At 41.1% G+C, this 72,089-nt stretch overlaps 1 long non-coding RNA gene across 1 annotated transcript; it reads right to left on the bottom strand.

Annotated features, from left to right (window-relative positions):
- Nucleotides 1-15,419: 15,419 nt before the first annotated feature.
- On the bottom strand, nucleotides 15,420-67,162 carry LOC132653462 (uncharacterized). The gene is made up of 3 exons (XR_009591199.1): nucleotides 67,088-67,162; nucleotides 66,549-66,648; nucleotides 15,420-15,753 (listed from the first exon to the last, which is right to left on the bottom strand). It is a non-coding gene; the product is annotated as an uncharacterized LOC132653462 (long non-coding RNA).
- Nucleotides 67,163-72,089: the final 4,927 nt, after the last annotated feature.

Below are 72,089 nucleotides of genomic sequence, written 5' to 3'. Positions count from 1 at the left end.
GTTTATAAGTTGGTTGGCCCAGTCATGTCTAGAAGATTGTTTCACTGTGGTCTTCCCCCCGTATGTGGCTTCTAAAGTCTTTCTTCTCTCTCTTCATAGTTGTTCCCCAAGCTTTGGGGTGAGAGGGTGGTACAGATGTTCCATCTGTGCCTGAGTGCTCCTGAACTTTGACTGGTCGTGAGTCTCTGTGATAAGCACCATTCCCTGGCTGGAGATGCTTCTCACCTAAGTTAGCACTGCACTAATCTATAAATATGAGCTTTAGATTTAGAAGGCAACTTTGACATTGTGTCCATTTATCAAACCAACAGTGGTGTGCAGGCTTTCCTGGTGGCCTTTTTCCTGGTGGTGTCTGTTTCTTCTGTACCAAAAAAAATGAATTAGTACATAACTTCTTTGGATTGAGAATTAAAAGAAAACCTACTTCTGTGGAATTTGCAAATTTCAGTCAAGCTCCTTCAGAAACAGCCTAAATTTTCATTATTGATAAAAGTTATTCTTTTCCTAAGTAAACTTGATTGACACCAGTCCCCTTACCACATCTGGAAAGGGGAGGGGTTCAACAGACTCAACATCTCAGAAGGGGAGTCACCAGTGTCCACATCTGGGAAGGGTAGTCAACAGTGTTCTCCTTAAGAGAAGGACCTTGGCTCTTGTAAGCAGTTGCCAGTCAGCTTGTCTTCACTGCCAACAACAAAGGAATTGTCTTTTCACATTCAGCTGACTACACAGTGATGGATTGCCTTTCTGATGCTAGTTTATGTTTTCAGAAGCATTAATTTGTACTTAACTTTTGGACACATTTTTAAGTTTGTCATCTGGTTTACAGTCCATAATAAACTGAACATATATTTTTCTAAAGTTTGTGCTGCATTAATTTAAAATAATTCAGTAGCTAGGTACAAAGAGACTTAGAGATTGGCAGTAGCCTTTTGTCAGCTGCCTTGTATTCATAAAGCATGTTCTTCCTCACAAGCGACAAACTCTGCATAGTTTTCTCTTCCTAAATTTTCTCCATCTACATTCTCAGTGAATTCAAATAACAGTAGATTAGTGCATGTTGATAAGTATAAATACCATGTGTATCTCTCAACAAGTTATAAAGAGAGAGTAAGGATAAACCAACAGATGACAGATAGATGGTATGTAAGGTGATACCACACAGGTACATTCTAGACAGACATACTCAGAATTTCTCAGTGCCTACTGGGCAGGCCGTACTCACTGTGTGTCTGTGTAGACATGTCAATAGTTTAAGTCGGTTGCTAGATATGCATTTCTAGATTCCAAAGACCATGTGAGGTGAAGTTGATCTGGCTGAGTTAATTCATTGGCTCTTAGTCAGACTAGCAACTGGCAAAAATTCTTAGTGTTGTCTGGATAAGCCCTCGGCTGAGACCAGTCTGTTTATAGGTGTACTGATTTGGGCTCTTCATCGACTCTTTCATCATAGAGTCCCCTATTCACATTTATTCACTCAACACTTTTAATTGGAATCTCTTGTTGACCAGCCATGTGCTAAGCGCTGAATATTAAGATAAAGAAGAAAACACCACAATTTGCTCAGTCATGATCAGAATCAGCCCCATACTCTGAATTTCTTTTGACTCTGTTCTTCTATTCATGTCTCTACGTGATGCATCACCATTTAGTTTGATTTGGAAGTAAAAGAGGGTGGGACCTTGAGACAGAGTATCTTCTTAGCTTTTAATCAAAAGACCATGTCCAACCACAGAGTTCCTTCATAGATACAATATTGTAAGGGTTCTGTGAGTCAGTAAGCACACGGTTCTTGAAGAAGAATCTAGAAGACTTCATGACTGTGGCCATCATGGTTATTTTGATCGCCTGTGGCAAGGTGATTCTGATATGTAGAAATTGCCATGGGTGTTGAAGGACTCATGGTCTGTCTGTGTCCTCCCCCATGAGGGATCATAAGTTGCTTTGTCAACCTCCAAAATGGCAATTTCTTTTTGACTAAGACGGACATTGTTTTGATTTTGGGGTGGGCAAGTTTGGAACAGATTTTGTAGTAAGTCTGTAAGAGTGTCTTGGGGCAGGGCTGAGGCTTAGAGGTTTCCTGCAGAGAACACGAAGGCAACTCTTTTACCCGGGTTCCCATATCATTTACATTTCTCCTAAAAGGCAGAGGAGTCGTCGTTCAATTCCATGCAGTCCCTTTCTTTCAGAAACCATTTTCACACCCTGCCTTCCAGGTCACAGTGGAAGGTAAGCGCTCAGCAGGCAGACTGTGCAAGCGTTCTAATTTATGCAGCCCCAGAGAGAACGGCGGCGCTCTCACAAAGCAGCGCAATCCGTCCATCCCCGCGACTACTTTCACGCATGGCAGGAAGCTCCACTTCCACTCCTGACAAGTCCATTTCGAACAGCTCAAACTGTGATGAAGAGAAGCTATTACCCGGTGAGCTTGATGGGGAGACAGCTACAACAGGTGGCTAAGCAGAGCCCGGAAGAGGGCCATTGTTTATGGCTCCCAAAGCATTACATCTGAATTTCAAAACATGCACACTCAGAGGCAACCTGGAAGGAGGGAATAAAGTTTGGTTTTCGGTTTTTTTTTTTTTTTTTTTTTGAAGTAAGCAGAGAATAAAGATTTCTTAGCAAATCTACATTCCTTCCTTACCCTTCTCCCCAAGACGTCCCCTGCCTGAACGGCCGCTTTCCTCCAAGTGCTGTGAGGTGTCAATCTACTGCAATTTCAAAAGCTGGGCGCTCACAGCCCCGTCAGTGGAAATGGAGCTGTCAGCGCTGAAAATTGAGACGCTTTGGTAGGAGTTACATAACAAAGTAGGCGAATGTACGCCCGCTCTCCGTAGGTCCCTGTGTGATAATGCTATTCCCTTCGCACCAGCTGCAAACTCATTTCGAAAAACAATTGTCAATATGTGTGGGACTGCTGGGACTAACCTAACCCCGCTGGCAAGAGCTCAGAGTGATGTGGAATCTTCAAAGCTGCTTCCTACGGAGTCCGCTCCTCCGAAAGTGCTTGTATGTTAAAGAACTTTTCCTTCCTCTCTGCAAGCAAAGGGCATATTGAGGCTCATCCTTTGGCTTGTGATGGTCTATGAAGGGCATTATTTTGTTGGCCAGATCGGTTTCCTTTGCTCTTGAGTATGATGTGGTGGTGGTGGTGGTGTGTGTGGGGGTGGGCATCCCAGGCGCAATGGTCCAGTAATAGATGCCTTACCACCTGCGGGTCAGAGTGTCAGAGTGTCTGGGATCCCAGGCTTGTTGAGCCCCTACTGTGTGCCCATCATTGCCAATGGAGCTTTGCAGCTATCATTTTGCCTTCTGTTATCTACCACCTCAGAAGCAGCTGCTTGGAGATCTCATGTAATCATCTTGGAAATGAAAGCAGTGCCTAGAGTGGTTGTACAAGGTCACATCAATAGCACAAATTCCCTGGGGCCTCCTGCATTCTAAGAAAAATTTAGTTGTTCGTGGATGTCTGAAAAAAAAAAGGTCTTTTTCACAGTTTCTCCAATCATGTTTATTTCTTCAGGTTTTTCTTTTACATTATATTGTCAGCTCATATTGTTTCCAAGAGATAGTCTTCAACTGTCACGGCATGAAAGGGCTTTCATTTTCTTATCCTGTTTTATTTTTACTTTATATTCTTACTTTCATTTTTTTTTTAGATTGGGGTCTCATATAGCCTCTGCCAGGCTGTAACTTACTGTATAACTGAGTGTGTTAGTCAAGGCTCTCTAGGGGAACAGCACAATGGAACGAAAACATACTGGTTCTCACCACTGAGAATGCCATTCCGGTGAGCTGCTCCACAAAGAAGCCCTGGGTCACTGATCATGACCCACCCAAAGCCCCCCCCCAAAAAAAAAGCTGTTGTAGAAGGATGAATGCCTGTCTCACTGACTCTTTTGTATTGACTTCACATTTCACACACTGTATCACCACCAGACTCAGACCGTGTTTTGTGTAACTCTTTGATCCCTGAATCCAATGTGGCATTGTGCAAGGGGCATCACTGAATTCATCTTCAGGACGTTCTCACTCATCTCATAGATATTTTAACTTATATGTAAATGGAAACAGGGAGGGATGATCAGAAGAGAAAGACAGTGTCACAGTGGGGAGGGGGAAGCGGAGAGAATGAGAGGGAGAGAATGGGAGTGAGAGGGGGTGAAGTGAGAATATGTGTATGTGAGAAAGTGTGTATGTTTGTGAGAGAGAAAGAGAGGGAGGATAGAGAAAGATAAAGAGAGAACAAGAAGGAGAGAAGGGCAAAGGTAGATATGAGAGAGGGAAAGAGATTGTCCGTGTGAGTGTAGATGGGAGGCAGTTGTATGGAGGAGCAACACAGAAGAAAAATGTGAACCTTTAAAACTTTATCACAGAACATTCCAGAACAATGGGGAAAAAGACCGCTGGATATTGTCTGCCGGAGTGATGGCGAGTCATGAGAATGTTCCAGAGAGACAAAAACCAGTTGAAGAAATGCGAGGGAAGAGGCTGGATTGCTGAAGAGTTGTGCCTTGAATTGTGATAGGTTCAGGGATGTGTGTATAATCAGGGATACTGAGCCTCCACAATGCTGCCTTGGCTTTAACACACAAACTTCCCACGTGCACTTGAAGGAACAACTGTGTTAAAGGTCAGGTAAGTTCACACAATGAACCTTTCCTGAGGATTGTGAGGGAGCAGGGAACCATGCAAAGGCAGAAGGAGCATCTTTTTTTAAAATTTTATTTTATTATTATTTTTTGGAAATTGCATTTTTATAAGAAAATACAATTTTTTCAAAACTATATAAAAGGGTAGTCAATAAAAAAGTGGGTAGTCAACCAAAGTTTGACAAACAATAACAAGAATATATAAAATTTAAAAAAAGCATCATTTTAATGAGAACCTTTACACCATAGTCACATCCATGAGCTGACTTTGGTTACCAGCAACAATAGAGCATTTGAGGTTCTATTAGTTTATTAAACTTAATTTCCAATGCCTTTCACATTTTAAATGCTGGTGTGGTCCATCATTTGTTTTCCTTCCTTGGGGGCAGGTTGGCTTTCCGCAAAAAAAAAAAAAGTCTTTTTAGATGATTAATAGAAAACTTCAGGTTTATGTCTAGTTTTAACATGTGTTTATCATGCATTTCAGGCAAATTTAAAATTAAGACACACACTCACACACACACACATATGTAAAACATATATATATATTCTAATTTGGTGCTACTATGAAGTTCAGATATTTTAATATACTTCATTAATCCATTCAGAAAATAAAGTAAAAACCTCTATCAATTTGCATTGCATGAACAGAATGAGAAAGAAGCCGGCTCTTCTTACCAGGTGACAGGAGTCTGCCTTTAGTGTGTAGAGCATTAGGAGAGAAAGAGCCTGCTGGAGCTGCAGGTGCTGAGGTGACCTTGGTCTCTAGGTTTGTCTCAGGGCATCCCTAATATGAGCACTGGAGAGGAAGCCTTGCAGAAGCCGAAGGTGCCAAGATGTGCTTGGCCTATGCTTGGATTTATTTCAGAGCATCCATGGCTGAAATGGCTGAAATGGCTGAAATGGCTGAAATGGTTGGCTCTTTAGTACATATTCTCAATTTAACAACCAAGGTACTGATAAACATTTAACAAAGTTCTCCTGGACTCAGCAAATAATTAAAATGCAGAGCACAGTACCAAGAAAACAGTTAAAATGCCCTTTAATTATTTAATTATACATCCCCCCCCATACATACAAATAATTATTTGTAAATTTATGTTGAATCCTTGTGCTGGTAAAAATTGATGTTTAAAAAAGATGAAAATGAAGAAGTTATAAGGGATTTTGAAATTCTACTGCAGGTTTTTCAACCATATGAGGATTTCTTGGCAGTAGGCTCTAATACATTTAGAAGATTATAAATTAGTAAAAAAAAGTTAAGAAATGAATGTTATTTAAAGTAAAGATGAAAGATTTCTGTTAGTTTCTTGAGTAAAAGTACTTCCCAAATTAAAAGTAATTAAATATTTATTGTGTACTGTCCCAGACTTTCCAATAATGTTTATAAACACTTTTATCTCTAGAATGAGTAACAATATTCATCTTGTTATACCATTTTCAAATCCCCACAGAATCTTTTTTTTTTAACCTAACATGCATCAAACTGTCCATATATTTTCAGATCTACTCTAAGATGTTTGCCAGTTATTTTTCTAGACTTCTACTTCTTTCAGCAATGCCACAGTACATTAACCTGCCAGTGTGCTGTCATTGAGTAATTCTATTAATAGAATTTGAGGTATTGATGAAGATGTTCCTGTACATCAGACACATTTGTATACTTCTACATGATGAGCATAAAAACTGAAGAAAGACAAATGACACTCCTTGATAACGTGGAATATTTAGAAAGCTAAACAGGGAATCCAACCTGGGGAACTGACACAATAGAGCCAAGGGAGACTCCATTGAGCAACTACTGAAATCATGAATAAGTAAAAAAACAGTTCTATTTTTTAAAAGAAGTTTTTAGTTATCATACAAAACTCTGTATTTCACTATGGTTTTCTTTGAAAAAAAAAGTGGGATTTATTTTGGCTTTGGTTTCAGGGCACATTCTTTCAGGGCAAAGAAGGTTTGTGGAAGGATCAGCTTGTGGCCATGTTATGAGAAGCCTGAAGCTGCTTGATCACATCTCAGACTATCAAGAAATGAGAAAACTAAATGTGGTGCTCAGCTTGCACTCCCTTTTCCATTTTATTCACTTCTACATGTGTTTATCACTAGACTCCTGAACCCGCTCTTACACAGTGGAGGATGCTTGGGACCCTTCTCTGTCATTGTCAGACACACATCTCAAATAGTTTGGTTCTAAGGCAAGAGCAGAGAGTGGGGATAGAGACTGTGACCCAACGCCTGTGACTAACCAATATGAAAGCTATTTTTGGTTTGTAATAAATTCTCTACTTTGATGTATCTTGCACCATTTTGATTAGATTACAGATTATATCAACAAATATTTAGGAACAGAGTTTTCAAAGGTTCAATGGGAAATTAAAGAATGTAAAGCTAAATATCTTCAGTTTCTGACTTATGTGTTCCATGTGACTCAAAAGAACAATGCCTGTCAGTTAGCAGTCCTTAGGAGTCAGTAAATGTTGCCTCCACATCTGCAGAGACTGTTTTAAAGGCACAGTAGAGTGGGTTTTACTTCACAACACAGGGAGCACTGATCTTTGTAGTCCTCACCATCAAGACATTAAAACACCCAGTCAGAAGCCCATACAAGTGAGATCAGAGGCCCCAGGGGACTTTCTGGAGCTGCTTTGAAAGTCAGGTCATCAGAGCAAACCACCTTCTTAAGGTCTATTCTGTTCTCACACATTTGTGCTCCTCTCAACGCTGATCAGAGATGCTCCTTTTTGCGTGTATGGTGGTCAAAGCAGACACTCGTAACTGGTCAAAATGCTGAGAAGTGACTGTGAGTCCTCAGCCATAGTTGGCCCATATATAAATCTCACCTAACCAAAACTCAAAGAAGATTGTAGATGAGTGGGAAGGAAAAACATAAGGGAAAGAGGATGGATCAGAGCTGTGAAATGCTATCTGCTTGACATGACAAGGTTGTTGCATTTAACAACACATCTCAGCTGTGCTTGTGTTGGCGTCTACTCACAAAACTCTAAGCCAACTCAAAATTCAGCATGGATGGTCAGGGCGGCAGAGGCCTTACCCCTACTAGGGGAGTTATAGGCTGGCAGGATCACTTTTCTTTGGCTGTATGGTCAATAGTAGTTGGCCCATGGCCCACAGATGACCTCAGGCCAACTTACATGTAGTTAGAACTAACTGGACTCCAGTGGATGTTAATAATAGTAATAAAAAAGATGACAAACCAGAAGACAGGAGGTAGATGGGTGAACACGTCTTGTGAAGAGTTTGAGGGACACAGTGAAGGGCTGATATGGCCAAAATGGATTGTATATATGAAAGCAATTTTCAAAGAATAAGTACAAGTAGTATTTTTAAAAATTCTGCCATGAATTATTTGTTTCTGACAGTGGGTGAATGCATAAATATATATACAATAGTGAACATGTAAAATCCAATGAAGAGCTCCACAGCTTTAGAATGGCTTAGTATGTACGAAGATCATTGAAATGTGTAGACTTTGGGGGTGGTTGATTCAGGTGTGTGAATTTTATTGCAAGTTTTTTTTTTTTTGTAATAAAGTTTGTAAAATTGAAACAAGAAAGGACCATCCTTTTATGTATGAACCATAACATTATAGTGTGCTTTGTGTTGAGTCCTGATTAGTGGTAAAGAAAATATTAGCTAGAGCAGTTTGATAAGGTGATGACAGAATGATCCCCCCAGAGGACCCCTCACTAGACACCTGCGTTTGGCAACCTGGGATCCCCAAAGGCTGATAAAAATCTTTTAAGACAGGGGAAATGCATGAGCCTAACTCAGCCATGTAATGATTGTGTAAATTCCATTATTTCAGGAAGAATAAAGAGAAAAAAAGAGCAGGGCTGACATAAAGTGAACTACCTTACCTGTTATTCTCTGATTAATATGTGGAAATCCTATAAGAAAGCATATTTCCAATATCAGAGTTGTGTTTTCCTGCTTGAACACATATAGACAGAAATTAATCCACTGTACTTAACATGCTAATTTGACATTCAAAATCTGACTGCACTAATTAGCATGGATTGAGGCAAAGTGTCTGTAAGATGGGCCAATTAATAAAAATGACAATCAGATACAAATGCAGTGAATTACGACACACTGGCTCATATGATGAGATGTGTTAACATAAACATACCCTCCACTCTGCTAATATTCTGACTAGAATAGTCTTTCTGTGGAGTGTGTGACATTTGTCAATTTTACTGATAAGCCAGTAATCGCACTTGAACTGCAAACCAGGGTGCTGTTCACACAATAGACTCCAAAGGAGTGTCTGGTGGAATTAGTCATTCATAATATGTGCATGTTGCTGCATATTATATATCAATCATTACAGATTTTACATTACCATTTTTCAAATACCGACTATCCTTAGTTGAGTTACAGTCTCTAGCGTAAGAAGTTTTCTTCTCTACAGAACCCACTATGTAACCATAGACTTGAAGCAGAGAGCTCTTGCTTTTTCTCTTTCTTTAGTGGAAGGTAGGCAAGTGCTATGGGGATGGAGAGAGGGGACTTCTTGGAGCTTCAGGTCACACATGAGGTGTTCAGAGGCAGCAGTCTCCTTCTGACTCTTGTCTCAGTGAGAATGGAAGCTCAGTCCTACTCATCCTGTTCAGAGGCTTGGGCTTGAGCCCATTCTGCAATGAACAGAGCAGACACATGTTTCACAACTACAGAGGACAAAACAGCAATCGGTGTTGTTTCCATGTGCCCTGACGGTTTCACATGTGAGTGTCAGACTAAGGATGGTCATTTGGAATAACGTGAGAGCAAGTCTTTAGCTGTGACAATTTGGTGACTTCAGGGGCTTTGTTGAGTGTTGTTGGTTTGTTAATTGTTCAGTTGTAGGGGTCAATCATGTGCTAAGCTAATGCTCTACCTCTGTGCTACTTTCCTAGCCTGCACGTTGCAGTTCTAAGCTGGAAAAACTACAGCCACGAATATGCGAAATGTCCCCAGCTAGGTCCTGTCGAAACCAGCCCAGAAGGCTTCTAGCTCTTCCAACAAGCCCACCTTGACTTCAGGAACTCCAGCCAGGAGCCCCACTGCTGTAGAGTGTGTCCTAGTGCTTCCATTGTCAAATGAGGGGCACCACACATGAAGCTATCAGAACTGCAACATGAAGGGATGGAGATAATGTAAAAACAAAACAAAACAACAAAACAAAAAACATGCTGTTTTCACAGATTAGTAAGACTAGAAGCTCTACTCCCCACCATGTGCTGAGCATCAGGAACGTTAAGCTGTCCTCTGCAGAGTGAACGCTGGAGCTCCTTAGACAGAACATCCTTCCCACCATACAAAAGCTCACCAACCTTGTTTGTCAGTGTATTTGTGGTTGGTTGCAAATAGTTACTCAGCTCAGAGACTTATTGTGCAACTCGAATGAAATACTTCACGGGGATGCAGTTAGAATAACAGTGTGTTTATTAGCTCCATCATTATTTCTGTTGCTAGGTATATTGTAGAATCCTCCTTTGCCTTAAGTTAAGAGATGTCTGCAAATTGGCTCTTCACATACCAAATCACCGTGCAAACAGAAAAGATTTTATTTTCTTGCTCTTTTCCTTCTACATCTAAGATGATGTTAGCTGAATAGGTGTCATTTTGGACTCTGTATGGATTCATTGGCAGGGATGTCTGTGCATTCTTTGATGAGAAGACCAAATGTGACCTCAGGTATTCTTAAGGGATGCTTAAGTGGTCAGAGATCACTAAGGACCAAGGCGAGGAAGTAAGTGGGGAACTCAGCTCGCTGCCTCTGTGACTCTTGTATGATTATCATACACACACACACACACACCTCTTTGCATTTACTACTGTTTCTGGCCCTGCTTGCTGAGCCTTTGCAGGATCTCTTGATGATGGCTTTGGAAATGATCTGAGTAATTACAGGTTCTCCAGTTGCTATTACTGAGGAGCTGTGTCTGTGAACACCCTTTGTAGTAAAAAAAAAAAAAAAAGAGGCCATCTTCCTACCAGGATATGAACTCCACAAGAGCAAACACAATTCTGCTGCTTTATCCTTTACCCCAGAGGCATTTTTGGCTCAGTAGGCAAGGCTTGTAGTTACTATCAGAGGAAAGATGAAGACAAGACTTACAGTCAGCTCTGCCAGGGCTTTGTTCTTACCCAAAGTGATGGCATCAGCCCATTTTGTGCAAACAAAGGCTCTTCCCTCCCAAAAGGTGACCTGTACCATAGATTCTAGGGTTATGTAAGTGATGGGTCTTGTACCATTCTTGACACAGATGTACCTTGAGGAATATGCCAGGCATAAGACAACACTTCTTGACTTCACATATGTCTGAAACCTAAAACTGTCCTAAACCAAGAAACAGTAGAATGGAAGTTACCATGGGCAACAAGGGAGAGATAAGGGAAGAACTGTGCAAAATAAAGCAACCTTCAGTCAAGTAGGATGAAGGTGTTTGGATATTTGAGGCATCACATGATTGTAGCTGGGAATATATTCCTGTGTGCTGAACAGTATCCAATACATACAAGAACAAGATGTAGGTACATACACATACATACATGTACACACACAAACTTATATACACATACACAAAATCATGTGCAGACATATGCATACACACATGTATGGAAGTATGTATATATACATATATAGAAACATATCATACATATACAAACACATATAGACATACAAACAAGCACATATACACACAGAATATATCATACATGTAACAAATACACGTACATAAAGACATATACAAACACATATGCACATACACACAGTCACACATATACCTATAAGCATATACTTACATATAAGCATGCACATACACAAAGACACATGTACCTAAAAATACACATATACATATAACATTTGTGTATATACAGATGTGCACACCCAGGCACGTATGCATACCTACATGCTTACATGAACGCATAGGCTCAGCTTCTACACATAATGCGTATGTCCATATGTACATACAAATCCACACATCATACATCTACTTTTACACAGACACACAAAGACACACATGCACCTACATGCATAAATAATTACATACAGTATGCACATGTACATCAACATATTGCTCCACATGTACATTAGCCACATATACTCAGACACAGCCTTGAAGAGTCATGGAGGATGAGCTGCCAGTTAGCTTGACTGTAATCACTGTGTATTATATGTAACAATATTCAAACAAACTTAAAGATAAAATCTGATAGATTTTCGTGACTTGATTGGGGTGAAGGTATGATGACGACGTTCGTTGCTTTGCCTGGTATAGGACTGCTGCTGTTCTCTACCCTGCTTTACATTTCAGTAGCTATTTCTAGAGCATCTCTATAGGATAGCTACAGGATTCAGTCTCTAGAATGTGAGATACAGAAGCCAGCATCTTCTAGAATCTCAGCGCAAGTCATTTCTCTTCCTGCCCCCGCTTGTCCTCTCTGCGAGGAGCTCTTGAGTACGCATCATCGTCCCCTGTGCCGACTGCCCAGCTTAGCTTTCAGCTTGTAGCTGTCATTATGCTCAATAAAAAGAAATCTATCAATTAGGTATTACATGCTGAAGTACAGTGTGAGCTATAAAGGATGAAAGGATAGATGATAGCATCACTACACATTTTATCTCAACATGAAGCAAGGATGTATACGGAAAATTTTCTAGGTGGAATGCATATTCCATTTTGGTGCATATAGCTAAAGTAAAAGACACATAAAAACTACTCTAGATCAGTGTCGAATGCATCCCATAAAGAAATTTCACATTGCAATGGAACCACCTAGTTTTGTTGATTGACAGACAGTGTGTTGGCCCTCCAAATCTGTGTTAACTAACCAAATAAACAAGACAACACAGAATGGCTTATTTGCTAAAGGCTCTGATAGTCCTAACTAGTATAACAGCTGTTTGAGATATTTAATATTTGAATCATTGTATAAATGGATATAGAGTAGTGTGGGGAGGGAGGAAGAAGATGGGAACAAAGAGAGAAGGAGGATATTGAATCCTTTTTCTCCTAAGAGATTTTGGGGAAATGGCAAATCATATCATTTGGGGTTATTTTTGGTATCTCCTATAAGAACTCAGATTAGTACAGCTGTCATTTGAGGTTTTATATTAGAAGAAGCAGTTGCATGTAGCACAAGATTTCCAAGGCACGTTTAGGTCACATTTCTAAAAATCCCTACGTGGCAGTGCAATGCACACACCACACAGCATCCTTCTGTTGCCTTGACTCAACTGTTCCTCTTCAGCTGCTCATTCTGGTAGCAAGAGGAAGATAGTTTTGAGCTGAAAATGCACATCTTCCTAAGGGCTTTCCCTCACATCCTTGTAGCTACACATTTGAGGGACAGACTCACAGGAGTCTCCGGAGTATTTTTTTTCTGGTGGCCTCAGGGTTCTTCCTTGAAATGAATGAAAATGAACTCCTAGAGATGGTCCACTTGGTTTTTATGAGGATGTCTTGACTTTGATCTAGAAAACTTCTTCTGTTTATGTGTTCTCAGTCTTCAAAAGGAGCCTTCTATCTATCTGATATCTATGGTTCTTGGCCCATCATTTCCCATGAGGCAGAAGCTAGACTCTTGGGAATAATATGGGGTATTCCCCATGCCAGGATTACCCTCTGAGATCTCTTCTCTCTTGCTTGGAAAGCGCCATGTCACCCTGAGCTTATTTAATATGTTTCCTTCAGGCTGTTCTACCAGGTAGATGTCTAAAATAAAATTTTGTTAGTAATCCCAATTATGTAAACATCAAAGCAGCCTTCATTTTTGAGTATAACCTCTAATTTTTAGAGTGGCTTTTTTCCCAGCATATATAAAAAAATTGTAAAGATATTCCTCTCTGACACATAGTTACAGAAATTGTATATATTTCTTATTATTGCCGTTAATGAAATTATGATACAACTTGGAAAAACACCAAGGAATTGTAAAAAGTGTAACAGATCTTGAAAAAGATACAACCAAGGGAGTGGTGCATACTGAAGTTCTGTCAATTAGCTTTCGCTGGAGGCTGTCTTATGGGTGTCTGTCAGCGGGCAGCTGGGACACGCATGCAGGGGCTCCAAACCATACTCGGCACCCTGTCAGTACCTTGAGTCCATAATACGGTAAGGGCGAACTACAGATGAGAAACGGATATTATTACACAGGAGAGAGAAAGAGCTTTGGCTATCCCAAAGCTCTAAAACCTTTGTGTTTATATTCAATGTCTACAGAACTGTGCTGGCATTTACATATTTCCTTAACAATCTGATAACCACAAGCTAAAATCAAAGAAGCACACAAACCACTTACACGCACATGCACACACACTAGTGGATCTGAGTAACCACGTTGAAATCAGGTAGTTACACTCCTTTTCTCCGTGCTGGGGTAGGGAAAGGACAGCCTTACACAGGGATATCACAATTAACACAGGGGCATCTTGATTGCATTTTCTGATTATGACTTCGTTCTAGGACTGAAGACTGCAGAGAGAGGTAAGGAAACTAAAAAATAATTATCAGATGATAATAAAATAGTAAAAGCAATGCTCTGGGTGAGAAAAATATCTCTGAGATTTTGAAAAGTCTCATATAGATATCTTCATGGATTTGAGGTAGAAGAACATGACACAAGTTAGATTTGCATGACAGACCCTGTCACCACCTTATTTCTTGCATTTCTCTCTGCTTTGGGCATATAGTCATCACACAGATAATGAAATATCTGTAGGCCATCACTCTTATGTAGACATCAAACACAAGCACTTTAGAGCTTTAGACACTCTGGTATGGTTGTGGGTGATCTTGGATAACTTGGATAATGCCGTTTATAAACCCTGGAGGCGAGGTGCAATTTGTAAACTCTTTTTCTACAGAGAGATGCCAGCCCACGCCATATCCCCTCTCACTTTCAGTGCCTGCAGGTTGTTTGGGATGCCCAAGGTGAGCGTAAGTGTCTAGTAGAAAGTAGTCACAACTGGGTCATTTATAGTAACTTAAAATGACAAGGTGACTATGGGGCTGTGGCACCTCACATGCGAGGAGACTAAGCCAGGAGGAGCTGATGTTTATAGACAACACATTTGTTTTCTGAAGTCAAACCAGGGAAAATGTTCTTCATGAGGAAGACTTATGGAGAGAGGCACAAAATGATGTATATGAAATGGAGCCTGAGAGTGAGAGTTTTCCAATTGACCTATACTTATTAATAAAGCTTTTAGGTTGTCATTTGGAGCTAGAACAATACCTGTTTGCTTAATGTCATGAATTTATTAGGTTTCATGCTTTCTCCCAGGTGCCTTAAGCTGTACCATCCACAACAGAGCCTCTAACACTAGTAAGGTGGATTCAGAGAGTTTGATGTCCTGGGTGAGTCTCTGTCATTTGAGTAGTTCTTAGAGCCAACAGAGGCCAAGGAATTGGGCGAGTTCCACAAAAGACAACATAATCTTCTGAGTGAGGAAGTGCCCTGTCTGGACGGATCATATATAATGTGCTTAAGTCAAGGGCTTAACTGCATCTGTGTTTCGTGGTGGATCTTGAGAAACACATGGGTGAATCCATTGCCCATGACTGGAAGAAATTAGCTACATCCCTTTGTACCCGTGACGGCTGTCCTTCCAAGCTAATTTTTGGCACAAGACTAGTCCACCCTGCCTTTTCAAGAGCTTCCCAGTGTCACATTCTGCAGGGACGTGGTTTATTCTAGGCTTGAAGAATTATAAGGAAGCTGATTCTCATCCTTTGCTACTAACTCAATTCGATGTTTAGTGACCTTCCATGTAAGAAAGTCCTTTTTTTCATGTGCAGAGCCAACAGCTCCTGGCAGGGGCTCCTGGTCCTTTGATTAAGCAGACAGTCTCTTCATTCCTGTAAGCTTCAGGATAACGAGCAGGTGGAACCGAGGTTGTAGGACATCGTGGACTCTGAGAGTGTTCGCTTTTCCCCAGAATGAATCACAGGAACTTTGCAGAAATGTAACGGTATAGAGGGGTTGGAAGGTCACCTGAGGAGTCTATCAGCTGCTTCTCTATGTTGGTGGGGAAACATCAGTCATTTAATGTGGCTCATGAGGTCACAGAGCATCAGGTTAGAATGAAAATCTAGGAAGGACAGAAAAACAAAAACAAAAATGAATGCTTGCTTCACTGTATTTTCTTCTTTAATTTTGCTCTCTGATGTCCTTAACCCCTGAGATCCCTTTACTATGTGAGGAAACATGTCCATTTCTGACAGGCTTTGGGCCTTGTGGCTTGGGGTTGTTTTTTATGAAGTGCTAGAATTATTTCCAAACTTTCTTCCTATTTTCTGCTTTTCTCCACTGACTGCTTGTCTTAATTACAGCCATCAGGTGGAAATGGAAATCCATCCACAGGCAGACGGACGGGCTCAGAGCCTTTCCTTGTGGGATTCAATACACGCCATGTCAGCCCATTAACATCACTTTCTCTTATTGTTTCTTTGGCTGTGAAAACTGGGAGGATTTAAATAGCTTCTAAATTACTTATTTAAAACCTCTCGTTTCCCACTGTGTGGCGAGATGAACAGATTCAAGCGACAAAGCCATCATCAGACCTTTCGTGACAGCCTGCTCCAGGGCTGTGCTGAGGCTTTTCCTTATAGCCCACAGAAGAAGCAAGCAGGGAATTACTGCTCTCTGGTCAACAGCCAGCAGGCATTCACATCCTCTGTCTTTCTGTGTTTGACAAGATGAGAAAAGACTATCATGACACACACAGATATGGGTGGTCAGTGAATTGGCAACTCATATCCGTGTGCAGTGTGTCTGTCTCTTTCTCTCTCTGTCTCTGTATGTCTCTGTCTCTTGTTTTAGTCAAAAGGGAGCCTACTCAAGCAATGTAATTAGAATGTGACAATGATTACGTCAGAGACAAGCCCAAAGAAATGGGTAAACACTGTATCAGAATTACTGAAGAACAGAGATGCTGAATTAGATGTCCCGGTTTCAGGGTCTGCTGAAAGCTGAAGGTTGAGAAAGTGCCGCCTGGCCATTTTCTGAAGTGTCTTAGGAAGCTTAACCTAGAATGTGCTCTTGACAAAGCTGACCTGAGATCAAGGCTTTTTGTAAGCACCTGGGCCATGTCGCCCTACAGATCCTTGCAGGAATTCCTTTTGACTGTGTAGTAATTTCCACAGACGCCAACAGTAATGCTCAAAGCAATCTAGAAACCCATCATAACCAAAGCACATGTTCCGTGCCTTGGTAGTGCTCTTCAATGTGCCTGCCTATAGTCCCAGCACTCAGGGAGGCAGAGGCAGGCAGATCTCTGTGAGTTCGAGGCCAGCCTGGTCTACAAAGTGATTCCAGTCAGTCAAGACTACACAGAGAATTCCTGTCTTGAAAGACCAAAAGAATCAAAGTAAAAAACAAAGTACATAGACAGAAGCCACATGTAAACCTTCTATTTTTGTAAACATTTTTAACTTGTTAGTTTACAGACTCACACAAAGTTTTAGAAAGGTTTCTAGTTCCTTTTCTTTTGAATATTCTGAATTATAGTAGTTGCCATCATCAATAAACACAAACATTTAGTAAGCGCCCTGGTCATACATTTTCCATTTTTATTGTAAACATTTAAGGTAATCAGAGATTTGTCATGACCACAAAGCATCAAGGTATTTTTAAGATCAAATCATACTATCGCTTCTCCAGGGAACTGAAACATCACATTTCCAGAGAGCAAATTCTTAAATACATTTGTGTGTTTTATAGGCTACCTCTCTTGTTTCAGCAATCCATTCTTATTGTCATTAATTTTGATTTCTTAGAGAAATTTAAATTTATTGTTGATGAAATTGGTAATTTATAATAAAGTGATATGCTGCCCTAATTATCTAGATTATATTTTATTTATAACTTAAATGTAAATTAAAAAAAATACAAAATGTTTTCGTATTTTTTAAAAATTTCTATGCCTAAAAATTTTGGGTTTGTGTTTGAAAGTGGTTATGATTTTACCTTCCCTCTATAACAGTATATGTGCTAGAACTCTGGGGTGTGTAAGCTGCTCAGGATTGAGACCAGAAGTTGATTCCCTCAGCTTTGTGGAAACTCAGGTGTTAGTAGGGCTGGACCCCTCAGAAGCAATTGCAGGGATCTATCTAGTTCTGCTCTCAGCAACGGCAGTGGTTTGGGCAGTCCCTGGCGTTCCATGGCTTATTGCTGCAGCCCAGTCTTCAAGGGTGTTCTCCTCCCGTAACAGGTCGCCTTCCTATACAAACAAGGCAATTCCGACACAGCGCACCCCTCTGCCCACTGATCACACCTGATTTGCAGGTAAGATGGCAGCTGAATTGCCACATATTGGGACGTGAGCATGGCTTCTCTGGGATGGGGAATAAACCTTCATTACATCCTAGGGATTAAACACACAGCAGTGAAGATAGTTAAAAATGCATCAAAATTTCATGTGAGTACTCACAGTTTTATTTCCAGATGACTTGCACTAAATATGCAGGAAAGTAGTCAATTATCTGATGATGAAGGATTCTTGTCTCTTAATTTTAAAATATTTTACACCATTTAGACCAGGGATAACGGGTTTAAATGGAGGTTTTGCTTTTTCAGGTTCAAATAACGGTCGTTGAGACAGTCAAAGACATATCTGAGGGTCATCTTCTGGGGGCACTCGGCATTATTTCAACATTTTCTCAGAACGCCAGGACTGGCAGAGAAGATGCAGTCTTAGGTAACCTCAGTAACCGTAGTTGATATGTGAACGGAACGAAATACGTGCGGAAATTATTGCAGAAGGATAAATATAAAATAATTTATTTAGTTTTTATTCAAATTAACCTTACAGTTCCTGCATGAGATGCTCTTGGCTCTCAAACTTCATGTCAAAGACAGCAGAAACTTTTGACATGGCTGTCAAAATCCATTGCACCCTTAGATTAAATTGGTTAAAAAATACACCACTGAGAACAGCCAGAATATAGTCTAATCCTGAATTCCTCCTCTAATGAGCACATGTGGGAAGGAATTAAGCTCAGAGACAACTGACCAAGACTGTAACTTTAGTGGGTAGGTTAGCAAAATGGTAATGTATTTTTAGCAGAAGACTTGGGTTCCTGAGATCTTATGTAGCTTGTTTCTTTGGTGCTATTGATCCCGAGTTGACATTTGTCAACACAGTGAAGGTACTGATCCTGGATTTCTAAAACCTGACAGATGGACAAACTGTTCAGTCCAGAGTAGATGGACTGCATTTGTGAATGCACACTCTTCATTGTCCTCCTTAAATTTGTTGAATAGGTTGCTGTCACTCCAAGGTAGACTGTCGATGTTTGTTAGTCTCAAAGGCATTTTAGAGCAGTGGTTCTTAATGTGTGGGTCACAATCCTTTTAGGGTTGAATGACCCTTTCACAGAGGTTGCATATCAGATATTTACATTAAAATTAATAACAGTAGCAAAATTTACAGCTATGAAGTAGCAACAAAAATTATTTTATGGTTGGGGTTCACCACAACACCACAACATTAATACAATGCTGTGTATTAAAAGGTTACAGCATTACGGGTTAAGAAACACTATTTTAAAGTCTTAGTTTTTGTGGTTTGTTTTTGTTTTTGTTTTGTTTTGTTTTGAGACAGGGTTTCTCTGTGTAGCCCTGGCTGTCCTGGACTCCCTTTGTAAACCAGGCTGGCCTCGAACTCTCAGAGATCTGACTGCCTCTACCTCCCTGCGATTGCAGGCAAGCACCACTGAGCATGGCTGGGTTTTGTTTTTGGATTAGCAATTGGTAAGTAGATATCTGTGCCCATTTCACACCTGTGGGTGACATTCTTGTTGGTCCTAATGGGAAAAGCTGCTGAAGCTAAACATACAATTAAATATACCCCAGTCATTATTCCAGGACAGGTTTGTGAAGTATAACTTTCCATAGCATTCCAAGTAATTGTTGTTTATAAATGGATATCAATGATGCCTTTTTCCTTAAGAGAAGTTTCTAGGAAGAGGGAGACAGCTTGTAGAGTGCTTGCCTCACCTGTGTAAGGAGCTACAATCTGGCAAGCCCAGCACTGCAAAGGGGGAGGTGTAGACAGGGGTGACTGGAAGCTTCCGGGCAAGCTAACCTTGGTGAGTTTCATGTCAGTGGAAGAGTATGTCTCAAGCTAAAGCTGGAAGGTTCCTGAGGGCTGACAGCTAAGGACTGACACTGTCCTTTGATCTCCGGATGCACAAGCCACAGTGAATGAGCTGGGATGCATGGATGTGTCTCCAACCCCCACCAAAAGAACGGTGTCTATTCTATTTCTAAACTTAATACAGATACAGATTTTAAATTTCAAGATGGAGAGATTACAGTTAATGTTCAAACTAATTAAAATATCATGTCATTGATTATTCAGAATCCAATAGCTTTTTAAAAATTCAACCTGATAAGGCCAATACTCTTGAAATCCAGAAGCCCGACAGTGCATCATTTGACCATTTTCTGAGAACCTAAAGTTAAGAAATCTACTGGGGGGAAATTAAAATCTGATGAAAAGAGTGTTTTCTATTTTGTTCTTTTTCCTTTCTGTGTCTGTGGCCTTAGGCCTGACTCATTACCACTGATTTGAAATTTTCTACCAGACTCCCTACCACAAAATCAGCTGGGTTCTAATCAAGCCATTTACTTGCACATTGTCCGTCCTTTCATTTATCATTTTCCTGCAGGTTTCAGTCATTTGCTCACTTTATTCTGGAATTATGTGAAACCTTGAAGGTAACAAGAGAAGTAAAGAAGAAAACAGAAGCTCAGCACTCATGGATTTCATAGTCCAGCATAACGAATAAGAGAACAACATTTTATAAATACTGTGGGTTTTCCAACTCCCAACACCATGGCTGGCAGGTGCTTGCAGCGGATGAGGAGTGAGTGAAGGCTCACTCCTTGTTTTTGTTTTTGTTTTGTTTTGTTTTGAGACAGGGTTTCTCTGTGTAGCCCTGGCTGTCCTGGACTCCCTTTGTAAACCAGGCTGGCCTCGAACTCTCAGAGATCTGACTGCCTCTACCTCCCTGTGATTGCAGGCAAGCTACCACTCTCTGACAAACCCAGATGTTTACAACTGTAAAATGTATCACAAGTGGACGATTTCATAAGACGTGAATTTTGATGGTAAATGCAGAGGTATTGAGACTTCAAATCAAGCATCTCAAAAGTGGTCACAAGATGTCACTGTCACAGTGAGCTCGTCTACCAAGACTTTTTCCATGCTTGGAACGCATGGTTTTTCTGAAAAATTGTGGCGTTTGGCGAAGCAGTTTGAGTGGACTGTGTGTGTGGTGGTTTGAATGAGAAATGTCCCCCACAGGCTCCGGTATTTGAACACTTAGCCCCCTGTGAGGGCACTGCTTGGAAAGGTTTTGGAAGCTTTCGTGGGCACAGCCTTGCAGGAGGAAGCGCATCACTGTGTCCGGATGAAATGTAGTTAGCCAGTAGCTTCTTGCCACCATCTTGCTGCTGTGCCTTCCCAGACATTAAAGACTCTCCTTCTGAAACTATCAGAATAAACTCTTTTTTTCCCCCGAGTTGCTTCCAGCCATGCTGGTCTTTCATCACAGCCACACAGGGAGACCACCCCATGCTGTTTCTTTCCAGGTGCCTCTGGCTCCTCCCCTCTGCTGCTCTTCCAGGAGTTCACGCTGAGCACCAGCATTCTGTGTACTAACAAACATCAGGCTGAGGACTTCTGCAACTTGATGAGGCAACACTTACTGTTAACTATACGCAAACCCACATTAATACATGGAATTTGCAAATTAGTACCAACTATGATTTGCAAATTGAAGCTAATTAGAAAGTCCTAATACAGTGCCTTTTAAAAAGGCCAAAACACTTTGCATAGAAATAGCCAAATTAGAAGTCTCAATTTTGCAATTGCTTTTTGGTGAACAATTATCACTCCTCTGAGCTGTCCTCAGGATTGACGAGATAAACACACATAATGTTAGCAAGGACACAGAACTTACTAGGAAATTTATCGTCCAAGGACTGAGCACGAACCGTTCCTCCACCATGGAAACAACCTTTAGCCAGTGACAGAATTTATAATTTGAAGCTTTATAGCAGATAATTGTTGAAAAGATAAATGGATCCTGGATAGAGTTTAGGAAACAGCAAATACATGGTGATATACATGACAATGATATTTTTTAAAAATATGTTTTGAAAATGTGTGTGTTCAAGTACACACACAGACACACACAGACATACACACACTCATACGTGCACACACAGATGTTTGTACTAGTGCCTGCAAGGCCAAAAGAGGGCATCAGACCATTTGGTGCTGGAGTTATAGGTAATTGTATTCTCTCCATCCCACGTGGGGATTGGGAACCAAACACAGAGAGTCACATGCTTTTAACTGCTGACCTTGTTGTTGATTTTTAGTCTTTTCTTCCTGAGGAATTTTATGGCGCTAACAAAGGAAAAAGAATCAATGACAACAGTGTGATGCAGCCATGATCATTCAGGCCTTTACAGCCATTGAAGCAGGACATTCTCCCCAAGCATGGTTGGCTACCATAAAAAGCTAAAATGATACGCTCAGGATGCGAGGCTAAGCACTGCACTCAGGGTCAGCAGCTTTCGACCCAGAGAAGAGCATGTCTGATTGCATGCGGGTTGATGCCCCAGGTCCCGCCTCTGAGAAAAAGGTATCGGTCGGGTCTGATGCTCTTTGGGTGGATGACACCTAAATGAACATCAGTACAAAGTCCCAATTTATTTCTAATATCAGAGATCAGACCTCTACTCTTGCCTGATGCGTCTAAAACAAAAAGGGGGAACTGTAGAGAGCTGCGGAATGCTATGCCTTAAAGATGGAGCTGGTTTCCGCCTTCCACCTTCCCGATGGTGAGTGCTCTCTGTCAGGAACAATTCCACATTTGGCTAAGGCTGAGGATCTGGCTTGCTTCCATGTATGTGGACCTATCTGCATTACCCACGTGGCACGCCTGGGTTGGCTACCCAGAGGCTATTTAAGCTGTGGGCTGGCTTTCCCCAGGGTCCGAGGATTGTTCAAGGTTCCTGAATAAACTGCATTGAAAAAAAAAAAAAGAATCAATGACAAAAATAAATTCCTAACTAACGAAAGTTATTACCCAAATCAAAGGCTATCAAGAATAAGAGCAGAGGGCCATGGCAATGGCTCGGCAGTCAAGAGCACTTGCTGCTCCTCTGCAGGACCTGTGTTCAGTTCCCACCTGCACTGATTGGCCCCAGCTCCTAAGAAGTCACCACCATCTTCTGACCTTCGTGGTCACCTGCACTCACATGCCATACACAGCTCATATAGACACAAAGAGAGATGCACACTTAAGCAAAAACAAACATTTAAAAATATGTAACTAGGTACCTTAAGCAATGAAGTAGAATTAGGCATCATAAAATACTAAATATGGCTTAGTACATTAGGACAGTAAGAATGATTGGCTTAAGAAGGAGGTGTATGCTGAAAGGTATGTGATGCAAATGACTCTCCAATTTTTAGAAATAAAAAACCAAGAGTGAAATATTTCCAGAAATTAAAAGTGGCTTAGAAATCGAAGGTCAACAAAGTTTTTGTAATAACATATAAGCTACTATAAAAAACAACAACAACAACAACAAAAAAAAAACGTGGCTCAAAAATTTAGATTCATTCTGATACTTTTCCAAATCTAGACTTTTGTAAGGTTAAGGGGAGAGACAATATTTAGACTAGAATCAGGGACTCCAGAGAAAGTCATAAGACATAAGAGTGAAATGAGAAATAAACAATCAGAACATGTTTTAAAACCTTCAGAAAGAACTCAGATCACAATTATTAACAAGAATTATTAATTATTCTTATTACATTGTTTTATAATATACTAGTTATTATATTAACTATTATTACAATTATTAATAAGAACCCGAAGTAAAACTGATTAATCTGGAAACACTTTCACAGACTCAGACTGGAGAGGTCAGAGGCAGATTTGTTTTCTTGGTGTTAGGAAGTGACCACTGGGGCAGGGAAAATGGATCAATGGTTTAGAGCACTTGTTTCTCTTACAGAGGACAAAAATTTGTTTCCCGGCACCCGAGTTAGACAGCTCCTGACAGCCCGTAACTCCAGCTCCCAGGGATTTCATGCCCTTTTCTGGACTCTGCAGGAAGCTGCACAAACCTACACACTCATGTATATACAAATAATTGACATTAATAAACATGAATATTAAAAAGAAGTTATTAGCGTGAGCAATAGTCCAATATACCCAATGCTTTAGCATGCCACAGGTGTGACACATCCATATACCCAAAGACATCCCAGGAATCCTTAGGTCACATTGAGCAAGGAAAGACCTCTTGGAATGAAAAAGGAAGAATTTTTGTCACATAGGTGGGTTGGTACCATGTGGGGAGAATAGGAGAAGGGGAGGAGAAGAGGAAGGGAAAAGGGTGGGACCAGGAGGAGAGGAGGAAGGGGGCAGAGATCAGTTGATTAAATTAATTAATGAAAAAAGATAACCTGTATATAATATATATGTGTGTGTGTTTATTCAATAAACATAACTTATTTGTATTTCACTCTCTTTAAAAGATGGTTCAGACAACAGGAATGTTCCTATTTTAGGAGGTGATCTAATTATATCCTGTTTCCTCATGATAATCTGAGGTTTTATAAGTAAGCATCACTCTGGTGATAATGATTGATCTTAAATAGAGGCTGAGTGTGTGTGTGTGTGCATGTGTGTATACATATGTATGTATACATACATTTATATACATATGTGTATATATATATAATTTTTAGAGTAACCTCATTGTATGTATTGTTTCAGCAATACAATCAGAGCTAACAGTTATAGTTGCAATAATTAATAGTTAAAGGCAATGACGTAGTTCATCGTGTAAACGAGTTGAAAGTTTCTGTGTTAGGATACTATGCAGAATTAAGTAGGCAGAACACTACACACAGTATATGTGTGTTTGTGTGTGTGTAAATTTTAATGAAGCTTGGTATGGAAACAATCCATAATCTGCAAATGTTTTGCCTATGAGATAGTATTTTCATAAATTACATATTCTACTTTTTTTAACCAAATGCAGTCAAAAATTTTGAAATTTAAGCAGGGCTGTGTCAAAGACATTGGAGATTTTAGTAGACTTTAACTATAAAGTTTACTTTTTAAAAAACAATGAAGTTATTTTTATCTTGAAACAAAGTTTCTATTCTATTTCTTTCTTTCTTTCTTTCTTTCTTTCTTTCTTTCTTTCTTTCTTTCTTTCTTTCTTTCTTTCTTTCTTTCTTTCTTTCTTTCTTCTTGAGATTTATGAAATTGGGGAAAACCACAATATCATGGTTAGTAAAAATTTTGTGTAGTTAAAAGTTTTGACAAATAATCTACTGCGAATTTAGTGCAGAATCATAAATGTAACATGTAGACACCCAGCCTCTGTTTAAAATCAATCATTATCGCCAGAGCGATGCTCACTTCCAAAACCTCAGATTATCATCAGGAAGCAGGATATAATTAGACCACCTCCTAACACAGGAAACATTCCTGTCGTCTGAACTGTCTTTTAAAGACAGTGAAATAGAAATGAGTTATGTTTATGGATGCACCCAGAAGTTTATTCTCTAAAAGTTTAATATCATGGATTTCAGGTAAAAGATTTCTCCAGGTTCATCTCGTTCTCTACAGGCTTGGAATCCTGTGTGAGCATCTACACACTCCATTGGAGGTTAATAGGTCAGCCTGGTCATTTATTGTAGAAGAAAACAAACTTGGTAAGGATAGCTGTTGGTGTGGACCTGATGTCCAGAAGTTGGTGATAGAATCAGGCTATACAGAATCTCCATGTCATTACAGAACCAGGCACGCAAGCTGGGGTTTGACTTACACATGGTCTGTTTAGGGCCCTCATTCCATGTGCGCTGTCACGATCTAGGTTGTTGCTTAAATTGGGATTCTCATGGGAATAAAAACTTATGCAACACACACACATGAATATACATGGAAAAGAAACAACCTGTGCCAACCAGAGCAGGTGTTGACCCATCACTCATGAACTTACCATTTGCTCTCAAGATACTGTCATCGATTATAGATGTCCAACACCAGGACAAGATAAAAATGAGGGTTCTAATAGTAAAAATTCTGTGTTCTTTTTACTTTGTAATAAGTAATGAAACTGTCTTTGGCTCATCATTGAAGTCTAATGTTCATTTAGAAGGATTTGGGGAGGCTTGTTACATGCAATTTGAGGTTTTCCCCTTCGTATCTATGTCTGGGAGTTTCAGCCGTTGTGGAATAGACGGTATGATAATGGAACGATCAGTCCTGGAAAAAAATGTGGTCTAGGGCTGGTGGGAGGAACTCTGAATTCCTCCCCTCGTTACTAAACTTACGTAGTGATTTTTTATTATACCATTTGGACTCAATATATCTTCTGAACATTGAGTTAATGCCATTTTAAGCTTTTCAATGATAAAGATTGTGATTAATGTTCAGAATCAGTGTCTGAAGTGTTTTCACCCCTAAATGTTTCAAGGGCATACTGGTGAATACAGTTATTCTGATTTCAGACCCTGCTTTTTTACCGTTTATAAACCTGAGCCTGTGAACACAGGAAGGGAGGTATCCTGAACTCAAGCAATCAATTTTCTGATGACTGTAAAAACATGACTGAACATTTGAATAAAAATGGTTAGGGGAGCCCGGGGACTTTGTGTCCATTGGAGTTTCTACTTTCTTCATGGGGCTTGCAAAAACAGTTGATAGGAGGGGTCACTATTAATGAGGTTCTTTTGAACTGTAGGTGGAGATTATCCGGTACTAGAGTAAGTACGAAAGATTATCAGGGGCCAGATACCAAAGCTGGTGCTGGAGAACACTTGGGCCTTTAAAAAAAAAAATTAAGGGTATCTCTCTTCTCTCCTGGAATCTAGCACCAAGAATCCTTTTATTTCACAAGATTGTGGGGCCCTGGAGAAAATAGTAAAGATATCTTAAGGCATTTGAGTGACTGTCTCTGTCTCTGTTTGTCTGCCTCTCTCTTCCTCTTGTCTCTCTGTCTTTCCTCCAGAGAGAGAGAGAGAGAGAAAGAGAGAGAGAACTGGAAGGTCTGCTTTGAGGTTTCAATATTAGAATTTAGTTTTTCTCTAAACATAAAAGAGAAAGGGCTAGTTTCTTCAGGCATCTGTGCGAGTCAGATATTTTTGTCTGCCGTATTCCTGGCAGTCCTCACGACAGTTATGTTGGATCATTTCAGCATAAATTATTCTGAAATACTTCAGACATTTACACTTTCAAATAGCTCCTGCACTTATCTCTGGGACCCAGACACAGGAAGATTCCAGATTTGGAAGACAGCTCCAATAGTCCGGTGAGGGACCAAGCCTCCCCTCCTTTCCACTGGACAGAGAGCAAGTCTTCCTGTCGTTAGAAGTTGCCATGATGGCGGGATGGCGGCAGCTCTCACCAAACCATGTCTTACTGTGCACCCTTGCCGATTGGGAAGTCCCGTATCGTTCCACAGGAAGTCATACCTATCGCGACTTCTGCTTTTATTTTTATTGTTATTATTCAGAGTGTACATAACAGGCAAGTTCTACAGTACTCTATTTAGAAAGATTCTATCCATGTTAGAGTCATTCGGTGATTTTTCAGTTACTACAAAGATGTGCTTTGTTCATCCAAGGAAATCTCAATGCATCCTCTCTAAAGAATGATTTAAACTCTAGGTTCTATTTTTTTTTTTTTTTTTACTTTAGCATGCTAAAGAAAACCTCTATAGTAACCTTCACTGATGCTTTGAGTTATGTACTGTTCAGCTCTGCTTTACTTACGTCAATGTGTTTCATTTATTATGTTCTTATATCATAATGTATCACACTATTGTATATGAGATATATTCTTAATAAAATAAAAGCACATACACACACAAAAAGAACTACTTTATCCTCAAGAATATAAGCTCCTGCTAACTTGATACTTACAGTATGTTCTGCCCAAGGCTTCCTACAGAGTATATTTTTCAGAACACATACACAAATGCATGCATGTTCACCCATCACACACACACACACACACACACACACACACACACACACACACACACATACCGTCCTGAAAATATTTCTGCAGGAAAGTCCTTCAAGCCTTTATTGTTTACTTTGGAGCAGCAGTCATGCTTGTGCTAAGGTTTTAATATTTAATGGACTTCATCTTTACATTGCGGGAACTCCAGTTCTCTTACAACAGTCTTATTTCTCAAATGTGTCAGTTGTATTTGCAGGCTTTGTAGAACCCCACGTACTTGATTACATATTCTTAGTTGAATGTGACTCATCAGACCAACTGTTCTTGTGAGATCATTCTTAATTGGTACTCATGAAAGTCATACTCAAACTTCTAATACACCTCTTTCTAAAATGTTATCCATTTTAGGTCTTGTTGCAGTGAGAGAAGGAACTTGTGTAGCTGCAACATCCCCTTTGAGCTGAAACAAACGGTCTTTGGGTGCTGCCAATTTGGCATCCCATCTAAGCGGTTTGCGAACAGATTCTCATAAGCCCTGCTTTGCATTGTCACGGGGACTTAGCAAACCTTCTTAGTCCAAGCGAGGACTAAGGGATTGATCAGAGTTGTCTTCATCTCAGTCAATTCCCAAAGATGCTATAAAACCCTTTTCATATTGTTAGTAATATTTATACTTATTTTAATAACTTTATACTTACATATTACAAAAATATCACAAAATATAAAATACTTGGTTAGGATAGTAGTTCTTAATTCCTGCGGTCAAATGGATGATTTACACATTAAAAAGTTACTTAAAAATACCTGTCATAATTCAGTTACTTTGGCTCTGTAACTAAACCAGGACTATGCGCCAGTCAGAACTAATCATTCCAAAGCCTAATATGAAGATGGTTTAATAATATCCAAAATTTCATCAAAAATATCCTTTTAAAATTCAGTAACAGTTAGGTCTCATTTTTATTTATATTTTCATTTAATGGTTTCAGTGCGTCATTTAGATTTTAGAATGTGTTTCAATCAAGGGAAAGTAACATTAGAATTTAATGACATATGTTTGGATAATTGGTATTTTTAAAGTAATTTAAAGTGAAAATTTTCAAGGAAAATTAAGGATGATTGTAAACATTTTAAAATTCAGGTGCAGTATGATAGGCATATTGTATAAAATATTCATTCTAAAGTGTTCATTAGTATTTAATAAAAGTTAGATGAAGATACCAAATCACATGAGAAAATCTAAATTTCAAAATACTCCTGCTGCATTGGAATCTATTTTCTTGATCAAATACTTTTCAAAATGAATTCACCATTATGGAAATACAGCTTTCCTCACTTGGTTTAATAATCTTTGTTTCTGAAGCCTAGTAGGAAAGCTTTAGAAGAATAAAAAACAGCACGTGTAACAAACTCCACGGATCTAAGTTATTTGTTCTAATAACGGTTTATAGAAAGCAGTGCAGTCTTTACGTCATGCTGATGGATCCTCATATCAGACGCCAAAGAATGCTTTTCTTCCCACAATCAAAGAAAGCTAAAACAATATAGTTTTTATTTTATTTATTTCATTTTACTCTTTTTTGAGACAGTGGCTCACTATATAGCCAAGACCGTCCAGGGACTTCCTTCATAGCCTACACTTCCCTCCAACACATAATTCCTCTTCTACTGGGATCATAAATATAGGCCAGTGTGAGTGGAAATATAATTGCTTTTGACCAAGAAAACAGGAGCTATTGCTTGCTGATGCCCTTTCTGTTAGTGGGCGCATGACTACCAAGATTAGCCCACCTAGTGTGTTCATGTGCATACATGTGCTGTGCATGTGTATGAACACATATGTGCGTGTTGTACATGCGTGCGTATGTGTCTACTTTGTACAAAATTAGTTGTGAGTTCAAATACACATCAGCTTATTTTTCTTTCTTATTACGAATGCTGATTTGGGGCCCAGCAACAAAATGATGTAGCAGATAAAGAAATTTGCCATCCATCAGGACAACTGGGTTCTATCCCTGGAACCTACACAACAGGGGAGAAAAACCAGCTTCTGAAAGCTATATAGAGGAGAAGCAAAAAAGGTCCAGGAATGAACTGATCCAACTCATCACCACAGCCGAATGTTACCTGGTGCTCCTCCTTACCACTTACCAGCTCGTGGTTCTCCACCTTGCTGATGTTGTGGCCGTTCACCATAGTTCCTCATGTGGGAGCGGCCTTAGACCATAAATTTATTTTTGTTCCTACTGCATAACTGTAACTTTGCTGCTGTTATGAATTTGATGTAAATGTCTGTGTTTTCTGATGGTCGTAGGTAACCCTTATAAAAGAGCCATCCACACCCCAAAAGGAGCTGTGGCCCACAGGTTGAGAACCACTGTACTAGGTCGAAGAGATACAAAATAGTTAAGAACGTATAATCTATTTGGAGGTGTCGCTAAGTGTATTCATGGCGTACATTATGGGATATCCTAGAATAAAGACTCTAAAGTGTGCCACGGGATGGAGAGGGAAGAGAACATGTCCATTGGCTTACGAAAAAGCCAGAAAGAATAAATTCATGATATCTGAACCCAATCCTCAGAAAGTACCAAGCTTATCAGGAAAGGAAGGCACCCCCCCCACACACACACGTATAAGTTTGTATGAGAGTGTGAGTATGTGTGCAAGTGTGTTTGTGTGTGAATGTCTGTGTATGAGTATGTGAGTGTGAATGTGTGTATGTGTCCTGTCGTGTCCATAACAGAGGCAGTGTACAAAGACAATACGTTCATGACATACCAACGCACTGTGTGTGAACGTGACGTTAAATATTTAATGCATTGCTTTAGCTCACTCAACTAAAGGCTTTAATATTCTGATGTGTCAGGGTTGGGATAGTCAACTGGTTGTTGAGATGTTGAGATTGATTTAGAATTATGATGCTCACAGTGACTCATGGCTCCTTGGACATTCTTGGAGTTTCTCATGAGCACAGGATAAAAAGGAGCTCATTGATCACATTTCCAGAAGCTTTATCTCTTGCAGAGTACTTCTTTTTTTAAATTATTACAATTCATTAACTTTCTCCTTGTCCCCTCCCAACCCTGCCCTCCCTCCCTCTTCTCCTCCCATGCCCTTCCCTCAGTCCACTGATAGGGGAAGTCCTCCCCCCCTTCCATCTGACCCTAGCCTATCAGGTCTCATCAGGACTGACTGTATTGTCTTCCTATGTGGCCTGGTAAGGCTGCCCCTTCCCCCATTAGTGGGGAGGTTACCAAAGAACCAGCCACTGAGTTCATGTCAGAGACAGGCCCTGTTCTCATTACTATGGAACCTACTTGGACACTAAGCTGCTATGGGCTACATCTGTGCAAGGGTTCTAGGTTATCTCCATGCATGGTCCTTGGTTGGAGTATCAGTCTCAGAAAAGACCACTGGGCCCAGATTTCGTGGCTCTGTTGCTCTCCTTGTGGAGCTCCTGTTCTCTCCAGGTCTTTCTATCTCCCCCTTCTTTTATAAGATTCCCTGCACTCTGCCCAACGTTTGGCTATGAGTCTCACCATTTGCTTTGATACCCTGCTGGATAGAGTCTTTCAGAAGCTCTCTGTGTTAGGCTCCTGTCTTGTTTCCCTGTTTTCTCCCTCTTCTGATGTACAGTAATTTCAATCAGAGCCATATTCTTTCAGGACTTGAAGCAGGCAGGCTCTGCTCTCCTGGTGGCCTTCAGGTCTCCTTCTGGGAATTTTGATGTTATTGGGGTAGTGATGACTCTGTGAATAAGTTTCAGCCTTTGTCCTCTCACTTTAGAGATTCTTTGTGTGTTTTCACTTTTCACTGTCTCTATGCCAATATCTTTGGGTTCAGCAATTGACACAGTATAAACTTTTGTAATTGTCACATTGGCTATCCTTTTCATATTTTCTAGGTTTCCATGTTACAGTGTAAATCTCTTTGTGATAAATTCTCTTCCATATTTAGAGAAAACTAATTAACACAGAAGTATCCCTTTTCTCTGAAGCAATACCCACCCCATGGGAGAGAGCCAACCCCTGACACTATTAATGATAGTCTGGTATGCTTACAGAAAGGAGCCTAACATAACTGTTTTCTAAGGCTTCGTTCAGTAGGTGATAGAAACAGATTCAGAAGCTTTGTCTTGAGGAGTATATCCCCAGGACCACTCATAGAAGAGAAAATAAACTACTGTAAGAGTAACAAGATTAAAATTAAGCTAATATAAATCTGCAGTAAAAACAAATTAAAGGTGGTTACCACCCCAAAAATAACCACGTATAAGAAAGTACATAACAATGTACAACTTACTGTGAAGTAAAAAATTAATAATGTGTAAAAGAAAATAATGAAAGTAATTGTAAAAGCATTAACTAAAGGAAATAAAGGAGGAGTGGAAAAAAGAAAGATGCAAAGTTTTAAAAAGGCAAAAAAAAAAAAAAAGGCAAAGCGTGTAAATGCAAGCATTGTTAAAATACCCAGTTACAAATGAAAATTTAGAAAGTGAATGAAACTAGGAAAAGAGAAAAGTATTATCCAAAGAAAAAATAAAGAGAGAAACTTAAATTGTAGTTTAGAAAATATTTTTAAATGAACAGAAATGGAGAAGATTCTTTCTGGGCCATTTAATGCTTGAATATGATGGGTCTTGGGGAATGCTATGTCTGATATTATCTGGATGTTGTATTTCTGTTCCTACCTTAGAAGTTGGTGCTATACAAGGCTGATAACCAGGCACACTCTGGCTGTCAACCAGAACTCAATTCCTTAGCTTTTCTTTGTCCACTGCCAATGCTTGTGCTTATGTCATCTGTTCCTTCATATACCTCGTCTCCTGTGCTATAGAGTCCGTAACATTTTTTGTTGTTTTGAGACAGGGTTTCCCTATGTTGCCTTGGCTGTCCTGAACTCGCTTTGCAGACCAGGCTGACTTTGAACTCAATGATCGGCCTGCCTCTGCCTCCCTGAGTGCTGGGATTAAAGGTGTGTGCAACCATGCCTAGTTGCCCATAACATATTAATCATTATTATTTTAAATTTTCTGTCTGAAAATATAAAAATCCATGTCTTATATGTACATGCATGTATTTATATGTTTATAGTTGTATTTGAGTTTATAAAAATGTATTTTTAAAAATTGGTTGCTTCTTCAGACAGTGTTTATTTTTGGCTTTTATAATCATTTTCAACGCTCTCTTGAAGACCGTAAGTGAGATATGAAAGTGCAAAGATTGAGTTGAAGATGCTGGTAGGGTGAGATTTTACATTGATTCGACTAGGTTGTAGCTGATGAATGTTTACTTGGGTAGTGTTTGCTGTAGGTGTCAGGTTTTTCCCCCTGCTACCCTGTGGTTTTGGGCTTTGTTGTGAACCTTATTGAGCCTTATTGAATATGAGGGTATTCATCCTGGCATTTTCTTTCTCCCATGTAACCCAGAGACTGCAGAGGAGAGCTGTAGTGTGGGGAAAAGGATCACTTGGTTATTATTTAGTCTGATTTGGAGGACAGCCATAAGCACTTTCTAATTTTTTTCTCTTTCTATGTGGGGAAGGAGGGGAAGAAGCACAGTCTCTCCAGTTTGGAGGAGTATCTGACATTCTTTCCTCAAGAAGAGAGGGCATTTGTCAAGAAGTCATTGCAAGTATATCTCCCCCACCTTCTCTTCTATAGCCAAGAGAAGGTCTTCCTTATTCATTACCATGAGGACTTGTGAGATTTCTGGGAATAAGTCCCACAAAAACAGGAGCCTTCCTAGTCCTGGCCACACATAGCCTGAGGGAATCACCATGTTCACCATTCCAGATACCTCACCCTTGTCCTTCCCTAAGTGGCTCCAGGGACTTCTATTCCAGGTGCTAATATCTCAGTGATGACTCTTAGGCACCTAAAATCCACTAGGCTCTCCAGCACAGGTAGTCGATTCTGTAAGTTTTCTTTTGGTGTCCTTGAACCCTCTGGCTCCTATAGTTCTTCTCCACACCCTCCACAGGATTCCCCAAGCTCTACCTAATGTTTGCCTGTGGGTCTCTGCATCTGTTTCCATCAGTTGCTGGGTGAAGCCTCTTTGATGACACTTATGCTAGGGTCCTCTCTGCAAGTGTAGTAGACTATCATTAACAGTATTAGGGGTGGGCTCCATGTCATGGCATGGGTCTCAAGCTGGAAGAGTCAATGATAGGCCACTTCCTCAATTTCTGCTCCGTCTTCAGCTCAGCACATCTTGTGGGCACAACGAAAATGTAGGTTGAAGGTTTTGTAACTAGATTGGTGTCCCAGTCCCTTAATTGGAAGTTTTGACTGATTACAGGAGATGGCTGGTTCAGGGTTCATATTCCCCACTGCTGGGGATCTTAGCTTGTGTCACTCTCATAGATTCCTTGGAGCTTCCATTACTCCAGGTTTCCAGCTCATCCCAAAGACACCCTCCATCCATTCCAGCTGTCTCTCCAAGTCCTCTCTCAGTCCATCCTCTCCCTCCTGATCCTTCTTGTCCCTATGCCCACCCTCACCCAGGCCCCTCTCCCTATTCACCCAGGATGGTGTATATTTTATTTCTTCTTCTCAGTGAGACACACACACACACACACACACACGCACACACGCACACACACACACGCACACACGCACACACGCACACACACACACACACACACACACACACACCACTTGAGCTCTTTTTATTACTTTTAGCTTCTTTGAATCTGTGGGCTGTAGAATGGTAATCTATTACTTTACTGCTAACATCCCTTCAGGGATCTCTATAGTTTGTTCAGGATTTCCTTAGGTAAACACATTGTTGATGTATTATGGGTGTGGCTTTTCTATCATTTTTACAGGATTCTCACAGTAAGACTCCATGGTCCTCTGGCTCTTAAAGTGTTTTCACCCTCTTGTCTACAATGTTTTAAGCCTTACAATTCAAGAGTTGTGTTACAGATCTATCTGTTGGGGCCAGGACTCTCACACTCAGCTGGTTTTTGCATTATGACCAGTTGTAGTTTTGTCTTTGATACAGGGAGAGATTTTATCTGTGGTTCTAAGGATAAGTTTTAGAATGCAATCAGGAATTATGCTGGTTTAGTAAAGTAACAGTAGTTAGTTTTCCAAGATCTATGACTCTACTAAGCCATGGGTAGTTGGCTATTTCCAGTGCCAGCCTAGCTTTCACTCCTGTTGAATGGACCTTAAATACAATTAGACAGTTGTTGATTAATGCCTAGATATGAGTGTAACTATTTACTTTATGGATATCTTGCCATGCTGGTAATTGTTGTGGTTCATAGGTAGTGCTACTGGATGCTTCTCTCTTTTGGCCTCTTGCACAAAACCTTCTGATACTATGAAAGCAAAACTGCAAAGGTGAGGCTTTCAGGTCAGACACAGCTTGAATCTTCTGCGTCCTGTGTCCAAAGGTTAACTTATCATCATCAATAAAGACTTACCTTCAAACCTCTGAGAGGTGACCAAGGGCAAAAATAATAACCTATAGTGGCTTAACTGTTACCAGGACTACCCCAACTGACAATTCAAATGGAAGTTTCTCATGCCATATACTGGGGCCTTTGTTAAGTATTCCATAGCTCTTATGGGAAGCACTGTTAGTCCAGGTGACACAATTTTCTTTAGTATTTATCTATAGACAGGCAGACAACAGACAGACAGACTTACGTGTCTTGCATATAATTTTAGGTAGATATAAATTAATTTGGGGATGAGGGAAGGAAGTAAATACAGAAGTAGAGGATCAAATCTTCCCAGGGATGGATGATTAAGCCTCAAATTATCAGATTTCTTAATATGCCTGGGGGGTTATATTAGCAACATGTCAGAACTGAGAGTGCCTAGCTTTTTTACTATTAGAAAAATATAGATAATACTGCAACTTCAGGTGGAGGGTTGAAAAAAAAACCCAGAAACTATGAGCATCAAATTGATTAGAACTCTTGAAAATCAAGAAAAGCTTAGAGCTTCCAGAGAAATATAGAATCAAGAAAAGGGAATAGTAAAATAGGAGAAAGATGTTTGAGTTTGTTGTTCCTACTCTTTACCTATGTGGCATCAGGTACATGTAGCTGGTTTCCTTATTCAAGATGGACGGTTGAATCCTATCCTGTCTGTGTTCACCCATCAAGCCACACTGGTATGGTTATTCACCTCTAACTTCCCTAACTTAGAACTGAGCCTAGAGGGAGGCACACTGCAGATACAGATATCTGCAGCACAGACAGTCAAAAGTCCCATGAGAATAAGATTTCAGGAAGCCTTTGAAATGTTCACAAGAGAATTAAAGACCCTACCACCTCACCGGTAGTTATTCTTAGGCTGAGCGGAAATAGATTCTATCAGAGGTTATTAAACCTCCAATTTAATGTTAATTCTTGGGTCTGGTGGGTGCAGAGACTCCGATGGAGGTGCTAATGGGTACAAGTCCAGTTGGAAAAAACTAAGGCAAGTTTGACAGGTGTAATTGGTGTGAAGAACTTAAAGTACCGTCACTGTGATTAACAGCACAAAACTGTCCTTTTAAACGTTGTTAGAAAAAAACACATTGACCAATATTTGACACAATATAATGTGATTACATCATTCATACTAAACCCTAGTCTTACCATTTTCCGCTCATGTTAGCATCACTCATCCGTGATGAAAGCACAGGAGATAATGTGACTCGGTATGATGGGCCTGGATAACGTGGGTTCATTTTACATCAGGTTTTTTCCATCTAACAAAAGCTCCATCTTTCCATTTTTGTTTCCATATTTCATGATAAATAATGTAGTTGTGTTGGCTTTTAGGTAGAAAAATTAATTCTCACCATAAAGAAGCCAAACAATAACAAAGAAAGCTTTTTATTATATGCTATTAAGCAGAGAACAATGCTTCTAAATTTGCTTAGAATTATGGACCATTTAAATTGTCATGATTTTTGTTTATGGAAATCAGTAAATTTGTGGTTTACAGCAATGCTGAATTTCCCTTTGTGTTCCAATAAAGTAACCAATAAATCAGTTTGTATTTGCTAGACCATATACAGGAGAAGCCAAGTGAGGCCCTATTGGGCACTGATGTGGGGTTATAATTTGTACCTTGTAAAAGTAGCTGAATAATTCCCTGTGTGAATGATATTGATCACTGTGATGTAGTTTATGATGGGATGGTTCACAGTTAAGGTATCGGATGTGGATTTTCCTATCTTCAGCAGACAATGCTAAGATATCTGAGGAGTCTTACATTCATTCATTTCTCAGAGCAGACAAGCCTACCTAGGTTTACTTGATAAACCACAAGGAACTGAACATTTTATAACTATTGGTAATAGTCATCATCAAAATATCTATGCCTGTAAACACAGACATAGCTGTAGCATTTGGAGGCAGTGTTGTGTTAGGCCAAGAGTTGTGACAGAAATGGCATAAGAAATAGAAACTTAAGCAAGGGTCGCAGTATTTCCATGTTTAGTTTCAAACTTATATTCAGCTGAATAAAGTCTACTTAAATCCTCAGGGGCATCTATGGGTTGTTTGATGAAGGCCTCACAGGATGAGTCCCAACATCTGCAAGGCTCCGTGCTGCAGACAGTATACCCATGCTGACAAATAAAATAAATGAAGCAATGGTTTTATCTAGCAGGAATGTAGCAGGGTAGAATAATAGAGTCAAGACGAATAATTACCATTGCAGTGAGCAGGCATGTGACTTGAACACAGGAAGTGGACATTGTACCAACATCCCTCCAACTTCGTATCTCTCAGCTGTAGCTGCAGCGGTAGCTTGAGATTCTCCCTGATGTATGGCGCTAGTGGGAAAGTATGCTAACCATTTTATCCTATAGAAGTGCTAAAGAAAAATCCCCTCAATCTGCCAATAGCAATGAACAAAGTGCTTTAAGTAACTTGCCATTCTGGTTACTATCCTACAGCTGTGACCAGAGCAGTTTAAAAGAAGGTTTAATAATTCACTGTTTTGAGGGAAGGGAAGGCATGCAGCAGAAATGTCAGGTCACACTGCATCCTCTTGCAGGAAGCCAAAGGCAATAAGTGCTGGGACTCAGCTCACTTCCTCCTTTTATTCAGTCTTGGACCTCAGCCCATGGGGTGATGCCACCCACATTTAAGAGGGGTCTTCCTCTTCCTTAATTAATATCTCTGGAGATACTCTCAGGAGCACACTGGTAGGTATGTTTCCATGGTCCCTCTAAATCTAATCAAGTTGAAGATAAAGCTCAGACAGCACAACAATGGGATTTCTATCTTAACAGCTCTTCTTCGGACCCACAGAGCACTAATGTTAGTGTTCAACAATCTGTAGCCAGCGACTCAGGCTTGGGCCCCAGGAGCCTGCATTGGATGTCGGCATGCGAAAATTTACCCTCAGAAACTTCAGAATGACGCAGGAAGGCTTTGTACAAAAGGGGTTGGATCAGGAAAGCAGAAAATGAAGTAACTCTGGAGGGTTCGTGGAGGCTGGTGCCAGCAACTGTTTTTGAGCCTGAGTGTGAGATCCTTGCAGCTGAATATGCTAAAGAGGTAATTTTTATGGTGATAGCGGCTAGAGGTGTGCCTTGGACCCGACTTTAAGGAGGCTGTTGGGAGTAGAAAGAAGGATGTCCCAATTGCCACTTAGCACATGTGAGATGTTTCACTGTATCATCAGAAGGGAAGAAAGATACAGGCTCCCTTGAGGTTCTATGGCTTGGGAAGCAAAGAGCCTGTGGTGTGGTGCCAAGCTCCCGGTGGCATCTCAGAAAATCCTGTCTCAGTGGCATCATAGAAAATCCTGCCTTGGCTGCCATTGTCCTGGGGGATTTGGCACACAGCGTGATGAAGAACTTGAGGAACTCTGCTGGATTCTGAATTTGATAGAGATGTGTGAGGCCATCTCAGAATTCCATAAGCTCACGGACTGAGGATATTCATGAAGGTGCCGAAATGTAACAGAAATTCAGGAATACATACATGCATTCAAACATACATACATACATAATACTCACATGTATTCATTCAAGCATATTCCTGCTTGAAAACCAGATGCATGAATGGCTGTGTAAGTGTGGATATGTTTCTCCCAGATTTGCCTCCCAGTTTTTACATAATTAAATGTCTTAGAAGGGTGATTCCTGTATCATTGCTTTTAATTAGATGGACATACGTTTTATTCTCATTGACTCATTAATGATCAAGTCAGATTTTTCATTTTCTCTAATGAGAATTGTAATGGAAGTTTTGGTTTCTTCGTAAACTCAGTTACGTTATGTAAATAACATTTTTGTTTTAATCCCAAGTGTGGGATTTTAGTTGGGCTATAGTTTGTCCACACCTGTTAATGGCCTCATGCGGGGAGAGCAAAGAAAGAGAAGGTGTGGCATGTGGTGTTGGCATGTGGCATGTAGCAGTTTGGAGAGACCAGGGGGATGACCGGTGTGGTGGTTTGGAGCAGACAGACAGAAATGCGTCAGGTTTCAGTGTCTTGGCTGAGACTGCTGGCTGTGTCTGCTGTTTACTGAAATTGGTATATAGCCCTAAAAGAATCCCTCATTCCTAAACAGCTGGGAGACCTAAAGAGGTCTGTGCTCCCTCTCCCCACTAACCTTCTCTTCTACTTAGGGTTGGAGGGTTAGTGGGAGGGAGGCAGATGCCTAAACATGCCAAATAATGGAGAGTTTTAAAAATAAGCGCTACAGAGAATATCACAGATAGCATCCTTCTATTGTGCTTCTGTTCATGTCATTAATTATAATCTATATTCATCAAATCACATTGTACTCCTCTCCTGAGACCATTACTCCCTCTGTGTTTATGCTTAGGAAAGGGTCACCCTGCTTCAAGAAATACTACTTTTTAATGTTTTTAAGATACGTAATATTCAACTTACATAGAATTTATTATGAATATAGTATGCTGCTAAACTTGCATGTTTTAAGATTGTAGTTTATAATAATCATGTACACGGATATTAATATATGTAAAATGGTCTGTAGGCTTCTTATAAATTTAAATATCCATTTATCCAAGTTGTTTACTTAACAATAGTGAAGACACACATGGCTATAAAAAGTTCATGGTTGAATCCTTCACAATAGCAACAAGCTGGAAATCCGAAAGATGCTCCAGGAACCAAATAAAGAACCATGGTCAGTTCTTCTTGTACATTGCTCCTTACGCTGCAAAGAACCCACTGCAGGTGGAGCATTACGGGTGATTCTCAGAGAAAATAGGTTAAGTAGGATGGGATAAACAGAAAACTGTGTTCTTTAGCTTTTCATAGTACAGGCCAAACTATGCCACAGCGAGCGACATAGAACGTGATTGATTTGAGAATGTTCCTGGATGTCAATCATTCATAAAAAAGAAAAAAAAATGGATATTGACCGAAGGATAGAATGGATGTGTTAACAAAGCCACATTTATCTGTCTAGAAGAATTTGGTTTGTGTTACTGTAAAGAAATACTGGAACACAACAAATATCAGAAACCTGAACTCTGACCTCCACACATGTTGTGCCATACCTGCATGCACACACACACACACACACACACACACACACACACACACACAGAGAGAGAGAGAGAGAGAGAGAGAGAGAGAAGTAAGTAAATGTAAGATAGAAATAAAGAGGGATAGTATAATAATAAAGTAGAAAACACCATTTGTTAGATTTCTCCTAAGAAACAATTGAGTCAATATCTACCTATCTACCTATCATCTCTATATTTATCTGTCTCTTATTTAAATTCATCTACCTATCTCTCTCTCTATATATATATATATTCCTTGATTTAGTGTGTGTGAGAGAGAGGGGGGAGGGGGAATGAGAATTATAATAATTGGGTTGTGTGATTGTAGAGTTAGAGAGCTGGGAAAACTTGTAAGTTTCCTTCTATAAGCTCAAAACCCAGAGCAGCTCAGGGTCAGACTCTGCCCTTTCTGTTTTGTTTTTTTTTTTTAATATAATTTTTTAAAACTCAGGACCTAATAGAATTACATAATTCCTTTCCACACCTAATAAATGAGTCAACCTATTGAGGTGCTATTGACTCAATTTATTGAGTCAACCTATTCAGGTGCTTCCACAGAGCCTCTTAGAGATTCGCTCCACATGAGGCTTCCGAGCATCCTTTGGCTGAGTCAAATTGAAAAATAATAAAACAGGATATGGAGGAGAATGCAGTGAGAAAGTGTACTGTTACTCACATGACAAAGCTGCATTTGTACAATTGACCATCACATGTTATTCCCAATAAGATAAGGACATTTGAACTTCAAAGAACAAGTGTAAGTCCGTCTTCAAATACTGTCCCTTTAATGCAATAAGACTTGAGAGATTTATTCAGGGGAGATGAATGTTAGAAAGTGTGTCTTTTTTTCCTTTGGGTTGGATGGTGGCATTTTCCATTTTCAAGCCTAGTGTCTCTGATCCCTTACAGAGAGCATCGTAAGGTCGGGGACGAGCCTGTTACCATCCCCACAGTTAGAGGCTGGAGCACACTGGGGTTATTACAGAGAGCTCACCAGATTTCCTCAGATGCCCATGAGGCCCTCCAGGAGAATGTCTCAGAGAAAGAAGATTGGCAAGGGAGGAAGCTGGGGAATCCACTATAGTTTAGGCACTAAGGTACCCGTGGGTCTTCAATGGAACAGCCTTTCCTAGTTTTTCCTTCCTATAGCTCAGGTTCTTGAGTGTTATAGTTACTCCTAAGTCATCCTGGGCACCTCTTTGGGGAATGGCTGCTTCCCGGATCCCGGTAAGCCCTTGAGTCATCAAAACGGATGTGGGGGAGTCTTCTTTTTGGTGCCTGCTCTATCTGGAGTGATTAGATATTTCTTTATGACTCCCCAGGAAACACAGGTCATTTTGTACTGTACCACATGACTTCTCTGAAGTACAAGGCTGAGCTCACCTTCTGAAGATCAGCATATTTATGTTTCAAAGTACACTTATAAAAGTTACTGTGTCTCTATTGTGTGAACCAAATTCTAAATTATATTGCAATTTTGTACTTTTTAAAAGTGTATAGTTTCTGTCACCCTTCAGCATGCCTTTATCATTTCTGATGTATCATCTACTAAATTGCACACAAGGGCTGGCCTGCATTCAGTGAGAATATTAATTTTTTTTTGTCTGCAGCATCCAGAATAGAAGTTTGTTGATGAAATGTGGGCATTTCAAATTTAAGAGAGGAGGTCATCCACAACATTATAAGGAATGTTTTCTTTTAATATTTATTCTATTTATATTATATGTTTACAGTTTTACCCACATATGTATTCATACTGTGTGTGTTAAGTGCCCGAGAAGGCCAGATGAGAGTGAGGGTTTTGGATCCCTGAAAAAGAAGTTATATATGGTTGTGACCTACCATATAGGTTCTGAGAAATGCTCGAGGTCCTCTACATGAGTAGCCAGTACTCCAAACCACTGAGCTGTCTCTCCAGCCCCAGGAATATTTTCTAAAGGTGTTCACCTCTGTAATTGTTACAAGTTCTCTTTATTTTCAAGTCCTAGAAAAATTCGACAGTGTTGGCACCCTGGGTTACAATGTGTTCATATAGTCGTTTAGTTTTAATCACCATTTAATTGTTCAAGGCTCATTAAGTCCTTAATTTAAATCAAAACACAGAATATTCTGTGATGAGAACATTCTCTTCCTATTGAAATACAATCAGGTGTTTAAAAACTAGGGAGATTCTTTTTTTATAAACAAGTGCCAGTCAGGGTCTGGTTAAAACTGACATAAATAATGTATTTTCTTTTATAGAAATACTAACATGTTTAGGTCAGATATCAAACTCCTGCAAACATATTCATCCTCCAGTAGAAGTGGTTGCTGTTACCCAATGGGCCTTTTTGACCGGTGCCAGGGCCAAATCCTCAGCAAGCCTGTGGTTTGGGGTGGTGTTCAAGGCTCATTCAGAGCTCCTTGGGCTGTTCCTAATGGAGGGCTCCCTGAATTATACCTGAACCAAAATAGGTATCTTAAATACACTTAACCGTCTAGTCTAGGGCTGTTTTGTTGGTGTCACAGTTGTGACATGTGGATGTTCAAATAAAAATGCTGGTCAGAGGCATAGAGTGTAACATTTGTAGGACTGACCCAGTACACACTCAGACCACAGAGACTACTGAAATGTGTTAATAGCAGCAAGGAAACCAGCTAGAGTTTGAAGGAAAGATACCTCAAGGATATGTGCTCAGATTAACACCCAAAGGCCACTCACAAAGTATTTCGGAATTACGTTCAGATTTTGGGAAATTGAATTTGAACATCACAATAGAAGTGCGTTGAACTGCAAGATGAACAAGAACTAAGGCGTCCCTTATAGGCACCTTGAAAGCAGGGTTCTCCGCAAAGACAGGAAGGACCCTGGGAAGTTTTCAGGCTACACTGCTGGGGTGCTGTGGGAAGGTTATGCACTGTGAGAGGGTGGGGACCTTGCCTCAGACATTCCTCCTCCCACAGCGAGGAGTCGCAGGTGGCCCTCGGTGAAGTCACTATTATCTTGGAGTTATGTGGTAGGAATTTCCTGGCTAAAAGTCTCAGGAGTCATCATGGAAATCCTGCGAAGTTGTTGTTATAATCTTCTTTCCACAGATGAGATAAGAATGAGCCCAGAGCAGTTTGTAAAGAGCAGAGCGAAGCAACCTGCAAACGGGGGATCTAGAAAAGGCATGTCTGTGATGGTTTACAATCTAAAAATCGTTGATGGTGTGTCTAGACAGCCACATAATCCTTTCCCAATTCACCATGTTGCTTTCTGATAAAACGACAACCTGCAAAATCATGGGCTCAGAGACCAGTTTTTATTTTAATACATTTTAGAGGTATATTTCCACACATATATGCCCTTTAAAAAAAAGAGTAGTGCTACATGTCTAATTAAAGAAGGAGTGATAAAATTTTGGCTTTGTCACCTAGTGGTAAAGCTGAAGGAGTGAGAAGGGCGTTAGAATTCAGCTGAAGGAAGCACACCCCATGCTTGAGAAGGTGGCTCGGAGGGAGAGCAATGCCAGATCTTGCAGAGGACCCAGGTTCAGTTCCTAGCACCCACATAGTGCCTCACAACCATTCCTGATTCCAGTTCAAGGGGATACAAAGTCCCCTCTGACCTACTTTATTCAGCTCCTATGTGCATATATGTAGGCTATGGGGACCCAGACAGACACTCTGTACACACATGTACTCATAAATTAATACTTATCCTTTAAAGTGAGACCTGCCTCAGCTATATTAAGGGTGAAAGCATTGCTCTGAAGGACAGTAGAGCATGAGGTAGAGTGAGATGGGCAGGACTGGAACCCACATGACAGCAACAAGTGCCTGGCTGTGCTTTTCTGCTGCTGGGTCACTCAGGACACATTGAGCTCTGGCTGAGCATCCATCTCTATGGTTCACTCCTATTTGGGAAAGCTGTAAGTGGTCTCACAGTGAGCCATGCCCCCCACCAGGGTATCCTGTCCCATATGGTTGTCTTGCAGTGAGTTTTTCATGCTGCAGCATTTCACGGGCCAAATCTGTTCCTGGCTTTTACCTTGTTATGTGCACACACACAGACACAGACACAGACACACACACACACACACACACACACACACACACACACACACACACACACACTGTGCCCCAGTGTGTTCCTGGCTAGGCAGAATGAATAAAGTGAGAAGGAATTGTCTCCTGAGAAACGTTCCCAAAAAGATGACTGCCGCCCATCGCCTTAGAGAAATTCTAAAGCCTCAGGCTGCCTCAGGGCACTCTAAGGTCAGAGGGGACAGGAGATTTCTAGGACCTTTTACCGGCAGGTTTTAAAGATGACTTCTCAGTGGTCACACCGGCCTTCCACTAAGTGGCATAGAATCACTTTACTTCTACACCCAAGTTAATAGCTTTATTTTTCAAATGTACTATTTTTTTCTCATTCAAACAAAAAGACATGCTAGTGAAAGGGAGATTTGTGTGGGCCTCGTTGGGGGGTCAGCGTAGGAGGATGTGGTCCCCAGCACCGCCCAAACGCATTAAATGCATGCACGGAATTTTAAATTAATGAATTAATTTTTAAAAAGCAACATTCTGGACTTTGATAAATGGCTGAAAAACAAAGTGGCCATGGACGTCCTTCTGCAGAGAAAACAATGCCCGGGATTTAAGAAGAAATGAAAGAAAAGAGAAAAGACCCTGTGGCAGCCTGAAAGCTATGAGGAACCCTGTCCTCTCTGTACCCGCTGAGTTGGGAAGGGTTAGACCGTGATTTCGCGAACTCCGACTCCGTGACCGGGACAGCGGGGAACACAGGGCAGAGCATGAGCCTTCCCGGTTCAAGGTCCCAGAAACGAGCGCTCAGGCTGAGCAGAGCCACTGAGAAGGAAGGATGGTCCGGGCTGGGAGAACTGGGGAAGGACGTAGATGGAAATCCAGAGAATAAACCTCACTTCTGTGAACAACTGTGATCCAGATTTCGTTTATACACAGAGATCGGGACCAGAACAGCCCACAGACAGGACTGAGTCGCTAAAGCTTTAACCCTTGGAAATGTAAAGCTTTTACACCTTGGAAATGATTGAAGCTTGGTGTCTGCTGTTAACAGCGTCTCTTCTGTCTTATGCAAGTTTCTTTAATTCATTCCTTTTTCTCTTCTCATGTTTTAAAATTCTTATCCAGTGTTAATATCCCCAGCCTCTGTAGACCAGCCTGGAGGTTAATGTTATGGTTATAAATAAGACGTCAAGTATAAAATAACCTTTATTTGTTCTTTGTTTACTCAAAAGAAGATGCACTTTTATTTTATAGGAACTCTTGCCATTATACTTTAAATTGCACAATCATCTGGTGGCAACCAATTACAGAACTGTCTCTCACATCGAAAACACTAAAGCGAGAAGCCAAGTTGCCATACGCTTGCCCATCTACTGTGGAGAGCAGGAGTTCTTAACTGAATGCAGAAAATATCAAGGCCGAAACATCCTGTCTTCTATAACTTTGTCGTCCTGGAGACATTTTTGTCAGAGAAGGACTAAAATTAGGAATAGCCACCCCTACCTGAACCCCACAGACTCAGGATGGGAAGCAGGGCATATCCAGGCTCCCTGTCAGGAGTCAAGGCAGGGGGTCACCATCCTGCATGAAGAACCAGTAAGAAAGCACTGACTATGAGATGACAGGCATGCAGATTGGCCATATTCTGTCTCAGTTCATATCGGAATGCTCAAGAATATCTGGTTTCACACTTGAATCTAGAATCCATCTCTCAATATACATTTATAACACTGAAACAAGTAACTATGCTAATAATGAATAGCCAGGAAAAAAGAAGAAAAGAACAAACAAACAAAAACTCGCAAGGTAATAGTGATGCTATTTAGCACAGGCACTGAGACCCAGGTCAAATTTGGTGCTAGCTGGTTCTTCCTATCAAACTCTTAAGGAGTTGGAGACAAGGAGACTCAAGTATCTCTTCTCACTGAATGCTCATTCTAATACAACACACAATCTGCTCTTTTTAAAATTTATTATCTTTACATCGTGATTGAAGGATCCCTTCTCTCCTCCCAGTCCCCCAACACCTTTCCCCCCGCATGCTTCCCTTTTCTTCTCAGAGAATGGAGATGTCTCCCATGGGTACCAACATTAAGTCACTGCAGAACTAGGCACATACTTTCCCACTGCAGCTAGACAAGCAGCCCAGTTAGGGGAAGGATATGCAAAGGGCAAAGTCAGAGAGGGCATCTGTTCCAGTTGTTGAGGGATCCACCTGAAGACCAAGCCGTGTATTTCCTACATATGTGCATGGGGCCTGGGACCAGTCATACATGCTCTTTGGTTGGTGGTTCAGTCTCTGTGGGCCCCCATTGGCCCAGACTAGTTGACTCTCTAGGTCTTCTGTGTCTTTGACCTCTCCAGCTCCCTCAGTCATTCCCCCAACTCTTCCATTGGACTCCCTGAACTCTGTCTAATGTTTGGCTGGGGGTCTCTGCATCTGTTTCCATCAGCTGCTGAGTGAAGCCTCTCAGAGGATTTATGCTAGGCTCCTGTCTACAAGCATAGCAGAGTACCATCAGTAGGGTCAGGGACTGATTTTCTCCCATGGGATGGGTCTCAAGTAGGGCCAGTCTTTGGTTGGCCATTTCTCCCATCTTTGATCCATCTTTGTCCCTGTTCATCTTGTAGGCTGATGTGTCAGCTGTAGGAGTTCTCTGGTACAATCACTTATGTATACTATCATATCATCTGAGAGTAGTAATATTTCTTCCTTTCCAGATGCCCAGTGACGATTGCTGCCATGGAACCACAAGAGAGGGCAAAGGGAAATATTTTTTTATCCCTCTCTTCTCTTCCCTTCCTCTTTCTTTCCCCTTCCCTTCCTTTCCCCTTCCCTTCTTTTCCCTTTGTTATCCCACCCTTTCCCTCTCTCCTTTTCCCTCCCCTCTCCTTCCTTCCTTTTTCTTCCTTTCTATTTCCCTTCCCTTCCCACCCTCCTGTCCTCTCTCTTCTGTCCCTGGAACTTACAGTCATCCCGGGTAGTTGTTTAACATTAGCTTTGTTAACATTAGCTGTTCTCCATCTCTCCTCACTGGAAAGGATGAACACAGATGAATGATGTGACACATAGTGGACCTGCTGGTGCCCAATGAGACTATGAGTGGCTGGGATGCAAATGAATAAATGTACATCTTCACCTCCCACGAAGACCAACATGTGCCCTGAAGCCACTGGAGAGTAGCCATGTAACTGTTAAGTAGTATAAGAAACAGTAAATACAGAATCAGTAAGTAAGAGAGGCAATTAAACTGCTTTTCTGGAGAATGAATTCATGCCTCCTCTCCAGGTGAACAGAGGGACTGGTTGTTCTATCTTTGCTACTAATCTGCATTCACTCCGGGCAAGTGCATCACTAATTTTCATTTTATTACTTAGAGAAGTCCAGTGTATGTCAAAATAAGTTTGTATTTAGATGCTATTTTTAATTTTTTTTCTTCTTTAAATGTCTTGTCAACAATGCCTAAGTCAATAACAAGAGAATTCTGGTCATGTAAAGCTTTCTGACCATACAGTTCATTGTTCTCTCCTTGGTAATTAATGTTTAATTATGATTGCCATGTGGACTTTGGAGATACTTCCTAAAATATGACCTTGAAATACAAATTTTGTGTTTATCACTGACATCATTGACCCCAATTTTCTGAAATGCAATGTCATTGTTAAGAGAAAACGAGAAAACGTGCCAACTAGATGGTGGTGGCAGACACCTTAAATACCACCACTGGGGAGGTAGAGGCTAGCAGATCTCTGTGAGTTTAAGGCCAGCCTGGTCTACAGAGTGAGTTCCAGGCCAACCAAGGCTACACACACACACACACACACACACACACACACACACACACACAAAGCCTGTCTTGATCCTCCACCCACCAAAAATAAAATAGAAAAAAAAATGTGCTCCCTCAAAAAAGGAAGGAAAAAATGTGGTCTTCGGGTGAGTGAATGCATCCGTTTTTCATTCTTTTTCTACCTTTCCTTTCTTTCTGTTATTGTTTTATACTTTGATATTTAAGAGGATACTGAGTTGGCTATCACTGATTAATACATTTTGACAAAATAAAAACCCATCCAATATTAAGCATCCAGTATTAACTCATCCAGCTGCACTACTGTATATGTCAGAAGAATCCTAGAAACCCACTCACGTGCACAGTGAGCGCCCTGCAGGTGAAGCGAGACTGCTATAGGTGTTTAGTATTCAGAGAAGCAACAGGGGAATTTGGGTGCAGCCTTGTGTTTGTGTCTTCAGCCCATCCTTAGGAACTGATCATTTACTAAACTGCTGTGACTTTATTGGCTACTTGTGGCAATTACCATGAGTTGACAATAGGCAAGTATAAAAAAGCAAAAGGAACAGGAAAGGAACAGAAGCATGAAGGGAACAGTGAGCTCATTAGTCGCCTCAGACCCTTCACATTGCTGTGGTATGTGAGAATCTTGGGGGCTTTCACTCTACAGATATTTATTGTGCTCTCTTCTGGGAGCTGGAGTTTAAGGTCAGATTGCATGAGCAGATTCTATTCTAACGAAATCTCTCTTCTACATTTGGAAACTGCGTTTCCCCTGAAATCCTCTGGAGATGTGAAATGTCCACACAAGGCTCATGTTTAAAGTCTTAGTTCCTACCTGGTTGATGTAGTCATCAAGAGGTGTTGGACCATGAGGGCTGAGGGGTAATGTGTTGATGAATTGGTGAACTCATGAGACAGTGGCATTGCTGAGAGGAGGAGGAGGAGGAGGAGGAGGAGGAGGAGGAGGAGTCTCTTTGGAGGTCATGGGTCCCCAGGGATGTTTTCTAGTACATCTCACGTCTCGGATTCCTCTTGCTGCTCTCTCTGCTTTCTGGTTGCCCTGAGATAAGCTACCTCAGGTTTTCTCACCTTCTCTGTCTCTGTCTTGCCATGGCCTAAAAACAAATGGTCCCAGATAACCATAGGTTAAATCTCTGAAACCTTGAGCCGAGGTAAGTACTGGTCCACGAAACTGTTTGACCTAGGTGCTTGTCATTAATGGTAAAGCCAGTGCTATTAACCACAAAATAACAGAGTAGGGGAGCTTCCTGTGGTCCCATTGAGGATGCTGATCTCAGCATGTGTCACACTCCCGTGACCTGGTCACCTCCCCCAAACCATACGATTAAGGGATTATTTAGCTTAATCAAGTAATTGTAGATATCTCTATGCCTGTACATGTATGTGTTGTATGTACATGTGGGGGGCATAACTGTATGTGTATATGGAGGCAAGAAGATGACATAGGGGGTCCTCTCCTATCACTCTTTGCCTGTTCTTTTGAGGCAGGGTCTATCATTAACATGTGGCTTGTGTTGTTCTCTCAAGAAGCCTGGGAAGCAGCAAGCCTCACTGACTCCTTTCTCTGTTATCCTTTGGAACTTGGGCTACAGGGTACCACTCATCTTGTGATGTGGGTGTTGGGCTCTGAAATCCAGTCCTTGTGATTGTGCAACAAGTGCTTGTGTATGTGTACACATGCGTGTGTGTGTGTGTGTGTGTGTGTGTGTGCAAGTACATGTGTGGTGGGGTATATGTGTTTGGGAGGTATATGTGTGAGTGTGTGAAAGGGATGTGTGTATGTATGGAGGTGCTTGAGTGTGCATGTATGTGTGAGTGTGTACATGTGTGAATATGTGTGGTGTTTGTGTGGGAGCGTCACACACATGCCACAGCCCTGTGTGGAGGTCAGAAGACAACTTTGGGGAGCTGGCTTCCACTGTCCATCTTATTCCAATGACGTCTCTCTTATGTCTGCTGCTATGTGTGTTCTGGGTGATTCCACCATCTTTCTCCATCTCATTGAAAAAGTGTTTGGATTACAGTGGTATGCCACCACATCTGACACATTTTTATGGGTTCAGGAACTGAATTTGGGTTGTCAGGCTTATGCAGCTAGTGCCTTAACCCTCTGAGTCATCTCCCTAGCCTGACACCGCACCCCCCACATCTGGGAAGGTAAGGGTTTCAGTGCTAGAACTTGAAAGTGCAGAAGGTTTGAATCCTAAAAGATCTCTAGGAACACAATGGAAAAAAGGGTCTCTCCTAAGATTTGTTTTTTTTATATAAATTCATTTTTTATAATTTATTTACTTCATGTCCCAATTGTAGCCCCCTTCCCTTGCCTCCTCCTAGTCCCAACCTCCCTCCTTCTTCCCCACTATCCCCTCCCCTATCCACAGAAAGGGGGAGCCCTACTCCTCTATCATCTGACTCCAGCCTATCAAGTCTCAGCAGGACTGCCTGCATCCTCTTTCTCTGTGGCTCAGTAAGGCCAGTGGGAAGTGATCAAAGAGCAGACAAATGAATCCATGTCAGAAACAACCCCTGCTCCCCTTACTAGGGTACCCACATGGAGACTGAGCTGCCTATGAACAGGGGGCCTAGGTCCTCTCCATGCATGTTCCTTGGTTGCTGCATCAGTCTCTGAAGCCCTCCCCCCCGCGAGCCCATATTTGTTGGCTAGTTGGTCTCCTTGTGGAGCTCCTGTCCCCTCCAAGTCCTTCTACCCCACCTACCACTCTTCCATAATACTCCCTGCACTCTGTCCAAAATTTGGCTGTGAGTCTCAGCATCTGCTTCTATCCCTTGCTATGTGGAGTCTTTCAGAGAACATTTATGGTAGGCTCCCATCCTTTTCCCTTTCTTCAACCACTTTCAGTGTCTGTTCTATTTGCCTTTCTGAATGAAAATTGAGCATCCAGACAAATGAGCTGAGAAAAAATTATAGCACCTACAGCCTTCACAATAGCCACAAAAAACATGAAGTATCTTGGTATAACTCTAAGCAAGTGAGAGACTTGTATGAAAGAAACTTCAAGTCTCTGAAGAAAGAAATTGAAGAAGATTCCAGAAGATGGAAAGATCTCCCATGCTCATGGATAGGTAGGATTAACATAGTGAAAATGGCCATCCTACCAAAAACAATCTACAGATTCAATGCAATTCCCATCAAAATTCCAACACATAGACCTTGAAAGAACAGTCCTCAGCTTTATATGAAAAAGCAAAAACCCAGAACAGCTAAAACAATAATGTTATAAGATTTGTATCAAGAAGATGCTGTGAGTTCCTAGTTCCTCAAAAACAAACAAACAAACAAACAAAAACCTAACTACACTCATCTTTCTGAGAATTTCCCCCACATAGACATTTTCAGAGGGGTCTGAGTAGTCAGTTTTCAAACTGGAGTAAAGCAACATCTGGGGGCACACAGGACCATCCTTATGTGTTTGGATGTGAGCCTGAGTTTTAATTCCTGTGTCATCTCTCCAGCTCACACCAGAGCTTTTAAGGACCAGCAGAAAGGATAGCATAGAAGTACATCTGTGAAACTCAAATTTTATAGATTCGCTTTGCTGAAAGAAAATAAAAAAAGCTGGCTGAAAAAGCACTGTAATTTAATCCAGAAGAGTTTTTTTTTTTTTAATTTAAAGTCTTAAGGACATGGGAAACATTAAACCAATTTTGTATGAGTATGATGAGGTAATCGATAAATGTTTTAAAGCATAAAATACATTAGGGTAAAATGATGCAGCATATTGGAAGAAAACTAAAATCCAATGAGACAAGCCCACAGTCTGTAGCACTCAGGAAAAGGAGAACTGGTCCCTGTCCTAAAAGGACAAATTGATATGGATTTGGATTTCTCTGGCTATGGGTTAAATTTATAGTATATTTTGTCTTAACTTGTCAAGTATTAATAACGTTGACACTTATATCCTTTATGGTCATTCTAATCAATCGCAAATACTTTAGATTCTAATTAAGAAGGATGAATGGACATGTCTTTGTTTTAAATGTCAGAGCATCAGGATATTAAGGGCTGTTGTTTTGGGGAAGAATGTCCTCATCAACAGCCAGTGCTTGTGAGATGGCTAATGTCATATGAATGGCCTTCAAAGTGCTGCCTGGCTTTGCAAACAGTTGTGTGTGCGCATGTGCGCGTGCATGCCTGTGTGCCTTTCTATGGTTATGTGCTTATAGGAATGTGTGTGTGTGCTTGTGTGTGGTTATGTGCTTATATTCATGTGTGTGTGCATGTGTGTCTTTGTGCAGTTATGTTCTTATATGCATGTGTGTGTTTGTTTATGTGTGTGTGTGCCTGTGTAGAAAGTAAGTGAAATATTTAGGGGGGCAGAGAAGAAGGCTATAAGACTGTGAGAGAGAGACAGGGTGGAGAAGGTGATGGTCAGCTGACCACTAGGATTTTCTGATACTGGCTTCTCCACGGCTGTGTGAGTTAAACCTCAGAGTGGTACGAGCCGCTAGCCACAAGTGGATACTTCAGTATAGATGAGCTGATATTAAGTGGAATCAAACATTCAAATCCCCTTCACGTCACTTGTGTCCAAGAGTCCAACAGCCACAGCTGGGCATTCCTCCTGGTTGACCTCAACCCACAGTGAGCAGGAGTCCCGCTAGGAGAGCCACTGAACAGGGATGAGATGGACTGAAACCCTGTCCTCTCCAGTGGATCCGACCACAGACTCGGACACTGGTGGGTTCTGTACCATGAGAGGAGAGGGGCCTGGAATTCAAGATCATGTGAACATGTGGTAACATTGTCAGCCGGCCAGGAGAGGACAAGGAGTGGACACTGGGCAGATTTGGAAGCTGCACTCCAGCTTCCATATTCAAAACACAACTTCCCCTCAGACGTTATCTTTATAAAATGAGATATCCTGAATAAATACTTTTTTCCTTACTATCAGAATAAAACACGCTCATGTATTTGTGTTCTATTCTTCATTAATCATGATAAAAAAAGCAATACTGGTCATTAAAGATTATTTTTAAGTTTTTGTTGAATTATTTCCTTTGCTGAATTTTCTGTTAGGTTAAAGGCAGAACAAAATATTCTAATTGGACACAAATTAGAGTAATTTACTCTCAGAAAAAAATGTGAAAGTTTCCACAAGCTATTATGAGAATTAGTTACTTCTTAATATTTAGCAATGAAACATCTCATTGTAAACATCACAAATAGATTTAATTAAATAATGGAGTATGTTACCAGTAATTACACTGAAAAGCATCTGTAAGTCATGTGGATTTCAATCTAAGTAATTTCAGATTTATAAATTTGAATGAGTAGCAGTGTCATTGATACTACAAAATATCAAAGATTTATGCATAAAAAAGCATTCAGTGCGTATACAGAAAACAGCTATTGACATGCGGCGAGGTAAACGCTTAGCTCCATTTATCCCGAAGGTTGAATATTGACTCCAGGCTGTTGAGGTCAGTGTTTATATCAAGCGAAAAATAAGTCTTCATTTTTTTTTTGCCATGGAGCCAAATGCCAATACATGTTGTCTTACAAATACTAAAAATGGACTGTACTCACATTTTAATGTTTAACAGCTTTCTGGGAGGGTACAGCATCTTTTCTGTAGTTTCACAAGAAATAGAATTTATCAAGTTAATCGGTAACATCGCTCTGTCTCTGTTTCTCCTTTTTATCTTTTTATGTGTCTTTTTTCTATCTATCTATCTATCTATCTATCTATCTATCTATCTATCTATCTATCTGTCTATCTGTCTATCTGTCTATCTGTCTATCTGTCTATCTGTCTATCTGTCTATCTGTCTATCTGTCTATCTGTCTATCTGTCTATCTGTCTATCTCTTTTCTTTTCATCCTCTCTCTCTTGAAGGTAGGCATCTTAGCTGATACCTAAGTTTACATTCATTATTTTCATTGTGAAAGAAGAAACCACAAACACCTTTGAGTGTGCATGTTTGTGTGTTAATGCGCGAGTGCATGTGTGTGTGTATGTGTGTGTTGTTGTTGTTGTGTGGTGGTGCATGTATGTATTGTGATGTGGTGGTGCATGTGTGTATGTGTGATGTGATGGTGTGTATGCATGTGGTGTGTGTGTGTGTGTGTGTGTGTGTGTGTGTGTGTGTAATACCAGGCTTGTGCTTAAAAGACTCAGCTACATGCTTAGTGTTGTGTTATCTGATATTTAAATGACTTCACCTTTACCTGAAGGTGTGCTTTCATTACCAGTATTGGGGAGATAAAGAGTGGTAGAATTTTCAGGACCAACTCTGCCTGTTGAGGACACAGCTGGGGCTGAATGCACCTAGACTTAAGAAACTCTTTGGCATTTCCCTAGATCCAGGACTTCTGGTGTTCAAAAAGGGGATGTTCCAAGAGAATTAGACAGATTGTCACTGTTCATGGGGTCTCAAAGGACCATGCTGGACTCTGAGTTCAACTTTCTGTCACTGTGAGTGCTGCATGTGGTGATGACTGACACAGGCCAAAGGAGCTCCCATGATGTACTCTGCTCCGCCTAATCAAGCCTTCCATACCTTCCTTATGGTTTTCTTACAGGTGTGTGGTCCTCCTCCCAATGCAGAGCAAAGAGGAAGCAAGGTAAGTCTGGTCTCAGAATGGCTTACTCTACTCTGAGGTTGCTTGCTGAAAGTGGATGGCTATGCTTTTAGACATGCTCGGAAGAAACAGCTCTCTCAGTTCTAATCTTTGATCATCACTGTATAGCCGTTCACACTGCCCTGTGGTAGATGTTAGCACAGCAGATATCCAAGAGAGCAAGGCATGGGTCCATGCTTAATGTCCTAAAAGGGATTACAAGAGAGTGAGTAGGGAAGGCTGGAGCTTCTGGCAGAGACTTCTACGGTGAGTCCATAGAGTTTAATTCTTATAAAACATCCCCACTTTTGATCTTGGAAGTCCTGCATCTTGGGTGAATTGAAGTCTCAGGCAAATTTTACCTACCTGGGTCTGCATGAGAAGGCTTCCCAACACAGGGGATGCTCCTCAGAGATACGGGCACCAGTCACTCTGAAAACAGCCCCACTTTATGTGGTGTGCTTGTCAGTGACTCAGGGACAGATTAGCCTTATAGGGTGGGGCCCAGCCTGAGCTCTGCCCCACTCCTCCCACAGCTGGTCCAGGTGCTGTCACCGTAGAGTGTATTCGCCAGTGTGGCCACCAACATCCAGTGTCAGTGAGGTGCTGGCATTGAGAGGTCGCATGTCCATGGGGATGAGGAGAAACAGGATGCTCACTGGACTGAAGCCCTGGCTATGTTTCCCTGAGTTTCCTGGATTTGCAATAATTCCTCTTTATATAAGTATTATCTGTCTTGTTTTCACAGAAGTTACCAGTGTTGTCACAGTATTGTGGCTGCTGAGGTATAGATGGAGAGGCTTCCGGTAGCCAGTGCCTTATCAGGATAAGAAGCTGTGGCATAAGACATGGTACCCAGGTTACTGTGCAAGCAAACCACAGGTCGGAACAAAAGGAGAGAGTTGAAACTTTCTCACTGGTCATAGTGGTGGGTGGTCCTGGTACAGAGACCGGTAAGAGGCCATTAGGTTATGTTATTCCAAAGATGTCACAAATCTCCCCTGAGGCAGACACCACTCCGATATATCTTCATGGGAAACAGCACAACTCACTTTGCTGACACCCCTTGACAGCAACAGCTACCCCCAAATACAATTTCCCCTGAGCTTGATTTACTTAGTTAATTTTGTTTGTACCGTCAATAATGACTCTCCATGAGGGATGCCTCCCTTCCAGCTTTTGGATGTCCTTTGTGCACTCCAGACCTGGAGTCTGTCACAGCACTCCTAAGGAATATCGCCTCACGCCCAATCCCACCTGGAACACGTTGCTCTTTGATTTTGCTATTGTGCAGCTCTCTAGCTATGAGTCTTCTCTCTCCACAACTACGAGTCTTCTCAGCAATAGTGGAGAACAGTGCTTCTGTTTGATGACAATATGTAGCTAAAAGCTGGGGGAGGGTGACAGACAGTCTCACCTGTGTTGGCAGTAGTGCTCATTGATCCTACATGGATCTGTGTGCACTGTCAAAAACAGAGCAGGTGACACTTGTGAAAACTTTCAGCCCTGCTACCCCCAGGCACACGTGGGACCATGCACTCCTCATTAACGACACCATGTTCCCATGCGTCTTAAGCCTTCATGGATCAATGGGCTTGACTGGAGAAGCAGGCTTGGGGTCCTGCCTGTTGAATGTGGGTCTTGACACATTACTGGTGACAATGCTTGGAGCTCAAAGTCAGCACACACTTGAGAGGTGTAGGTGTGAAGGTGACAAGGAATGTGAAAAACCTGTGCTTCGCCTTGACCTGTGTTGTGTACCTGACATACATTCTGTGCTTCCTGTCTCCGTCCCTGACCGTAAAGGCAGACACAGTGGAGCCAGTCTCCAGACCGCTGGATCTCAATGGGACTGTTATCCGTGATGTTCATGGTTGCAGCCCAGCATGTCGTCAACTGGCTTATACCCACCTTCCTGACAGGGGTAAATTATTCATTTCAAAATTCCTTTTGTTACAAAAAAATCCAATAAGACAAGTACGTTTTTGCTTAATGCACAGGTAGAAAAACATAAACAAGCTCTTTGGCTCCACAGATCCCATCAGTTCTGGCACACGGCCACTCTCGTGACAATATCTAATGCTTCTTGGTTGCGCCTTCGTAATTTCCTTTAAAAAGTGTCCTGCTGGCTTATTGTCTGCTTATGAAGAACTGCTTTCTTATGCCTGATTTGAATTTTTTGTTAACTTTTATCTAATCCTCTGGCACAGCCATCCATCAGCTTCTCACGGAGATCATCTTGGGAACTGTTGTCGCACACTGTCTAATTCTCCTCTGAATTATTGTGCTTTCCCCAGCCACGTCTCCTTGTCAGCGGTGAACTGCAGCCCCCACTGTTTTTCCTCGTGAAGGAAAATGCCTTCATTATGCACTGATCAGTGTATCAGAGAAGAAACTTGTTTGCATGAAAACCACCACTGTCTATTGCACCATTAATTTTCTCTTTCTTGTCTGCAGTTTGCTGCTGTCTTTAACAGGACTGTCTCCATTTTCCAGCCTCCCTTTGTGCTCTTGTGGTGATGTAGTCACTTAGAGCCAAAGAGCATACTTGTTATTATTGATCTTTACACTATAATAACAAAAAAATCCCTCTTAAGACAGTTGATAGAGAAAAAAGCAAGACTTAGACAAATATTGACTGTTTCTCTCATTTCAGGCTCTAGTTGCAAATATAAATGTGTGTGTCTATGTGTTTCTATCTTTAATATGAAAGCAAGGGAACTAGTTTAGGATGAGAGAGGAGGGAAGAAGAAATGCAATGAAGGGAGAAACTGGGTCAAGATAAACATCGATGAACGTATCACACTGAAACCCCTTATTTTCTACGCTGACTGAGAAAGTTAACGAAAGTAGGAACAATCTGAGGTGACACACAGAGTTTGCGCCTTCCTCCATTGGCTGATCCATTGGTCAACAAAAGTGGACAGCTGCGAGTTCTTGGGTAGGAGTTAGGAAAGCAGGAACATCTCTGAATGTGAGAACAGAAGCAGCATTCTGGGAATGAATGACAGAAGTTGAAAGCGTGGGTTCTTACTGTCATAGATCACTTTGCACATAGTCCTGAGAAGGCTCTTTGCCACGGGATGAAAAACATATATGGAATGAAACTCTGTATTGCCAAATTATACTCACACATCTATTCTGGAATCTCTTTCTTCAGCTGGTTCCTAGGTATTATTTAAATAGTCCTGCTATTTTTTTATTATGAAAATGGTGAAGTAATAATAGTGATCATACCCTGTATAATAGCACATCTAAGAGTTCAGATTTCCCACAGTTGGAGAAAGCTAAATTCAGGTAATCCTTCCTACACTAAGCAGGTAATCCTTCCTACACTAAGCAGGTAATCCTTCCTACACTGAGCAGGTAATCCTTCCTACACTGAGAAGGAAACACCACCTATGGTTGATGTAGTTCGGCATCCAGAGTCATCTTAGGTCTTTCAACACTGGTGCATCCTGTAGTTAGTCTTTCCTATAGCATCTGTTGGTCCAGCCAAAAAAACATTTCAAAGTTCAAATCAACAAAATTCCAGTATAAAGGAAGCTTTCAGATACCATATTGTTGAGTGGCAAAACCTCTCTGTCTTGCTGAGGCAGATGCTTACGATAGAAGCAGACATGTTGCAGGTTTATTTCCAGGGAACAGCCATCACAGACCGGCCCCAGCCTGCCGTGGGAGTAGAGTCCTGCTTTATAACCCTGGATGTTCACTCTCTTCTCTCCTGGTCCTCATCACCACATTCCCTTCTTTCTTTCTGTCATCCTTAGTTTCCTGATTGAGTCAGCACAATTTGTCACAGTGACTCAAAATAAAAGTACGTAGGCTTTTATTTTCACACCTGAAACTGTTGATCTTTTCATGCATCTCAATTCCGTCTCTTTTCTAGGATAGTAGCCATCCTGGGGAATTGGCAGCATCCTTTGGGAACACTGGTGTTGAGCCTGATTGTTAAATTGGCCACAGGTCATGGACAATCACAGCATGTCCAATGAATATAATTAGATTAGAAGGCTGGATACTAGGTATCATAGAAAACTAAGGCCCCAGAAATGAAGTGATGTAGGTCACACATTCTGTTTGAAAAGATCTAATCTAAATGAAAGGATCCCTAATCCCAGGTTCTTTTTCTTAAATAACCCCCTGGTACAACCTAAACTGATCCTGAAGGGAGTGAGCGAGGGCCGTGCAGCCATCTGAGGATTTCTTCTGCCTAGAGCCTCAAACAACCTGAACATCATTATTAAAATACTATTTTATATCCTGAGACTGATTCTAAATTTGTTTGACTTTCAAAAACAGAAGGTTTACTGGAAGGCAAGGTGTGATTAAGTAAAAGCTCAGGTGAGATCAATGATGTTTCCTCTTACATATCCACAGGGCACACATTCCATAAGGTTCTCACCAATTGCAGACTCTGGTGACCATGGAAAGCCATCTGTGACTCTAGGGAAAGGGGCATCAAAGAAAAAGAGGTTCTGAGGTTGGACCAGCAGTGGGCCAGGCACGAGTAAGAAACATCTATTATCAATATCCCTGCCTAGGAATCAGGATGGCTTAGGAACTTGTCCTCTGAGCAGGCGATGAGAATGACTCAGTGCTGATAATCCTGGGCCAGGAGGGCAACTCTATCTGTCACTGAGGCTCTTAACTGACACAAGGATGTCTTTTCCTAATAATTAACTATTTCTGAGAAAGAATGAAGTGCCCTTTACCGTGACAACTGAAATCCCACATCTGTACCTCACCAAGAGCCTTTCTCATTGTTAGTGCATATGTAACCTTAGATTTATATACTAATAAACATCATCTAACTTACCTTGATTTTATATTGAGTACACATCACAGCCACATCATTAAGTTGTGACTTTCCCATTCCCCAGGACTATCTTGTATATTGCCCTCCACAGGTTGAGACCTAGGGAGGGGCGATTCTGGGTACTCATCACTTCAGAATGGTTAGTACACTCAAGTTATGTCCTGGTAGCCAAGCTTCTGAGTTCCATTTAAAATGTCTCATTGCCAATATTCAGGTTTTCATAGGAGTTAAAAAGTTACCAGAGACAATTTTGTTGCTCTCAGTTTTTCCACGTTATGGTTTTTCCTTTTTTTAGTGTAGTATTTTAAAATTACCTTTGAGATGGCTAAGATGAATAACTCAAGTGACAACACATGCTGGAAAGGTTGTGGAGAAAGGGGACCACTCCTCTATTGCTGGTGGGAATGTAAACTGGTACAACTGAGAGACCAAAAGATTAAAAATCAGCTATTAATTAAGGCCTGAACTAGGTGGGTGGAGAAGTCCAGTAATGCCCTGAGGGGAAGGACTGCCTTACTGCATTCTTTCCCCACCCACTAGAGATATAGTTGCTAGGAAACTGGTCCATCCCCCTAGGGAGGGACACCAGGTCATTATGGTCTGGGGACCTTCCTATAGCCAATCAATTCAAAATGTAGTATTTTGACCAATAGATGCTTGCCAGGCAGGAATTGCCCCTGCCTTGGGCATGCTGGGATGGAGCAGAATCTTTAAATCACCCAACTAACCTGGGCACAGGCGCTCAGCTCCCATCACTTTGGCGGTGGGGGGTGTGGGCCCAAGCTATAGCTTGTAATTTACAAAAAAAAAAAAAAAAAAAAAAAAAAAAAAAAAAAAAAAAAAAAAACTCATGTATTTACAGCAGAGTCTGTTTATTCCTTGTCTTTTGGGGTTCGTGAACTGGGCAGAACACAACCACTTTGGAAGTCAATCTGGCACTTTCTCAGACAACTAGGAATAGTGCTTCCTCAAGATCCAGCTATACCACTCCTAGGCATATACCCAAAATTTGCTCAAGTACACAACAAGGACATTTGCTCAACCATGTTTGTAGCAGCTTTATTTGTAATAGCCAGAACCTGGAAACAACCCAGATGTCCCTCAACAGAGGAATGGATACAGAAATTGTGGTTTTTTTACACAATGGAATACTAGTCAGCAATCAAAAATGAGGAAATCATGAAATTTGCAGGAAAATGGTGGGATCTAGAAAAGATCATTCTGAGTGAGGTATCCCAGGAAAAAGACACACATGGTATACACTCACTCATATAGTCCTATAAGATATGATAAACATAATGAAATCTATACACCTAAAGAAGATAAACAAAAAAGAGGACCCGGGGTAAGATGATCAATCCTCACTTAGAAAGACAAATGGGAGGTGAATTGGACATAGGAGAAAACAAGTAGCAGGACAGGAGCCTACAGCAGAGGGCCCCTGAAAGACTCTACCTAGCAGTGTATCAAAGTAGATACTAAGACTCATAACCAAACCTTTGGCAGAATGCAGGGAATCATATGAAAGAAGGGGAGAGAGTGCAGGGGTCTTTTCTGAGACTAATACTCCACCAAGGACCGTGTATCGATATAACCTAGAGCCTCTGCTTGGATGAAGCCCATGGTAGCTCAGTAACCAATTAGTTTCCCATAGTAAGGGGAACAGGGACTATTTCTGACAGGATTTCAATGCAGGCTCTTTGACCTCCCCACCCCCTAAGGGAGTCCTGCAGGTACTTGATAAAACAGGGTCAGATGAAAGGGGAGGAGGTCCTCCCCAATCAGTGGACTTGGAAAGGGGCAGGGAAGAGATGAAGGAGGGAAGGAGGGTTTGGGAGGGAATGAGGGATCGATCGGGATACAGCTGGGATACAGAGTTAATAAAATGTAACTAAGAATAAAAAAATAAAAAAATAAAAAATAATAAATTACCTTTTGAGGATTTTATACACAAATGCAATGTAAGTTGATAATGTTCATTCATATTTTCTCTCTTTAAACTGCCTCCTTGATCTCTCCTAACACGCAGACACACACACACACACACACACACACACACACACACACCTCTCTCCTTTGTCTAAACATATACATCCCAGAGTCCAATTAGTGCTTTCCATGTGCGTATAGGTGTTTTCACTAATCCTTAGCTCTTTGGAGTTCAGTACTTGTCCTACTTAGTGTGTACCTAAAGACAAAGGTAGCATGATGTAGGTAGCAGTCCTTCAGCCCCTATGTCTCTGGGAGGGGACCATCCTGGTAGACATGGTTGTGGTCGGTACAGGCTTCCTCCTGCTCACAATGGATGCTGTTATAGTTTGTTCATCTACATGACCTCTGACTAGGATTTCCAGTTGAGGTCTCCAGCAAGGAAGATATCTCAGCAGCTGACAGCTGGGTACTGCTCCAAATTCTACTCTTCAGTTGGTAGACTTTGCATCTCATCCTCTGCTTCTCAGCTCTCGCACTCCTGCCAGAAATCCCTGCTACATGGAGGATTATTTCTAACTAGCTCCCAACCGGTTTCCTTCTAAGTATCCTAGCTTTGATTCATAGAAATCATGTGTGTTTCCTTGGTTAGCTCTCTGTCTGAAAAATCTATCACTTGTTCACACTTGTAAAGTTGCATTTGTCATGTCAGACCGTGTAGCCATTTGGATGTGGATATCACTGTTTGGGCATTGCTCTATTCACGTTTATACCCTTCATTCTGGACATGGTGAAGTAGAGCTCACTGGCTGCTCCCAGTAGCCTTGCTCTGAACACCGGCACTTCCATTTTATAGAGAGACAAGTGCAGGAATGACGACATATTCATCACACACTGTAGAGGAGCTAAGGGGTCATGTTTGGCATCATGACTAATGGCCTGAGAAACCACGTAGCTGTAGGCATTGAATGAGGTCCTCAATGCAACCAAATACAACTTTCTCAGACCTGGGCCCTGACCATCATGGACATATACATTAAAGTTCAGAGACCTGGATGTTTGCCCCAAGGTCTTTACCTGGGTCCAGTCCATGAATGAATGCCGATAAGCCAGGCACACCATTGGTATAGATGTGTTTGGAGTTAGTTGTTGGCCTACTTCCAGGTTTACCAAAACATAATGAGCATGTAAATATGTCTTCTGAAATCAGAGGATGCGCATCTCATTCAGGAATTGGTTGCTTAGCTTCCCTCACCCTGGGGTACCAAGACTGCGTCATATTTGACATGTATTTGTGTCATGGGTGCAGAGTTATCTCCTGTGAACAAAAGTGGATCTGGTCCAAAGGGCTGGCCTTGAGATGCTACAGAATTGGTTGTCAGAGTTCCTGAACTTGAACTACAGACCTCCAGCCAGAGGACAAATCTTTAACTAAAAGTAAGCTGTGTGCCAGAGATTTGTGTTTAAAAGTATGGGTGTCTCTACAGGCTCATGAATTTGTTTTCATAGACATAGATATCTAGAAGACTGTGTCAAAGTTCCAGATTGTCAATATTCTGGTCTTGAAAGTCCTACATACACTCACACATTTCTTCAAAAACTTGGGTTCCATGAAATTCCAGAGGCTCCCTTTACTGCCATATTTTGGGGAATCTAATATCTTTCTTATCTCTTTTCCTATGGATTCCATTTTCCCTGTACAGAGATTTGGAAAAGGTGTTTTCTTCTCAATTCTACATGTAGAAACATTGAGGCTTAAATTGTAATTACAACACCCTAAAATGTGTTAGAACAAATGTCCTCAAGATCATTACCGTAAGTGAAATAACACAGACATAGACTCATAGTAATGGCAAGGTGGGGGCTGTGAATGTCAGCCAGGGAAATGCAAATCAGAGTAAGCAAGCTTACAGTTTTAAGATCAGTGAGTTCTCAGGACCTAAAATGCAACATAGTGAGAACAGTCAATAACAGTGTATTATACCCGAGATTTGCTAAGGACATGGATCTCAAGGCCAATATATGCACACCCACACACCCCTACCCAAACCCACACCTCATCCCTACACTCTCCCAACCCCCCCAAAAAAAACTGGTAATCAGACAAGATGGATATATTGTTATCAAGATGGCAGTAGATACTTTACAGCATATACCAATATCAAAACATCACCGTGTACTTTTTGATACATAGAGCTTCTTCCTACCAATAATAGACAAATAAAGGAGAAAGCTAACATCGTTTTTTCCTGAAAAAGCAAAAGAAAAGATTTGTGGGCTTTGAAAAGGTGCTGTGTATTATAACATGTCTCACTAGAGACAGGGTCGGCCCCTTTTTTCACTGATACTTACATTCACAAAAGATAGTCAACAATCTTTGGTGCGAGGAATGTTACCTACAAATCAGTGATATTGACACGGGTGAGTGCCACACCTCTGAGGAACAGGCAGCTCTGTCCCCTCACATGCCCGCTTCACAGAAACAGGCTTTAAGCTTGAAAAGAGAGACAGGCACTCTCTGAAATATCAGTCCGAGGAACCCGAGAAACCACCCACTTGGTAAAGTCTTATAGCCCAAGTAAACACAGGTTTACTTGGATTCATACTGAGTGGTGAGTCACCAGTAACCTGATGGTAAACTGTGTCACCCACTGGTGGTAGTGCTCCTGTTTTATTATAATTTACTCTCATAGATACACAACAGAAACTTGACCTTAATGATCAAGGTAAACCAGCCATCCAGCTATGGAGAGGATCCCAGGGAAACAGGACTATGCCTGCCCTCTCCTCCTCTCCTCTCGAACATAGTGTCTGATCTTCATCTGTGGCACCAAGAGGTAAAGAGCAGAAAAGATAGTTGGATAGTTGGGCACTCTGGACCCACGTGGAGGGTGCTATACACTCCCTAGGTAAGAACTGCAATCTCTTTCTCTTCTCTTCCTCTCTCTATTTTAAGTTTCTCTCTCTCTCTCTCTCTCTCTCTCTCTCTCTCTCTCTCTCTCTGTGTGTGTGTGTGTGTGTGCACTTGCATTTGATATCTGTGAGTACGGGCGCACATTTGCAATGGTTGATACGGATGCCAAAAGACAGGCCTTGGAGGCTGTCCCTGTTTTTACCTTAAGGTGGGCTTGAGATGTAGCTCAGGTTGGTTAGTAGTCTCAGCAGGCACTTTTGCCCAACTACTGACTCAGTCATTCTCTTGGGATTTCTGTTTGTTTGTTTTGTCAGGGTCTCGCACTATATAATTCAGGCTGCCACAAAGTCATTGTGTATCCCAGACTGACCTTAAACTAGGACAGTCCTTCAACCACAGCCTCTCCAGTGAGGAGAAGATGGGCTCTTAAACCCTGTGCAGAGCGTGCTGGACCTTGCCTCTAATGAGCGTCTGGGAAACTCTAATACATTCCATGTACTTATGGCTATTTGTTTTAATGGTAAGAACACTTGAATCCATCATTATTAGAAAACCCTTGAGAATGAAGCACTCTTTTCCTCACCCTTTTTCATTGATTTATTTGTATTTCTATTATTTTATCATCTCTTCTGGGGTATGGCACACCTCCTCAATATCACGGAGACTCATTCTAAAGGAGGGCTTAGCAAAGACTTGCATGCATATTCTGCAATTCCCTTCCTCTTCATCATGCTGATCTTGTGTAGCATACAGTGTGCACTGTGTAATGTAGCTCTACATTACATACAATGTGTGACGTACATGCTGTGGCTTTTTATGTAAAGTAATACTATATAGCATTAATGGGTTATTAAGATTTTAGCATCAATGATTGGTATAACGTTTTCCTGTTTGATTTTCAATGAGTTCAATATCTGTACATAGAAATTCTCACAAACAAACACATTTAAGGTTCCCAATATGATTTAAACAACAACAACAAGTTTTCTTGAAACCAAAAAAGAAATTTAAGAGTTAATAGATTTCTGTATGAGTTTGAAATGGCACTCCTGGCTATGTCATATTAAGTTACACTTATAGCGAATTTTGATTTGTTGTGTAGAAACTCAGTTTGTGCAGACAGTCTCAACTATCCTACTTCCTGTGCTCCATCAGAACCAATGACAGTCAGCTGGTACCTGGGGGACTCCCCCAGTGTAGAAAGAGGCCCGATATTAGCTGTCGTCACTGACAGGCCCACTCCCAGTTGTGCCAAAAGTGTGGCTCAAACTCCATGTCTCCCAGGCCCACTCACCAACGTGCACTGAGAAGACCCAATTACCCCTCACCCATGCTCAGCTCCTGCCCAGGTACAGGGAGAAGGAGGCATTTGGGGGTCCAGGGTACTAGTTAGTAAGAAGTTATACAGAGCGCCCTTTCCAAGAGGAATATAATTGCCGTTGGAGGCACTTGAAGGTACCAGAACTTTCCTTTCAGACCCTGATGCATACTCCATTGTCTCTTGAGATTTCACTTACAAAAAGAATGGATTCCCAGATCAAGGTGCCCAAGGACCTGTGCTGGAGACGGACTATAGTGAGACTTCAAGCCAGAGCCACTGCGCCAAACACTTGAAAGCATTTGGAGGCTGATTGATTTTCAAGTGGTGGGGACTGCATATGCCGTTTCCCTAGGCAGCACTGCAACAGCTGAGGTGAAGGAAGAAAGTCCTGTGAGTTCTCGGCCCAATGGTGACTCCCCACTCTGCTAATTCTCAGAACCCTGGACAGTCCACAAGGACCTGCCCATGGGAGCCTCAGAATTAGAACATAGCCTGAGACTAAATTCCATTCTTGTCTGAAAATCTGGCACTCAGGCCAGATGTAATTGAATTGGAAGAATGGAGAGATGCAAGAGCTGTCGATCAAATTCACGCCAATTACTGTAGTGATTCTAACGGCCTCTGCAGCTTGGAGTCTCAGAATCCGAATTCTAAGGATTCTGTTTATCGATGACTGCTGGCCCTCAAATGTACTAGCAAAGCACACGAGGGCAGATATAATCTAGTTAGATCTCAAATATTTCTTCGGGCCCCAGACAGACTGGGGACACGCCCACACCCTGACACAAATTTTGGAGAGGGAATACAATGCTGCCAGGGCCTGGAAAGAGCTTTAAAATGTTTATTTTATTTTTTTAATTTTTATTTAATTTTTGAACAAGCAAAGGACAAACAAAATCTATAGCCAGTTCAATTACCCACATAACACAGTTAAATCACAAGGTTATGAAGTTACCAGTCAGTCACTTACCTGCCAAGCTTCTGTCTTCTCTGTGGTTTATCATTATCCCTCAGTGATTTCCACCCTCATTGGCAGTTTTGCTTGCACACCTTTTGCTGCACAATTCTACCTGCAAAATTAATGCCAGGAGCCTGAAAGTTTTACAGGAGCTTCACTTTGTTCCTCCTAATTTCCTAAAGAAACGTTGTTAAATACTACAGTAAAAATTTTATGGGCATGAAAATAAGTAAGTTGATAATATACAAGAGTTATCTCAGGAACAGGAGGAGGTTTTTACATCTCTGTGATAAATTTGCTGAGTCTTGAACTTTAAAATGAGCTTCGGGTAGTCCTATAAATTGGAATGCTGCAGCCACTCCTGCCCTCCCTCTGTCATGTCCCCCAGGTCTACGGTGCTCTTGGACAGTATTTCTATTAAATCTCCCCATATTTCTAAGTGTGTGCATGGCTCTGCCCTTCCTGCCCACCCCTCATCACAGAACATCATTTGCTCATATTCGTATCAGGGAAACAAAATTCTGGCGTGTTGAGTCACTGATTGACCATACCTGCTGACGGACTTGTGGTCTATGATAAGAGAGAGCGATTCCTCTTTGGAGTCCGGAGCAGAGTCCCCGGGTGTTCTGAGGAAGGCAAAAACAACCCAGCGGAAGTACGCAAGCATGACTCAGAACAAGGGCGGTGTGCACACTGCATGTGTTGCCCCGATATACTGGTTTCTCATGTGAAGAGCCAGACAGGAGAGAGGGCTCTTCTTTGTCAACCCAGAGAGTAGGCACACAAAATGTACCCGTGTAAATGGAATATAATAAAGGAGCAATTAAAATGCTCATGCATTCTCACTTCCTTTCTCTCCCCAGTTAGCAAAAGTAGTCAGTATGTTCATGTGTATTTACAGGACACTGAGGTGTTTCTGCTTTCTCGAGTTTGTTGCTAATTTTCTATCATCCAGACCTTTCGAGGGCAAGACACGTGGCCTTCCAATGAGCTGGTGGTTCTCATGCCTTCTCTGGATGGTGGACTCCATCCACACAGAGAGTTTTGTCTTCTGTTGCTCATGCTGGACAGCAGCAGTCTGACACTAGGACCATCGTGCTGGATTCCGTGCTGTCCTCTCTACCTCCAGTGCTGTAATTATCTGCAGTCGCTGTGCAGAGCAGCAGGCAGGTCATTTTAGGAGCTACTTCTGTCCTGGAAGAACTGTGTGCATTTCGTGGATCTTGGTGATGGGCTTTTAAGAATGTCTGTTTCTCTCTGCCTGTATCGCCAGCCCTCATCTCTCAGTGCTGTTTCTCATCTCTGTAGTCATCATTTGCCAAGTCTGCCTGCTTTTTACAGGCTCACGAACAAAGTGACAAAAATGTTTCAATTCCACTTGAAATAGATTTTGATGGAGCTTTCCCGGCTTTATTGTGAGACCTGCTACTTCTTTTCTAGCTGAGGATTCATTCATTCATTCACTTATTTCTTAATTCTTTCTGGTTTTTCCCCCATTTTCTTGATAAAGGTACCCCAATACTGTACTGTGAGCCAGAACCACTATACAAGTGGATTGACATATATTTATATATATTGTATGATTCCAAACTTCCTATCACAGGAGAATTGCCTCTAAATCAGCATGAGGTGGCCTTCTTCATGGTACTGTAGGTTAAGAACATGTAGTATTATAATGAAAATTTAATATGAATTCAATATGGACTCTGTGACCTAACAGTGTAAAAATAAGAGTAATATTTACAGTCATTCATCTACTGATATATATAAATAGTCCATTGAGCAAATACGATTTTACCATACTTAAAATACGTGACTTTCTTTAAGCAATATGTAATATACTTTATATGCAATGCATAATTTTATTTGAAGTGTTACACCATATACAATTATTATGCAATGACTGACTTGTCTAAGAATTTTTGAAAGTGTGTTCCAAGGTGGGACTCTTATGATAGTTTTAATCATATGCTAGACACATGGATTTGTGTGTGTTGGTTTTGTTCTCAGGTTTTCTTTGCTATTGCATTGTGGGATGCGTATAATATGACATATGTACACAGTCATGTGGGTGCATGCAAGTGGATGCATATATAGAAGCTACAGTTAACATTGGGTGTCCTTTTGAGAGAAGGACTCTCATTAAAACCCCATGTCACTGATTGGGCTAGTCAGGTTGGCCACAGGGATCTGTCTTTCTCCATCTTGGCCCAGCACTGGAGTGGCAGACATGGGTCAATGCTCATTGTGTGAATGTTGGAGTCCGAGCTCAGATCTTTATGTTTATGGGCAGGCACTTTATACAACAAGTTTATGTTCCCAGCCCAAAGACTTTGTTTTCTGTCAGTATTATGCTTTAAAGTTAGTCCAGTCTGTCTGTAGAAGTCTGGTGGTTAAAGCGTGCGTGTTGCAACAGTCCCTCCACACTGGGCACAGAGGTGGGATACCAGCGGCACCCTTTGTGATAGGAATGTTTCTACAGCACAGAGCGGATGTTGCTGTAGGAATGCACTCCTCTCTTCATGCATTCGTGGGGATTGCTAATAAGGACTTTTAGTTTCTGAAACTCAAGGCAATATTTCAGAAACTATTATCATTGTACAGTTCGAGTGCTTGTCCCCAAAACAAAATCTGCATTCGTCCGATGATGCCGATTTTCTGTTTTGACCCAGTTTCCAACCAGAGGCTAGCGAATGATTGGCGCTTGTTTTGTGAGCTGATGGTGTTGATAATGCTGCTACCTCGGGGCTGAAAAACACTAAAATATATAGATTTTCTGCTTGGCGGATTCCTTCAAGAACTGTCACAGTGATGCCACTGATTGAGAGTGACCCAACAAGACGCAATAAGCACAAAAGGCGATAGGACCAAAATCATATTTTCCAACTGGCCTGCCTTCTTTTCCTGTGCTATAATTTTTACTTGAGTTTGACAGCTAATCTTTGGTAGGTGTGTGGTGATTATGAGCCTCCCGTCTTGCAGAAGCAAGGTTTAGAGTCAGACTGACAGTGATTATGTTTTAAGCATTTATCATTCAACGATTCACAAATATCCATATGGCTTTCTGCAGACGTATTGACAACTTGAAACTAGAGTGCTCTGGTATGCAGCTGCCTTCATTATCTCAGAGTTACTGAACACTGAGTGTGGAGAAAGCATATGGACATTCTCCTCTGTTGTCCGTTACCCCATGGTTTGGGTGTGCAATGATAAGGCTGAGCAGAGAGGTACAAGGCCAGTGAGCACTGTGAAATCAGAATGCAACTGATTGGCATGGCAGATTAAGACCTTTTATTTGGAAATGGCAACATGTGACTGTCAACAAGACAATGTCTGAACTTGGCATTGAAACACCTCATAGGAGTATTGACTGTTGATAAAACTAAGAGAGCAATGTATGTGTGGAGATTCAGAAGATAGGGAGATGGTTTTTAAAAACTAACAGAAATTAAAACCGAACAGAGTGCAAGCAAATACAGGCAGAAAAGTGGATAAAATTAAACATGGTGAGCTAGATTAAGAGATTGGAGTGAAAGTAGAATTGCACAATTTTTCAATATAAAGATAAATAGAAGAAAGAAAAATAGATAAGGCACAGAGATTATTTAATAAGTAAGACTGAGGATTGTTTTATTTAATAGTCTTCATATCTGGTTTAGTAATAAATATAGGCAGATATTTCCATTCTTATTACAACTTCTCATACAAGTTATATCATCAGACTTTTGTCTAAAGGATGGGAGTTAAAGCTCTAGGAGGATGAACGATTTTACCACTGAAGGCTCTGACAGACAGCTAGCCTTGAGGGCTACAGCCTACCTGACACGAGTCTTTAGCCTGAGCCTTCAACAGTAGGATTCTCTCCATCCCTTGCTGGTCACGATGCATCTGTTGGGACAGACTTCACTGGGCTTTGACCTGACACAGCTATGGATTTATAGCTGATGCTCTCTCCTCCAGGACATGTCTAGGACAGGGGAGTTGCTGTGAGACTCTCAATGTGCATGGCTTTTGTGCAAAGATGCTTGGTCATTATAAGAAGCAATCTGTAGAGTTTAGAATAGCTTTGAAGTAATGTAAAATTTGTTAACATTACATCAAGGGCCCACATAAAACTGTGGTTTAAATTTACATCTAGGACCATGAGCTTGACATTAGAGACCCTTCCTGCTAGCTGCAAATTCTCACCACCACTCCACTCAGCTTCTGTAGATAAGTCCTCTATGGAGCTCTGTTATATGGAACCCTGGTGTTATGTTTATTCTTGGCTGGTGGGATTCAGTTCTGTGATATCCATGGAATCCTTCAAACAAGATGGATACGTATAATAGTGGGACTCAGTGGGTATCTCTCCCTGTTCAGAAGAAAGGTGACCATTAGTGCAACCTGTCACTTGCCTTGGATAAATCCCTGTGGAGTGGTGTCCTATGCTAAACATGTTTCAGTACAATGGTGTGTGGTATGGACTATGCTCAGTTTGGTTTGGGGACTTCACTAGTCTTCAGGTACTAAATGTCCTGTTTACTGTCCCAGGACAACATTTAAAATGTAGTCATCACACCTGCTGAGGACCCTTCTGGCTACGGACCTTTCTGTACCCTTCCTTTTTTGATCACTCTGACTGACAGCTATCCCCACAGTTGGACCCAGTCCTTTCAAGTGATGTAACTACTATTTTCTTCTTTAGCTTCTTATGCTAATCGAACATAATGTTTTACTGAAAATTACCATGACATCTTTCCCCTTCCAAGGCCACAAGTATTTGAAATATCCAGAAAAGATTGTTTAGACTTACTTCAATGTAAATGAAGAACAGATGTTATGCTTTTCATGGAAGATGGTAGGTGCAAAAATGTGTGCTTTGGGGAGACTGCACTGATATTTGTTATGCAAGAAAAGCTCATTCTTTCAATAAATATTTAGTAAGCAGCTACAGAATACCAGAAAGTGTTACCAGTACCAGGGTTGTAGCAGTAAATAAGACAGATGAAACAGCCACACCCTGCTCTCTCCTAAAACATAAAGTCTAATAAAGGGAGGTGCAGCAGGCTTTAATGCAATAAAGTATAAGCACCTAACAAGTCTCATAGGAACAGTTTTCATTAAGAAAGTTAAGCAGTATAATCAGAATTGAGTATAAATGGGTGTTGACTTTGTACAAAGCAGTTACAGATAGAATATTTTGTTGTTGTTCTTTTGTTTTTCATGACAGGGTTTCTCTGTGTGTAGCTTTGGCTGTCCTGGAATGCACTCTGTAGACAAGGCTGGTCTCGAACTCATGGAGATCCATTTGCCTCTTCCTCCCAAGTGCTGGGATTGAAGGTGTGCACCACCACTGCCCAGCTGGATAGCATTCTTAACAACCAGACATTAGAAAGGACTATAAGGAGAGAGAGCAGTGAAGTGTTGGCAAGCATAAGCCTAAGCATTATTCTTAAAGAGGAGTAGCTGTTGCCTCAGCAGCACATAGCTTTAAACATGGTAAGCCTGATACACAGCATTCTACACAGAGAAAGGTCAGTTACAGGAACCGGGGTTATGGCAGTAAGTAAA

This window comes from Meriones unguiculatus, chromosome 4, assembly GCF_030254825.1.
Source record: "Meriones unguiculatus strain TT.TT164.6M chromosome 4, Bangor_MerUng_6.1, whole genome shotgun sequence".
Classification (NCBI taxonomy): Eukaryota; Metazoa; Chordata; class Mammalia; order Rodentia; family Muridae; genus Meriones; species Meriones unguiculatus.
Note: the sequence above shows the minus strand (reverse complement) of the source record. Positions and strands in the feature narration are given on the sequence as shown.